Genomic DNA, 72,089 nt, shown 5'->3' with positions numbered 1-72,089 from the left:
TTTTTGATTTATATATACATTGTGAAGTGATTGAATCAAGTTAATTGACATAGCTGTCATCTCAGATACTTGTCGTTATTGTTGTGAGAATATTTAAGATCTGTTCCCTTGGTAATAATCTAGAATTCTAGTACATTATTGTTAGTTATAGTCATCATGCTGTACATAGATCTCGAAAATGTATTCATCCTGTCTAAATAAAACTTTGTACCTTTCAACCAACAACTCCCCATTCCCTATCCCCCTCCCCCAGCTTCTGTAACCACCACTCTACTCTTTACTTCTATGAGTTTGACTTCTTTAAACACCGCATGTAAGTGAAATCACGCAGGGTTTTGTCTTTCTGTGCCTGGTTTATTTCACTTAGCATAGCGTCCTCCAGGTTCATCCATGTTTTTGCCAATGACCGAATCTTCTTCTGTTTCAAGGCTGAATAGTATTCCATTGTCTATCTGTGAGTAGGCATGGGTAGTATTATATTTCTTAAATCCATTCACTAAAAAATATTAACTCTGCCACTCACAATATACAATGTCTTCTTTCATCCCCTCATCCTTAAAGATTTTACTATTTACTGGGTGGAGACAGATAGGTAAACAAGTGATCATTCATAACAGACTCTCCAATAAAGTTTATGCTGTGAATAAATCCGTAAGGAAGAGTGCCTAACTCTATGACTTTATAGAGAAGAAGTAAAAGGTGAGTTGGATTTTAAATGATACATAGAAGTTTAAAAGTTTGACAGGGAAGGGATAAAAGGGTAGTCTTAGCAGAAAATAAAGCACACACCAGTCCTGAAATTGTGAAACTACATGAGACGTTTCTTTAATTCATTAAAATAAATGTTGACTTACACATTATAATTAAGAGCCTTGGGTAATTAAGCGAAGAAGGAAAGGCACTAAGGGAAATAATAATACAGGGGGCAGGAAGAAACAGGAACAGAATCCAGGTGGAGGACACATACTTGGAAAAGGGTAGGATACTTCCTCCTCTAACATATGAGAGAGGGATGAGAGTATACAAAGGTAGACCTTAGACATTTCAATGATTGAAATTTAATGTAATAATTAAGCTCCTCTGGCAATAGCAGTAAATTTGAGGGATCGAAAAGAGAGAACAAAAAACCAGAATTTCTAATTTTTTAAAAAAAGAAAACTGGCAAGGCACGGTGGCTCAAGCCTGTAATCCCAGGACTCTGGGAGGCTGAGGCGGGCAGATCACAAGCTCAGGAGATCGAGACCATCCTGGCTAACACGGTGAAACCCTGTCTCTACTAAAAATACAAAAAAATTAACTGGGTGTGGTGGCAGGTGCCTGTAGTCCCAGCTACTCGGAGGCTGAGGTAGGAGAATGCAGTGAACCCGGGGGCAGAGATCGCACCACTGCACTGCAGCCTGGGTGACAGAGAGAGACTCCATCTCAAAAAAAAAAAAAAAAAAAAAAAGGAAACTAAGTTCTTAGGTTCTTATCTTCTTAAGTGTCCTTGCATGTCATACAGATTTTTCAAAACATATTCAAGGACATTTTGCACAAACAAAAAACATCAATGTCAATGTGGGAGTATGTAAGGCACATGAGCAGTGTTCTGATTCATTGCCTTTCAAGATCTATAGCAAACAACTATGAAAATGTAGAATGAGTGAACTTCGTTCAAGTGAGCTAATTGCAAAATTTTGAGAGAGAAAAACAGCAAAGTTACAGAAAAAGTTATGTCGTCCTTTCTTCTCATCTTCAAACTTCAGCTTCATATTTTCAAATTCTGAGAAACTAAATATGTTAACAAAGACAATAAAAATAGACTCAGAATCCTAGAATTAGCAATATTCAGAGGTCATTCACTTCATTCAGTGCAGAAATTCATTCATAATATTACCAATACATAGTTGCCCAATTACTGTCTGAATGATTTCCAATATGGGAAGCTCACTATTATTTCTAGGCATGCTATTCTTTTTGGAAGTAGATGTTTCCTTATTTGATTTACATGCAATCTGCCAGCCACTTCTGAAGTAAGGTGGAGTAAATCTGCTTCCTCTCTGAATAATAGTTCAGCAGACAGCTGAAGAAGACACTTCGACTCCATCACCACGTTTCTAATCCCCAAGCTAACGATCCCTCTACCTGGTCTTTGAGGTTGAGAACCCTCATTGGCCCAGCAGTTTCCCATGGTGAATTCAAACTAGTCCCTTTTTGATGGAGAGGAGGAACCCATCCCACTGATGGCTGCAGGGTTCAGCCAGCTTGCTCAGCCTCTATTTCTGCTATTTCAGCCTTCAGCTTTAATTTGTCACATCATTGACTCATCTATTATATCCAAACTCTGCAACTATTTCATACGCTCCCTGGCATTTTCTACCTGCTCTTGCAGTCAGATTGGAGGCCTGCAACCCACTTTGTCTGAAGGATTCTGAACAAAAGTGACAAATGACAAGTGTTACTTCCCGGCTAAGGCAGCTGAGAGCCACTGTGTCTCCTTCTTCCCTCTCTTCCATGCCTGTGGTCATTTTGAAGGTCTACAAAATGGAAAAGTGTCACCTAACTCACTTGACCGGCTAATTATCTTATTGTTAAGCTATTAGTGCTTGGTGGTTAATATCTTTTTTTTTTTTTTTTTTTTTTTTGAGATGGAGTCTCTGTTGCCCAGGCTGGAGTGCAGTGGCACAATCTTGACTCACTACAGTCTCCACCTCCCGGGTTCAAGCAACTCTCCTGCCTTAGCCTCCCAAGTAGCTGAGATTATAGGCACTGGCTGCCATTGTGCCTGGCTAATTTTTGTATTTACCAAATTACCTTAGAAAAACAAGCTTCCAAAGGAGGCAGGTCCAGGGTTAACAATTACCTTACGCCGTGATATTAGGCTTTTGGATCTGTTTCTCTGTGCAGCTCCTGGCTTTCTCCTCATGCTTACGAGGAGGCTGCTGCAGTCCCAAGCATCCCATCTTCAGACGACACCTCCAGAAACGAAGGAGAAGAGGTTTTCTTTCTAGATATAACTTATTTCTTTTTCACAAAGGAACACTTTTTCCCAGAAGCCCCAACAGACTCCTCCCAGCTCCCACCAGGGCAGAATGGAATCATGAGCCCATCTCTTAACCAACTCCTGGTAAAGAGTCATGGGGTTGCTACAACGGACTTAGTCCTATGGAGCCTCATCTTCTGACCCTGGGGAAGAAGCCCACCTACCTTGAACACTTTATTACTCAATACCTGGACAAAATCTGATTCTCTTAGGTAGGGATAAGGAGAAGAAGCTCTTAGCAGAGCAGTGTCTGTCTCACGTAGGTACTACTCTTATTCTCATTGAATAAATGGGAAAACTGAGGCTCAGGGGAGTTGAGTAACCAACTCAAGGTCACACAGCAAGCATGTGGCATAGATGGGACTTGAACTCAGCCTCATTCAAGTGATTTCAGAGTCCAGACTCTCCCCAACTAAGCTATACAGTTCACGGCCCATATGTGACCCATGGTACAAGTCCCAGGAGGCTATCCTCTGGGAAAGGGAGAAAACCAGTATTCTTTATACCTCATCCTCCCTAAAAATATTCTAGATCCTCACTGAAGGGCAGAGGAACGTGGGGCCTGTGGAACTCCAGGAAGAGAATGTCATGGCATTCGGTCCTCCCCTTATTCCTGGGTATTGTGGAAAATGGAGCAGCACCTTCGGAGAGTGAGGCCGGTAGGCAGGGCCGCAGGATGAGGAGAGGACCCTCTCCGCCATTCCCCAGGGGACGAGAAATAACCAAGATCTGTGAGGGAATGGCAGGTCCAGGGCCCAGGGCTCTTGCCCACAACTGTGACAGCTGTGAGAAGAGCATGGGAATGGAAATAGAGTTCATGGGGCCACAGTGCCTCTTGGGGAGCTTACTGCACAAGAAGGAGTCACATATGTTTGGTCTCAGCATCAGTAGAGCCTCCGCAGGCCCACAGCTCGGGGCTACCGCCCACTCCCTTCCCAGTTTTGGCAAGGTGTCCCATTTGCGGTGGTGGTCTGTACCTGAGCAATCTCTAAGTCTGGAGAAGGAAAGCCTGCAGATCCCATCTGCCAAATTTACCTTATGCTTCTTAGTCTGACATTCAAAGCCTTTCATCATCTTATCCCTTTTCCAAATCTACTTATAACAATAAACCAGTTCACGAGTTACCCCAGAATGTTTTGCCAAATATCTACCCACACATGTGTTTTTATTAGATTTCCTGCGACTACATAATCTATGGTGTCTCTCTGATTAAATTAATTCTATTTATCCTTAAAAGTGTTTGATAAATGTTGCTGGTTCAATCACTTAACAATTTGCACCTGCACATATATGCACTTAAACACACACATGGGTTAAATGGTTAGGATGCACCACACCAAAATAAATTCTAAATGGAGAAAACATTAAATATTTTTTATAATACAACACTAAAACATCTAGAAGGAAATAAATGTGAATTTTCAATAACATTTTTTGGGAAAAAGTTTAGTGCATGGCAAAAAAAGAAAACCCAGAAACCATTAAAGGAACATAAGGAAACATAAAAAATTAAATATGTGAACAATCACTGTAAAAAATGGAAGTTTTTTTAAAAACTAAAAAATACTGTGACATATACTTGACAAATTGTTATTCGTTTTAATATATAAAGGGCTCTTACATGTAATAGAATACCTTAGCAGCGGTAGTGCAAATGGGCTAAGGCTTTGGAATAGCTAATTTATAGACAATAAATTTCCAATAAATAGACAGAAAACAGGTCAGTGTTTTTTGTAGCTAAAGAAGTGCGAGTTAAAATTACATAGTGTATTTTTAAACCTCAAAGTGAAAAGTAAAATCCCTAATTGTAATACCTGTGTTGGTGAGGGTTCAGGATAACGTGACTCTTATAGCAATAAAAGTATACATTGGCTCAGCTGTTCCAACTATACAATTTTGGCATCACAGTGGTGCAAAGGTAATAGCGGGTTTTGCATTGTTGAAATTTGCCATTTGATATTGGAATACATTCTTAAATAACTGTGGTTATGTTATATATCATTTTAATGCACACTTCTCACTTTGTTCTTTGATAATGACTTATTACATGCCGTGTATTTTATATTTATTTTAGACTATGGAAACTGTGTTAGACAAAAAGCAAATTTGAACACATTTCTTATTTGAGTTCAAAACAGGTCATAAAGTAGCAGAGACAACTTGCAACATCAACCACACATTTGGCTCAGGAACTGCTAAAGAACGTACAGTGTGGTGGTGGTTCAAGAAGTTTTGCCAAGGAGATAAGAGCCTTGAAGACAAGGAGGAGCTGGGCACAATGGCTCACACTTGTAATCCCAACACTTTGGGAGGCCGAGGCAGGTGGATCACCTGAGTCAGGAGTTTGAGACCAACCTGGGCAACATAGCGAAACTCCATCTCTACTAAAAATACAAAAAAGTTAGCTGGACGTGGTGGTGCCTGTAATACCAGCTACTCAGGAGGCTAAGGAAGGAGAATCACTTGAGCCTGGGAGGCAGAGGTTGCAGTGAGCCTGGATTGTGTCACTGCACTCCAGCCTGAATAACAGAGTGAGACGTCGCTTCCAAAACACATTAAAAAAAAAAAAAAGAAAAGAAAAAGAAGATGAGGAATGTAGTGGCCGGCCATCGAGAGTTGATGACCAGTTGAGAGCAATCATCAAAGTTGATCCTCTTACAACTACATGATAAGTCGCTGTAAAACTCAATGTCAACCATTCTACAGTCATTTGGCATTTGAAGCAAACTGGAAAGATGAAAGAGCTCGCTAAGTGGGTGCCTCAAGAGCTGAGCAAAAAAAAAAAAAAAATCCTTGTTTTGAAGTGTTGTCTTTTCTTCTTCTATGCAACAACAACGAACCAGTTCTCAATTGGATTGTGACTTGCATGAAAAGTGGATTTTATATGACAACCAGCGACCACCAGCTCAGTGGTTGGACTGGGAAGAAGCTCCAAAGCACTTCCCAAAGCTAAAGTTGCACCAAAAAAAGGTCTTGGTCACTGTTTGTTGGTCTGCTGCTGGTATGATCTGCTACAGCTTTCTGAATCCCGGCGAAATCATTACATCTGAGAAGTATGCAAATCAATGACATGCACTGAAAACTGCAGGGCCTGCAGCTGGCATCGGTCAACAGAAAGGGCCCAGTTCTTCTCCACGACAATGCCCAGCTGCATGTGGCACAACCAATGCTTAAAAATTGGAAAGAATTGGGCTATGAAATTTTGCCTCATCCGCCATATTCACCTGACCTCTCGCCAAGCAACTACCATTTCTTCAAGCATCTTGACAACTTTTTGCAGGGAAAATGCCTCAACAACCAGCAAGATGCAGAAAATGCTTTCCAAGAGTTCGTCAAATCCTGAAGCATGAATTTTTACACCACAGGAACAAACAAACTTACTTCTTGTTGGCAAAAATGAATTGATTGTAATGGTTCCTATATTGATTAATATTTATTAATAATTAATAATTAATTAATAATTAATTAATATTTATTAATATATTAATAAATATATAATTAAAATGTGTATAAATATTAATAAATACATGTTAGAGCCTAGTTAAATAATGATTTAAAATTCGCAGTCTGAAACAGCAATTACTTTTGCACCACATTAAAAAGTTTTAACTATAGACCTGTATACTCTTTGATTTAATTATTTCACCTTTAGGAATTTATCCTTAGGAAATCATTAGCAAAGATATGTCTGCAGGAATTTTCATTGCTGCATTGCCAAAGACAGGAAAATCAATAACCTAAATATTTATCAGTAGACACTCAAATTATTTATGGTACATGAGGTTAGTTGGAATGAAAATGCAACCATTTAAGTGGAAAGTAGTAAAATGAGTTAATTTTATGGGAAAATTTCACAATATATTGTTATTAACAAAATTGTTCAAAAATACATTTTAAAAATGTGTGTGTGCTTGTATATACTCAGGGTACACGTAAAGGGTCTTTTGCGTGTTTTTCTATTTTCTCTAAATTCTCTATAATTAAAATATATTACTTTTGTAATAAAATAAACTTATCTTTATCCTATCTCTCTTTCCAGGCCCTCTTCACCTATAATTTTCACAAAATGTTCTCTGATTTTCCCAAAGAGGGCATTTCTTCTACGAAGTTCTATAGCGTTCATTGTTTATATAAAACTCATAAAATATTTATGAAATCCCACATGAGTTGTACGTTTTGTTACTGTTGTTATTGTTCTCTGAACATGGCCTGTCTTCCCTATGAAACTATCAGCTCCTAAAAGTCCAGAACTTGACATTGTGCTTTTGTCTTCTCTAAAAAATATTTAGTAATTCATGTGTTCAGGAAATGAAACCATTCCAATGAAGTTTTATCTTTACATAAAGCTTTCGGAAATATTGTATGAAGAATAATCCTACAAATACAAGAAGAGTAAGAAGGATAATGTCCTTTTACCTGGCGGGGGGGTGGAAACTGAAACTTAAGGTTTAAAAATACATCTAGTTCATGTCAGAACCGGATTAAACCTAGCTTTGCAAACCTCTAGACCTCATTTTCTCCCACTCTACAGAAATAGTAAGTGCACCATGGGGGTCGTTATTGCAATGGCACTCATGATTCACACCGCCCAGTATCCATGCTTTTGTATCACTCCCTCTTATCACCGCTGAGCTTGGCCACGTGACATGCCTAAGCCAATGGAACATCTCAAATTTGATGTTGGCAAAAACTTGACAAGGGCTTACACATTGAGGAGGCTGGCCTTCTTGGGACACTGCCAACATCATTTAAAAAATAAAAAATCCAGGCTATCTAACTGAAGAGACCACAGGAGGAGAACCAAGGAGCTCCAGAAGACAGCCATGTTAACTGCCAGGCATTTGCGTGGCGCTGACTTGAATCATGCAGCCTCAGGCAAGCCACCAGTTGAAAGCAGTTGATTCAGGAACTCCAGGCCGAGACCAGAACTGCCCAGCTAAACTCAAACAGAAATACAGAAACCTAAGCAAATAAATGGTGTTATTTTAAGCCACTATGTTTCGGAGTCATGTATCATAACAGATACACCTCCCTATCGTGGCCTCCTATCCCTACTTGCAGGCCCAGCTGACAATATCCATCACAAAATATACCTAAGGAATCGCAGCACTCTTTCCCATGGAGTCCTGGCTTGATTTCAGAATCTTTCTCAACAAAAACTCTGAACAGACCCTTCCAATTGTAAAAGCCAACATATAAATATAAAACTCTTTGCAATCTCTGAATAAGATAATCCTTTCTCTTATCTAATGGGGCAAATTGAGACAGACAATGTTTTGAGTAAGATTTAAATGTAAGTGTCAGATCGTTCCAAAATTCAATCTGAGTTAGGTTCATTTTTAGAATCAAGGGAGCTCTGCTGCTAATTCATCCATCCGTAGTTGCGCGATGAGATGGATGGCAAGATGCATCCAGCTGGCCTCCGTATTATGGCTCAACTGGTAAGTGGTGGCCTCCTCTCTAGGTTTCCAAGCTAAGAAAGGAAAGTGAGGGTTGAATGATAATTACCCTTTGCTGAATATTCCACACACCCCACCCTCCCACTGAAACAAAGACTTTAACATCAAAATCCTAAAAGCCTCAGTGGAAGTCAGTATGGTGGCCGAACTTTCCTTTAGGCAAATTTGGCCATCTGTGACTTACTTTCCTCATCTGTAAATTGAGGACTGTTACATCTGTCCCTTACGGGATATTAGAATAACAAATGAGGTAGTATACAAGAAAACATTTCTTCAGAGGAAAGCATCTGTAATTATCATGATTTAAGAGAACACAGAAATTGCTGTGTTCTCTTCTGTTTACCAAAATGCGATACATCTTCCTATTGTTGTCAATTGAATTCCTACTAGGTGTGTGAATTTTTAGTTTTCTTTACAATGATTTCAATGAAACCATAATTTAGCCATTTTACTATCAGTCCAGCTGTTTTATCATCAGTAATTTCAGTTTGGGTAAAATTCTTTTCTGATAAATTGTACATGGATTGCAAACTCTCTAGTATTTCTTTGAGAAATAATTTTGTTTTATACGCTAAAAGTAAAAAAGAAAAACCTTTGCAGTCAATGATGTTTTATAAAAACAAAGATTTATCAATACAATTTTTCAATAAAGTTATCATATCTAGAACTGCAAATGTTTATGTTTTCAGCCTGAATTAAAAGTTTAACTGCAATAGTAGACAAACTTTTCAGCTATGTATGACTTACCAGAAACTTTTTCTTAAACCGAAAATGCAAATGTGAAAGCATTCCTAGTGATTAAAAAGTCTTGTAATCAGTTGTGAATCTTAAAAATTTTCATACAGAAAAAATATCTTACTGATCATTTTGGAGACCTCCAGTTTCTTCCTCAAACTAAAACAATAAAAAAGGAAAAGATGTTCATGTCATTTCTCATTTTAATGCTAAGTTAAGTCATAAGCTCAGCAAAATAAAGTGAGTTGAGGCAATATATAAATAAATCAACCCCAAATCGCCTTTTCTTGTCTTTTCTTTCGCAGATGATCATTCTTTAGTTAAACTTTCATATTAACTAAATTTTAATAAACTTTAGTTAAATTTTCATATTCTTTTTCATCTTGTGCAGTGTAGGTCCCTGAACATTGAATGCAAACCTGTGCAAGGTTTTAAAGTCCAAACTTAAATGCAAATAGTTTCATAGCAAACTTTTTTTCTTACTGTGTCTTGCCTTTCGGTCTTACTTGCTCTCCCCTAACCCCATGAGTGCAGTTGGGTGGATAGTAGTATTATCCGTGTCTTAGAGATGATGCATGACAAGCCTGGAGAGATTACTCTGACTGAATAAACATCAACAGGTCCAAACTCAGTTGTCTGGACTTCTAGCCTAGGCACGGTCTGTTATTTTAGGCCACCTTCAGAAACACTGAGTAATGGAAACATGGAGGGAACGTCTTTCCAGTATGATGTGGTTAGCATGCAGACTGCCAGGCCCCACTGGCACTGCAGTGGCACCTTCAGCGCAGCCACAAAACAGCTTCCTCTTGGGTAAGGGTCAACAGCTGTGCTCTGGGGAGCTGCTGCACATTTGAAATCTCTTTTCCCTGACTTGTGCCAAAGCCCACAAAACAATTATTTACCTCGGTTTCCCAGCAGTTTCTGCAAAACTTGCAAGACTTGTATTACCTACATGCTCTGTAAGTCTGAATTGCCAAGTTAAGCTTTGTGAGAGAACTGATGGATGTGCCTGCTCCTGTCCCCAAGCCACCGGCTGCAGCCTGCCCTTACAAATCACCTTGAATTGAGTCCAGCCCTCTTTGGATGGATGGATGTGCTGTTACAACCTCTCTAAGTAAGGTGCAAGGGTCATTCTGCAGGACCTGAGAAACTGGAAAAACGTGGAGTGATCAAGCCTCTTTAGAGGTAGGGAGAGCACATTTTGTTACTGAGCATCTGCTCTTGATGGTCTTAGATTGGACCCAATTTGACCTAGTAAAACTCTGTGGAATGAACAGGAGGATGCAGGCTATGAAAGGAATTCCCAGAAGTTATTGCTAAAAGATACCAAGGAGTGGCGGGACAACGGCCAGGCAGGACATCCCCTTATACCCTGGGGAATAAGCTCGCTTGTAGAGAAGAAAAGACAGTCCTGCTTACCACAATACAGCTTATCTGAGATCCTCTTGATGGCCCTGATCTGACCCCAGATTCATCAGAACCTTCTAAGACGCTGAACTTCAGTGAAGAGCGCTCCAAATATAATCCTACAGAGCTACTCTTATTTAAATTAGTTACCTAGCGTCATAGAATATTCACTTTGAAATAAAATCCAGCCACGTACTCACCAGTGAAGGAGAATGTATTCTTGCTGCATTTACAATGTGGGGCAGAGTTTGGTGTCTGGATGGGAAGAGAAAGTGGCCCTGTCAAATGAAGAATGAAGGTGTTTGTTCTTGGAAGGTTGTCAGTCAACAACGTTGAGTGCCTGCCTCTCTGCTCACTGCGTAGGGCTGAGTGTTCTGTTGAAGGCACATGGGGAGCCAGGAGAAAGGAGCTGTATCATTACCCATTATCAAACCCAAAATACGATGTTTGTTTTCTCATGTGGAAATTACACTGTGGGCGGGGTGAGAGGAGAAAAAAAAAAAAAAAATATATATATATATATATATATATATATATATATATATATGAGTTAGCCAAAATGAGTAACTGAAATAATAACTTTTTAAATGAAAAATGATTAGAGTAAATAAAAATGTTCACCAAAAATAGGTCATTCTCTCAGGTCCTGGCTTTAAAAATTATTATGGCAGAACCCAGTGTCAGAGATCAGGATTCATGGTGCCATCTCTTCGCAGGGCATGGCTTTGTGCATCTGCCTGGATGGTTTGGGTCAGGGCAATTCGTCAAAATTGAAGAGGCTAAAATAAGCCCAGGGATTGGACAATCAGACATATTTGCAGAAACTTAGACTCATAGCCTCCTGAAGCTTCTGAGCTTGGCCAAGAAGACAAAAATTCAGTATAATAAGTGAGTTCGCTTACAGAACTTAAGCCATATTTTCTAACCCAAATATTTGTTAGGGAGAAAACAAATGAAAACTTAGAAATACAGGAATTAAACATAGTTGACTCCTATGGACAGCTGAAGTCCAGCGAGGAGTTAGTCGGATCTTCGAAAGGAGCACTATAAAATCGCCTTTTATTTTGGATGAACTAGATCAACTCATAACATCTCATCATATAAGAGCTTCAGAAAAATGTTAAAGGAAACTTCAAAATAAATGGATTTCATTCCTTTTCACCTGAGCAATGCCAAGAAATTACACCTGAGAATTATCTAGGCCCATGGCCTGGTTCCATGTTCTCTAAAATTTAACTGCAGAACCTAGTACAAATTTCCACCTTCTCATCCAATCCCATCAACAACAAAAATGTTTTGCCAATAGAGGTGGCTCTCATAAGCCTCATCACCTGCCTCTGACTGTGAATGTCCAAAAGCTTCAAGGACCAAAGCATCCAGTTGCAGCACAATGTCAATCACTTCGGCCTATCCCCACAGTACAAAAGAGGTGTGCTCTAACGTTTCCCCAAATACACATCAGATGCAGCACCAAGAACAATTTTCATAAAGTACACAAAAAGCACCTGGCTCCTTGATAACTCTTAATTCACTGGATTACAAATAGGTAACAATTATATGATTAGCAATCCTTGCCTCAGATGCTCAAATCCTCTTTTTCTGATTCTGTTAGTCTCTGGTCATTTTTAAATATTAAATCCTAGTCCAACCCAATACAATTTAAAAGTTTTCATGTGCCATCTGGTTCAAAGCATTCCTACTCCTTTGGTTCCATGAAAGTCTAGACTTACATATTTCTAGGAGCATGGAGCTAGGAAGAAAGCAGTTCATTTCCTCCCTTGCACTCATCTGAATGTGTCTTCCTCCAGGATTGGGTAGGGAGGCATCCATGTAGCTATCTGGAGGTGGCAGTGCCTGACATCTAGGGTAATAAATGCACAAAGCCAAGATCCAGATGCAGAACACATCATTTTGAGGGAACCGCACAGGATTTTACATGGCAGGGGCATGGTGCTCCCATGGGCACACGCCTAACATAGGAGGCACAGGACATCTGCCAACTTTGCAGAGGCTAGAAACATAATTCAGTGGTAAAAACAACATAAAGTTTTCCAAATAAATATTGAAATGTGTCATGGTTCTATTTTTTCTTCCAATGCTATAAAAATATACATTTTTAATAAAAATTGAAATGGAAAGCAAAGGATTAGGAGCACTTAGGTGCAATTGAGCTCATGATAACACTACAACATCTCTTCCTGATTTTAGATTCAACCACTTGCACACACATTTCTGTTCATATCGATGATTGCAAGGTTTTCCACTGTTTGATGCACAGAATTTTGTACTCACTGCCAAATGATCGATATTTCAACTTTGATTGTTTGAGTTTGTTTTTCTTATGTTTATTATTTGAAAATAGTAAATATAAGTGAGTGTTCTTATACTTTTACACAAGGATTCAAACAAAAGTGAGTGTTCTTATACTTTTACACAAGGATTTCTAATAATTGACCAGGAAAGTAAAAGTGTGATGCTAATAAAAGCAGTATGGAAATACAGAGTATTTTGTCATCATCATAATTAATTCACCTGATGTGAGAATATAGAGAATGTAGCATCTGAAAACCTGGGAGCCTGTGCATGATTGAAACTGTAGTAATACACATCAAATTTGATAAAAACTTATGTCAAGGAAAGTTTAATTTCAACATAAAAAATTTAAGGTGAATCCCAAGGTTTAAAAGAATCTCATGTTTCTGGTTTTCAGTGATTGGTTTATAGTATTATAAAGATTATGTGTGCTATTACCATACATTAGATTCTCCAGCAAAAATTCAGTTGTGGAAAAGAATTTCTTCCAATATAAGCAGTTTCCAGTTAAAGAATAGCTCTGGAAATTTTCAGAAAACACAAAAAGTGAAACACATGTGAAACATTCTAATGTCGAAGTTACTGCTACTTTTTATGACATAATGATTGCTAACAAGTTATTGAGAGATTTTATATCTTAGGGAACATTTATGATTAAAAAGACATGATAAGTAGATTTTGTTGAAGTATACAAAATTGGGGGTGTTGTTAGAAATTACATTGAAAGTTAAAAGACAGGAAATATGTCCGACATGGGGTAACAACACACACTGGGGCCTATCAGAGGCTGGAGAGTGGGAGGAGGGAGAGGATCAGGAAAAACAATGGATACTAGGCTTAATACCTGGGTGATTAAATAATCCATACAACAAACACCCATGACACCTATTCACCTGTGTAACAAACCTACACATCCTGCACATGTACCCCTGAACCTAAAAGAAAAGTTTTTTTAAAAAAGAAATATGTGCAAGCTCTCGATCTCTTATAAAAATGGACAAATTCAAAATCAAATTCTTTGAACAATAAAGATTTTTAAAATCTCAGAACCTTATGACTGAGATCAATATTCATTCAACTTGTACAATAAACAAAGATTAGATTGTCTGAGATATGTGCAGAATCATCAAAAATAATTTTAATTAAAAGGAACTCTTCAGTTTGAGCAGTGCTGAAAATGTGACTGACAGCATTTTAGCATCTTACACGGTACAAAACTTATCTGTTGTAAATCAAAGTTAATGTTATTAACACTGTGTCCAGCCTGCATTAACATACAGAGTGTGAATGTAAATGTTAATGGGGCTGTAATAAATTAGAAAAAGAAAGCGCCCAAAAATTCTATACATGCTTTCATCATATCCTTTAGACTTGGCAGAAATGAGGTTTTATGAGGCAGCAAACAAAACAAAACAAAAAACACTAAAATACTTTCAAACTGTTGATTTTTGTATGACATTTTAACGTGTGTGTGTGTATATGTGTGTGTGTGTGTGCGTGTGTGTGTGTGTATACACATACCTAATAGATACATACACGGGGGAATTGGCAAATATTTTTAAGAAAAAATAAGTATTTTCTGTACTTGAAACACACCACATGGGGCAGTACATTTTTAAGCATCATTAGCTTTTTAAATTTAATTGCACTCAAAGAGATTAAGGTCACACCCCAAGTATTCCAGGTTCTATGGGCAGATTTTCCTTTTGTTTTCTTTTTTATGTTCAAAATGAGAGACAGTATCCCCTCAGTTATCATGTATCATGTGATAAGAACAGTAAATGTGGCAAAACTATTTAGGATGAGGCAAAGAAATTATGCCAAAAATAATGTCACAGAGTTTCAAAGTTGAAATGTTTTCCTTGAGAAAAAAACAAAAACTTTAAAAATAAAAATACATGAAGGCAATTCAGATAGTATGTTTTCTCCCTCACTACACCATCAGAAAAAAAGAGCAGAAAATGTAATGGTCTTTGCCAAAAACTGAAGGTTACATCACTAGATTGCAATGTTTGGCTTTTGGAGAATGAATTTAACAAAAGGAAGCAATTTTAGAATTACCTTTTTTTTTTTTTTTTTGAGACTGAGTCTTGTTCTGTCACCAAGCTGGAGTGCAGTGGCGATCTTGGCTCACTGCAACCTCCAACTCCCAGGTTCAAGCGATTCTCCTGCCTCAGCCTCCCGAGTAGCTAGGATTACAGGAGCGTGCCACCACGCCCAGCTAATTTTTGTATTTTTAGTAGAGACAGGGTTTCACCTTGTTGGCCAGGATGGTCTCGATCTCCTGACCTTATGATCTGCCCGCCTCGGCCTCCCAAAGGGCTGGAATTACAGGCGTGAGCCACCGCACCCAGCCTAGAACTACTTTTTTAAAATAGAATGAACCATTAAATTAAACATTGGCCATACCAGCCAGAAATTATACAAATCTGATGCAAATTCCATAACTCTGATTTCTCTTGCATTTGTGAAAAACTCAACTTTATGACTGTTGATTCAACTGACTGTTGCCATTTATGTCTTTCATGGTCATGAAGCTTTTGTCTCCAAGCTTCTAGATATTGCACTGGATTGTCCAACTAAGGCAATGTATTTTCTATTCTGTACTTCTCAGAAAATATACTTAGCATGTAGGAGAAGACAGACTCAAGAAATGGGCAATGAGGGTGGTTGAGAAGAATCTTTTTGCACATGCGTGCATGCTCATGAGTGTGTACACATGCCCACAGACACACACAGACAATGCCTGAAGGACTTTGCAGCATTATGACCAGGTTGTCGCGGTGCCTCACCGCAACATCAGAGGGACAGATGATGCTTTACTAATTTAATCTAATGTCTATAAATGTTGTACCTTGCTCAGAATGCTATCGCCTTAAATTTCAAACTTTAATTCAAGGTCTCGAAGTGTTCAGAGTTGACCATAAGGTTTGCAATCTTGTTATAAAGCTTCTCACTTGCTCAATTAATTTGTCTTTATAGAGACACCAATCAGCGTGCCTGGCCAGCAATATACTCTCCTCCCAAGCCATAGTTCTAATCTGCTTTAGAACATGGTAAAATGGAAAACACGGAGCTGGAAAGGTGATCAAGAACATAGTCTAAAAGCTTGTCTTCATATACAAATAGTTCAGAAGGCATAGGTGTGTAAGTGAAATTAAACACACACACACTTCTTGAAATTCAGTTGAAGGCATGAAGAATGTGCACACTGACTCTAATTAATAGAAACGAAGACCTCAAGTCATGCTGAAAACCAGCTTCTTTTTTTAAACCATCACAGTACATGCATGGTACACAATGTATTTATATGGTGCATCTTAAGTACCCAATGAGAAGGCAAAAATAAAGAACTGAAATATCATCATAATTTCAATTTGGCAACGATTTTATTTTTCTTTTTCTCTCTCATAATTGCAGTACCTAGACTAGTGCCTGGTATCTAATAAGCTCTTAATGCATATATGTTGAGTGACGGACTGGCGTGGATAGTTAATTTCTGGAATGACTGAAGTAAATATAATCAGCTCACTTTAAAATGAATTTTTTCAGTGTAAAGTAGCTCTTTGGAAATTGAGATGAAGTTTGATCAGAAAGTAAGGCAGAAGGTATGTGAAATAGTAGAAACTGTAGATGTGAGTAGAAAAAAGTGGGTGGCAAGGGATAAGGAAGCATCTAGGAGGTCCGCCCAGAATTCTGAGAAAGAGACCAGACCATAATAAAACGGAACATAGAGAAAGGAGGACCTCAGAGCACAAAAAATGCAATTTTAATTTGATTTCAAGGCAACCTGAGTGTTACTGCAACATCGGAAAAAAGAACAAACTTGGTCTTACAAACATAAAAAAAAGGTACTTTTAGTGTAGAAATATTTTGAGAATGGCATATCCAGCTTACAGTAGCTATACAGAAAATAGTTTCAGAAGTGTAAGAGTGAAAATGTTTTAGAAATAAGAAATTTGTTTGGAAAATTTTATACAAAAATAACTCAGCCATAATTACTGTTAGGATGGATTTGAAATATAAAGGAGAAATGAGTGAAAGATGTTCATTCTTTCATTCGTTTCATAATATCCTGTGACAGGATGGAGCAGAAACAAACAAACAAACAAACAAACAGAAAATAAGAAATCCTTGCCTTAATTTACTGTACATTCTTTAGGGTAGACCAAGCTTGTCTAAATCGCATGCAGTCCAGGATGACTTTAAATGTGGCCCAATATAAATTTATAAACTCTCTTAAAACGTTATGAGATTTTTTTTGGTGATTTTTTAAAAATAACTCATCAGCTATTGTTAGTGTTAATGTACTTTATGTGAGGTTCAAGACAATTCTTCTTCCAAGTAGCCCAGGGAAGCCAAAAGATTGGACACCCCTGGGGTAGACAAAAATATGAAACCCAAAACAAATTAAATTAAATTAAACATGGAAAAGAAAGGCTTGCAGAATCTTAGAAGGTTAGGTACGTGGAGGGACAAATAACGAAATGGAGACCGGGCAGAGGGAGCCGTGGTACTTTCAAGCACCACGGAGAAGATGGCATTGAAGTCTGAAAGAGGTTCTAAGTTCTTTACGTTCTCGAGGAGAGGGATACCGTCATACTTACAGAGAAACTACACGTCATAAAGGCTTAGGGGCAAGTCAAGTTCCCAACCTTTGTTTTAGAATTTTTCTTTTTCTTTATAAAATGTTATCAATGCTTTTCAATAATTGGGGGGAAGTTCATTTTGTTTTGTGGTTTCCTCAAAGGCTCAAGACATAGTTATGATTCTCTATGACTTTCCCATTGGTTTCTTTTTAAACTGTTTCCATTCGAATCAAATGCCCAGTGAGCAGCCGCTGTGCCCGGGAGGAGCCGCAAAGGGGAGTGAGTTTCCAACCACAGGGGAAGGACAAATAACAGGGAAAGGTAAAGGCTGGAAGAATTTGAATAGGGTGTGAATTCGACAACATAAAACAAAACGTCATGGCCCTGCAGAAGAGAGAACAGTTAGGAGGAGCTGCAAACCGCTGACACAAGTGGGCGTCTCTGACAAGGAGAGTTCTGAAAGGCGTAGGTGGCGCTGCGGCTGGAGGAGAAATAGGAGCCCAGAAGTCCGAGCTTGTTTGAGGAACAAAACACCCGAGGAGAAGCTGCAGAAGTAATTCACATACTAACGAGCAAAAAGCAATCAGTTTGTCCTTTGGCTAAATGTTTGTGTGTTTGTTTGTTTGCTTGTTCGGAGAGAGAGTCTCACTCTATTGCCCAGGCTGGAGTGCAGTGGCGCCATCTCAGCTCACTGCAACCTCCGCCTCCCGGGTTCAAGCAATTCTCCAGCCTCAGCCTCCCGAGTAGCTGGGATTACAGGCGTCCCCCAGCACGCCCCGCTCATTTCTGTATTTTTAGTAGAGACGGGGTTTCGCCATGCTGGCCAGGCTGGTCTCGATTTCCTGACCTCAGGTGATCCGCCCGCCTCAGCCTCCTAAAATACTGGGACTGTGGGCGTGACCCACCGCTTTTTAAAAGCCTCCCACTGCCTCTCTCTAGCTCTGCTGCCGGGTCTGTGTGACCTCAAAGCCTCCCTCCGGTTCCTCAACTGTGGACCCAGAGGGTTGCTGTTCCTTAAGGTCCCTTCGATCTAGAAATTCCACTCCCTGCAATCCCGAGTGTCACTCTATCCTTGACAGTTCAAGAAGTGGCATTTAAAATTTTAAAAATTATAGACAACCATTCCTCACAATCATCAGCCTTGTATTCCACCATTTCAAACGTTTTAAAACCTTGCTTGGTATCTTTTTGCTTCACACTGACAACCGCTTTTCCTTTTTTTTTTTTTTTTTTTTTCTTTTTTACAGTGCTTAGTCTTGAGATTTCTCTGGCTGTGTAAGTGAAGTCCTCTGCGTTCTCATTTATTTCACCTTTTTTTTTTTTTTTTTTTGAGTGGATTTCTGGTTGTGATACTGAACTGTGGATATTTGACCTAAATAAAGTGCCAATTTGGAAAAGAAACATGAGGAAAAGGGAGAAATGACAGTCACAAATGAGAGTGTGCAAGTGCAGTGCTCGGGCAAGCAGTTCAGTCTCTGCTTTAACTGAACTGTTACGGAAAGAGACGCCCTTTCACGACTTTCCAGTGCATTATTTTAAACCACATATATTATTAATATATGGTCAGTCATGGATTCTTCAAGAAAATGTTTTGAAACTCTAACATCTTAAACTTTGGCTTATATTGTTGTGAAGGTATTTATTCTTTCTTATTTTTCTTGAAAGCTTAGAGTTACTAATTGTTTTGTCATCAAATTTTCTGATTATAAATATCAAGGAGTCCCACCGTACACTACAGTTTCGTGGCATGGATTGTATTTTCCTTGTAATTCGAAGCTTGTAAATCACAAGGGCGTCAAAGGCCATGAGCTCTATGAACACCTTCGGACGACCACCAGATTTGGTTGCTACCATTGCTTTCAAAATAAAAGGTACGTAGTTCTTCCAAAAATTAAAAATGGAATATGATTCAGCAATTCCACCTCTGGGTACCTATTCAAAAGAATTGAGGCCAGGAGCGGTGGCTAGCGCCCATAATCCTAGCACTTTGGGAGGCCGAGGTGGGTGGATAATGAGGTCAGGAGTTCGAGACCAGCCTGGCCAATATGGTGAAACCCCGTCTCTACTAAAAAATACAAAAATTAGCCAGGTGTAGTAGTGCACGCCTGTAGTCCCAGCTATTTAGGAGGCTAAGGCAGAAGAATAGCTTGAACCCGGGAGGTGGAGGTTGCGGTGAGCTGATATCAGACCACTGCACACTCCAGCCTGGGTGAGAGAGCGAGACTCCTTCTCAAAAAAAAAAAAGAATTGAAAGCAAGGTCTCGAAGAGATACTACTACACTCATGTTCACAGAAGCATTAATTACAGTGGTCAAAAAACAGAAACAGCCTGCAAGTTCATAACAAATAATAAACGGAGAAACAAAATGTGATCTATCCGTACAATGGAATATTATTCAGATGTTTAAAGGAAGGAAATTCTGCCACATGCTGTGGCATGGATGAACCTCAAGGTCATTATGCTGAGTGAAATAAGACAGTCACAAAGGAATAACACTGCATGATTCCCACTGTATGAGCTAGTCAAAATCATAGAGACATAAAGTAGAATGTGTCACCAGGGGCTGAGGAGAGGGAGGGATGGAAGTTACTGTTTCATGGGTACGGAGTTTCCGTTTTGCAAGATGAAAAAGTTCTGGAGATGGATGGTGGTGATGGTTGCACAATAATTCAAATGTACCTAATGCCATCGAACTGTACACTTAAAATGGTTAAAATCAGGCCGAGCACCCTGGCTCATGCCTGTAATCCCAACAATTTGGGAGGCTGAAGTGAGCGGATTGCCTGAAGTCAGGAGTTCTAGACCAGCCTGGCCAACATGGCGAAAACCAGTCTCTATTAAAAATACAAACAAACAAACAAACAAACAAACAAAAATTAGCCAGGTGTGGTGGCGGGCACCTGTAATCCCAGCTACTCAGGAGACTGAGGCTGGAGAATCGCTTGAACCTAGGAGGCGGAGGTTGCAGCGAGCCAAGATCGCCCCATTGCATTCCAACCTGGGCAACAAGAGCAAAATTGCGTCTCGGGAAAAAGAAAAGTTTAAATCACAAATTTATGCTAGTTATATTTTACCACAATTTTAAAAATACTGATATAAAAGTACAACTCATCTTCCTAGGAGATGATAGTACTGATCAACTGCCAGTCCTTTCTCATGGCACACTGTGGTTGTTACTTTGTGTAAACACAGAGACCGGATAAATCATCTGTTGGACAGCACTGAGAGACAGCTGTCTCAGGTGAAGTGTTCCAGTCCCGTTTCCGGAGGCTTGAGAAGCCCTATCATGATGTTTTGACTCATTACCCTGAGCCTTCATCAGCTGATGAAACTAATTTTTTTTCATCAGCTGATTAAGATTCAAGGCAATGAGTCAAAACATGCCAGTAGTAATTCCCAACTGCGTTGAAGACAAGATGTTAACTTTTCCACGCACATACATGCACGCAGACAGACATAAAATGAACCAACACAGCCTCCTTGCATATAGAAAAGTTCATTTTGTTAACGAAGGGGGTGACAATTACCACATACATCTAAAAGGGGGAAACAAAAAATTGGTTGACCAAACAATTGAATTGATTAATAATTTTAATAAGAGAGAAATGGCATGAAATCAATTCATGAGAGAACACAACTGGAGGAAAGAAAATTAAAATCACACAGGAAATTGCCATGCACAAATCTAAACGAATTCTAGGAAAAACCAAAATTCCTAATGCTTTGTGCTTCCTCTTGAATCAACAAATGCGCTTCAGAATGTTTTTGATGGCAACTGTATCTCAGCTTAAAGTTCCAGGAATTTTCCACAACTGTTCTGCATTCTGCAGGCCTTTTGTCTGACTACAGAATATTGAGTTTTAGCAACAAAAGCATTTGATTGAATACTCTACCCCTTAATATCAGTTATATATGTATTTTAAATTCTATTAGGCATCCATTGGGAAACTACCTAATATTTGGAATGCGTTGCTTAACGTGCTAACTGATCTTATTTTCGTGTGGAGCTCACTGTCAGGGAGACCAAAGGCATAGTGACAGTTATTGCTGCTGCAAGGATTCTATGGGGGTGTGAGCAGAATGGTTAATGGACCTGCCGTCAGGGGAGTTAAGTATTTCCTAAATCTGTTAATAATCCAGCATTCCAAGAGCCGAGGAAGATTGGACATAAAATCTTCTGTCTATCAGCCTAGGTTTATCTCCTTCAGTAGTTTGAGTAAATCAACTTACAAGATCTGTTCTGAAAAGTGCCCCTCTGAAAATGTGACGAATGCTAAAACATGGCATGAGATGGTCTCAGTGGTGAACTGAAAGCAAACAGTTGACACTGGGAACAAACAATAACTGTGATCCAAATGTCTTTGAATTGCGACAACTGAGTGTGCAATGCTTTTAAATGCCAGATTCAAAACCAACCGAAAAGAGACCTGGTTCGCCCACAAACGATTAAGGAACACTTCTACCTACAGCCCGCTGCCGATCCACAGGCACTATGAAAGCTTTTCTGCTGGAATACTTTGTGAGAATTTTGTCCGAGGTTTTGGGGAGAGGGGAACGCATAGTACTAAAAAGATGTAAACATTCTCTTCTCTTTTTAACTGTTTTTTTTCTTTCTTTCTTTCTTTCTTCCCATGACGGCTGTATCTCTACTGTACCAGCGCCTGTCTGTTGCAGAAGAAACCATCACTGCTTAATAGGAAAGTAGTACTTCTGTTATGGTTGAGTTTAAAATGTGCTTTTTAGAGGCATCATCTCTCAGAGACCAACTCATGCATGTGTTCAGAGAGGGTCTTAATTGGTGCATGATTTACTACATGAAGCAAAACTTTGCTTGGACAGGCTGAAAGACTATGGTGAGGAAGAGCCCTTTATACAGTTTTATAGGCCTGTCTTCTCACTGGGAACATATATTTACTAATTGTATAATTGGTGGCACAGTTCTTCCATCATAAACATTGTTATCAGTTAATTAAACTTGAAATGCAGCTTTGTTCCACAACATGTTTTGTCAGATTGTTTTCCTTATTTATTTATCATCATAAAATTTTACTTGGTGACTGGCAGCTTCTCAGCCCTCCAATAATAATATAAATCAAAACATAAGATTTTAGTCTTCATGCAATTTCCTTTTGGTCTGAAAATATGAAACCAGATGTTTTTGGCATGCTAAAGATGCTTTTCATCTTTTTTTAGATTCTTTCAGTGCAGTCAAAGTAAATGCATTTTAAAACCAACTTATGAAAGTTAAATTCCCTTTGTTCATCTGTATGTAGTCTGGTTTGCATTGATGCCGTGGCATTGAGAGACCTTTCAGATAACATACTGAATGTCTTGGAGAAATTATACATGTGGGGCAAAAAGCTCAAAGGGCAACAGAAAGTGTATTAATAGTAGATCAATAGACCATGAACTGCGATTCACCAGAGGGTCTTACCAAGCAGCATGTGCAGGTTAGACAGCAACCAGTATAATCTTGACTATCTATATATTATCTGGGTGATGTGCCTAATTTGTTCACGTAGTTATCACATACTTGTTCCAGTTTGAAAATGTGGGGCCCATGAAAGCATAGCCATTGGAATTTCCTGTGACAGTGAATCTCATTTCAGCAGATATTACCATCTATCTCAGCCTAAGGCTATCGCTAAAACATCTAAACATTCCCAGATGGAACCTACTTTGCTGATATTAAAGGGATTTAGTGTTAGTGGAGAGGCTTGGGGTCAGTAAGTAGGAGCAGGAATAGAGTGACACATGGGCTAATCTCATTTGTACATGGCCTCAGATTGCCATTACATCCCTGGGCTATCTTGTGGTTTGGGTATTGGAACTCTGAGGACAGACTGAAATACTTTGGGATCTTGGTGGGGTGGTGTATGGAATTATTTATAATCAGCTTTGCTATCTCAGCTTTGATGTGGTTGCCCCATCCTCAGACCCAGGCTTCACTGCATAAATTCCATGGCCCAGTGCACAGGACACTTCTACCTTTTCCCCCATCCCCAACGATCATGGCACCCTCTTTACTCATGAAGAGGAGAACTCTGCTACTTCGTATCCTGCTTGATTTTCAAGGAAGTTTTCTTAGAATTATCCACATACGCAGACTTCATGGACTTCCTTATTACCCATTGCAATTGAGTTTCTATTTTCAGCATTCCACTGAATTTGCTATGTCTGAAGTCACCAGTGGTCTCTTAATAACCAAACACAATGTGTTTTTTCAGTCTTAACATCGTTAACCCCTGTGACACTGGCCGCTTGCTTCTTCTTCAGTGTATCCTCCCTTAGCTTACTCAGACTAAGTTCTTTTGGTTCTCCTATTCCTCTGACCTTCTTTCCTAATGCCTCCTGCTCATTCCTCTTCCTCTGCCTGACTCTGAATATTGCACAGCACCTGCCCGTTATCCACAGTGGATACATTTCAGGACTCCCCGTGGATGCCTGAAACTGCAATGGTGCCAAACCCTATATACATTATATTTTTCCCCAAATGAACTTACGTATGATAAAGCTTAATTTATACATTAGGCATGGTAAGAGATTAACAATAACAAATAATAAAATAGAACAATTGTAACAACATTTTCTAATAAAGGTTAGGTGAATGCAGTCTCTCTCTCTCTCTCTCGCAAATTATCTTATTGCGTGCAACATTTTGAGACTGCAGTGGACTACAGGTAACTGAAACCTCAGAAATCAAAACCGTAGATAAGCGGGGATTGCTGTCTTCGGTAAGGTTCTGTTGTTGACCCTCTGACATCTTCGCTTCTCTTAATTTTCTGGGTGTGACACTGACTCCCATCACTATCCATATGCTGATATCACCTATAATTCTGTTTCCCATTCATCTTGGTCCTCTGCTGAAGAGCACACTGTCTACCTGCCTAGTAGAAACCCACACAGAAAAGTCCCAAATTCACCACAAACTCAGCATTTAAAAAAAAATTTTTTGCTGAAATTATTGCTTTTCCTAAATAGTCAAGCCTAATTAATATTACCCAGACATCCAAGCCAGAAATCGACTGAGCATTTATGATTTTTTCACATAAATTACTCACACATCCATTTGCTCACAAGCTTCACAACTGCCTTTGAATTATACAATGTTTAAAATAATTAGGAAATATTTGCCTCTCTGGAATTGGGTAAAAAATTTCATTTGGATAAAGATTCTTGGCAGGCTAGCTTCAAGTTCTATAAACCATCACCTTCTCACAAATCTGACCTTGAAAGACACACAAAACATGGGAGATGTAAATTGGTAAAAATGGAGGAAGGAAAATGGCAAAGAGAGGCAAGGCACGAAGACAAGATAAAGGGCATTTCCCCAATTTCTTCTCCTCTTTTCTTATTTTGGAAAATGTTACTGAAATTCATCTGGTTATTTAAGTCAAAATGGTTTTGTTTTGGAGGTTTCTTTATTCCTTATTTCTTCCCTTTTCTTAGTCCTTAGGCCCAGTTGGATCATGAATGCTGTAGCGTCCACTTCCCTACCATCTTCCTAGACATTCTCAGTACTATGACCCACTTCAGGTCCTCCGGGGAGCTCACCTAACCTTGCTGCCCTGCTCTTCTTCAGTCTCCTTACTGCTCTCGGTGCCTTCCTCAGCACAAGAACTGCTTAAAATCCACTGATGCTGCCTCATTACTGTCAGGATAAAATCCACACTTCTTAGCAAAACAGTCAGGTCCATCATCTGTTTTGGTGCTTATCTCTGCTGTCACCCAACATTTAGGTGTGCTGAACGATCTGTATTCTAAAAGCGCCATTCTGATTCCTACCTTGTCCCTGCTAATGCTCTCTAGTGTCCTTCTCTCTTGTTATTCTCCACCACCTGCTGATTATCTCACCTCTATGGCTCATCACTTCTTCCAGCTGCCCCACCGTCCTGGTAGAACTAACTTGACCGTACTTTTTTTTTTTTTTTATTTCTCCTTAGGTAACCATATTAGTCCGTTCTCTCACTGCTATAAAAAAAAAATACCTGCGACTGGGTAATTTATAAAGAAAATTAATATTTTCTTTATATGTATAAATTAATATTAATTGGCTCACGGTTCTGCAGGCTGTGCAGGAAGCATGTTTCTGGCATCTGCACAGCTTATGGGGAGACCTCAAGAAACTTACAACCATGGCAGAAGGGAAAGAGGGAGTCAGCAATTCTCATGGTTAGAGCAGGAGGAAGGGGAAGGGGAGGTGCTGCACAGTTTTAAACTGATCTCGTGAGAATTCATTCACCATCAGGAGAACATCTCCAAAGGGAGGGTGCTAAACCATTCATGAAGGGTCCACCTCTGTAATCCAATCATCTCCCACCAGGCCCCACTCCAGCACAATTGAACATGAGATTTGGGCAGGGACACAGATCCAAACCAGATCAGAAACTTTTACCATCTTCCTATATCTTTGTCCCTGTAGCACCATATGACGCCTCCATATTCAGTCTCATCAACTGGACGAGAACTCCTGAAGTTCCAGAACCATTCTCTGGCTGTGTTTGGTGTTCTCATTCTTAGCACAGTGGCATGGAACTTAGTAGATTAGTATATAGTTCATGATGTCTGCTCTGACTACTCATGAGCATGGCACTCTGTGAACCACAGGCCTGTGAAGCAGGTTCATTGTGCAGCAGTTACCAATCCCAGGCAATTATCCCACCATGTGGGGGATAGCAAAGTTCCTCACTACATCAACCACTAGGAAAAGGAGTCCAAACATTTCCACCCACTGCATCTTGGGCTGCAATTTATAACAGATGCGTAAGTTCAGTGAAACAGAACGTTTATGCAACAAGGTAAGCGAAGCCACTTTATTACTCACAGACAGGCAGGAAGGGACAAGAGCAGCCTGGGATTCCTAGTAACCCAGAGCCCTCAAGGCTCAGGAAAGCTGCTTGAAGTGGATGGAATCCCATCTGCTTATGCCCACATCGCACAGCAGCTGAACAACCCCAAAGGCACTCTACTGTATACCACAGGGTAATCTGGAATCACTGGGCTACAGTGTGGTAGGACATCCTGTTCTAGGAGGGGTGGGCACAGAGCCTAGGCTTAAATGACAGGTCTTTCTTATCTCAGGATGTTATATTCCCAGTACATTCTACAGTTGTGAGAGCTGCAAGCAAGAAAGAGAGGAAGAGCTGAGTCCTTCAGGCTATTTTCCAGCATTTGCTGTTAGAGCTCTGATCCCAGCTCCACTACGCAAAGGCCAGCGTAACCTCTTTTTGCTTCTATTGTCTCTTCTGTCAAAAAATGATAACAATACAACATACCTAATGACATTGATGAAAGGGGACAAAAATGAGAACAATGGTGTGTCTGATGCAAACAGTGAGTGTTTAAATATGTTAGTTGTTATCATCAGCTTATCAGTGAGTGCTTATTAAAAAGGATTCGAAAAAGTACAAGAGGATATCAAGATGTATCAGTCCCATGAAACTAAGAATCATGCCTTGAGTTTCTTTGGGTCTGTTTGTTTTGTGTTTTTTTCCCTCCTCCATTTACTCAGCACAATGTCAAACTTAAAATCAGAATTGCATAAGTGTCGTTGAATGCTAGATCAAAAAGATAATAAATTGACGGGTTCAATTTCAGTTGGGGGGCAGATACAGGATCAGTAAACACAAAGAGGAAGAAAATTATCAAAAGTGGGTAGAGTCAGGGGCTGATCAGAGAGGAAGGAGACCAGAGAAGACCCCGGATCAGTGCTGAAGTAGATGTGGAAGAGGAAGCTTAGCCAAGTGTCCTGAGGTCATTGATCTGTGGGCCTTTGAGTGAAATAAGCCATTGTTCTTGTGAGGTACAACAGACAGGACAGTGAAATATTTCATTGACTAAGGAGGTAGTGAGAGGGTCCCCAGTCATTTTCTTTGTCCCTTTTCTTTACTGTTGTTCACTTCACTGAATTATTTGTTTTCTCAGAATTTCACAATCATGTATTAATTATCATAGGATATCTCAACGTTGATGTTACCTCTTTGTATTAATACATGTACCTAGATTCCTACTTCCATAACATCCTCACTAAGCTCCTCCTCCTCAGAGATTTAATCTCTCCCTCTAGATGAAGTCATCTCTGTTTGTAGTTAAAGGAACTTTGGAAATTGAGCTCTAAATTTGCTTTCAGATTTTAGTAAGTGACTGAGGTAAGAGGACCCCTGTCTCCTGGTCATGTTAAAATTACTCATTCAGCAAACTTTATTCCAACTTCCCAACTCCTGTGTACCTACTGTGGGTAAGAAAACTGAAGGTTGTTTGCTGTTAAGTAAATTAAATATAGTTTGCTTGAACTGTCTTTATGAATTTGAAGCATGTTAGAGGACACCCTTGGGAAATCCCTGAGATCTTCTGATATTGAAATGGGAAAGGTTCCCTTGTCTCCCTTGCAGGGCGTGCAGTGGGGGTGTGGCTCGCTTCTTCAGTGCCCCACTACTCAAACCTCTAGGGGAGCACACAGGTGGGCAGGCTGTGGGGCTCCAACCCTATTGCAGTGTCTAGGGGTGAATGTTTACAGTTGAAGCCTCAGTGGGCATGTGTTACAGGGTGCTCTTTTAGTGTGCTGTCTACAGGCAGCTCGTGTTAACCAGTTCAATTAGACCCTCTATCTTGTCACAAGGACAGAGGGCTTTCTGTATCCCAGGTTCTTGCCTTAGTGTACCAGAAGAATTGTATCACACGTGGGCTTGGAGAATGAGTACAAAATTTTGTTGAGTGGAAGTAGCTCTCAGCAGATGAGGAAGCCAGAAGGGAGATGGTTTTTCCCGTGGGCCCCGGCTCTCCTCTAACTGCCTCAGTCAAACTCTGCCTTGTCCCGCCCGTCAATGGCCTGAGGGTGTGCTGGCATCTGTTGGTGTGCTCTTCTGCTGGCGTGCTCCCTTGACATCCTCTTGCCTTCCAGCCACTTGTGTCTTCTTCTGGTGATGTGCTCCTCTCAATGTCTGGCTGCCTGTGTTGTCTGTCGGCTAGGGTCTCAGGTTTTCAGCCCAGGATGGGGGCGTGGCAGGCCAGAGTGGTCTTGGAAAATGCAACATTTGGGGTGAAAGCAGGAGTGCCTGTCCTCACTTAGGTCTGTTGGAGTGGAGCCCTAGCCAGGAACCCGCCTTTCTCTACCCAGCACTTCCCTTCCCAACTCCCGTATCAATGTAACTATACAATATGTTGTTGTCTTCTCATTGAAAACAGGCAAATTAGCAGGTTAACTGCTCTTTGTTTACTACAGGAAACACATGCCAAGATCAACTGACTTCATAGGTAATCCCTTTGCCTTCAAGTACCCACCTCAGCCCAGGAAGCCCATTCCTGCCCTGTAGAACAGTGGGCTAACAATGCAAACTACACTTCCCAGAAGCCTTTACCCACTGCTTCCTGTTAGATTCAGCCAATGGAAGCACTTACAGGAAATTAGAGGGTGGGTCGAGGAGGGGTGAAGCCATAGTACTCGTAATTCCTCCCTGTGTCCACAGGCTTTTCCAGCATGGGCTTTATCTCTTCTGGAAGTCTGTTCTCACCAAGCAGATCAGCCCTCAAAGGCCCCAGCTCCTGGACCCTGGTATACATGTACATATATCCCTTCTCTTTGCCCCTCCAACCCTTGTTGTGGTAATAGCTTCCTGCAGTTGTCAATGTCTGGATTGCTTCACTTTCCTTGTTTTCAGATCTTCTAATACCTCTGTAACTTGCTTTTGTATTAGACACCCATGATAAACCATCCGGGCATGAGCTGTCTTCCAGGCAGACTCTGACTGACATAGTCAAATCAGCTTCATACAGCCTTTGTGACCCGTATCTGATGTCTCTCCTTGGTGTGCACGTTGACCATGAGCTGATTTGCTGCAAGCACTTTAGAAACTGCCTTTTGAACTGGAGGAGAGAGGCTTCAAATTGCCTTTCTTCTTCAGTCTCACTGATTTGAGGGTCTCTTTGTCCAGGGTCCATTGAGGCATGCCAGACAGAAACTGCTGAGAACAGGCAGGGGGTGTGCAGGCAGCTTGGTTCCTTGGATTCTGATGGTCTTTGATGGAAGGTAGTTTCTCTCTGATGAAATGTTATTTTGAATATTATGATCCTTTGGCAAAATAATGCTGTCATCATCTGCGTAAGTTTGCTCTCTTCAGTAGCATTGCTGAAGGATGTTCAGCATTTTTATCCTACAGTGCACAGCTTTCAGGAAGAAAAACAAACACCTAAAGAGAAAACACACACGTGTTTGGTGGCAACCTCCAGATATCAAGACCTGGGTCACTGAAAGAGGTAACTCCATATTGGTTATAGTGAATTATAAGTGGTTTTTAAATAGTCAGTTGACTGCCTTGTCTTCCATCAGACCTACATCCCATCAATTTTCAATGCTGCTCAAAGAGCGTTCTTTCCAAAAGCCACGTCTGATCACATTTCCCAGCTTTAAAACCTCTATTGTATTTTCATAGCTTTCAGGACAAAGACCAAATATTTCAGCATGGCGGCATACCTCATACTTCAAATATGTAATTCCTGCCTTTCTCTGTAGCCTCCTGCCTGCTATTTCTGTCCACCCCTCTTATTCCCTCTGGCTTCCCAAAGTTCCCTATATCTACCGTATTTTAAAAATATCGATCATTTTGTGTTTGGTGATCTATTTTCCCTCCTTTCTTTCTTTCTCTGACTCACCCCTAGTCTTTTCAGGCTCAGCTGACATGCCACCTAACATCGGCCCCTGCCTGCCTTCTGTCCTTAGCCCGATCTGGCACAAAACCAGCCCAAGGACTTCCATAGGAACTGCTGCATACGCTACACTTTACACAGAGTGGAAATCATCTGTTTTCCTGACCAGCTTCCTTGGCACACTAGCCATCTCCTGGGCAGGGACATCTTCTCGTGCTTCCTCATTTGTGTCAGCACGTAATGTAACCGGCTCTTAATACATGCTCCCACCATCAGTGCATAAGAGTTCCAAACGCTCCGCATTCTTATCAACTCTGAGTATTCTCAGTCTTTTTCAATGTTAGCCATACGAAGGCATGTGTGGTATTTCATCGTGGTTTTAATTTGCACCTCCCTAGTAACTAATGATGTTGAATTTATTTGGACATACTTATTAACCACTTATATATCTTCCTTTGTCAAGGGTTTGTTCAGGTCTTTTGCTCACTTTATTTTTATTTTTATTATTGATTTGTAAGGGTCTAATGAACACAATCTTTATGACTTGTTAAGTACATATTGGTTTGGCAGAACTAAGAGAACTTTTGTCACAGTGTCTCTGAAATTTTGTTTTTACTTCTGTATAACAAGCAAAATGTGGCATTATTTTGAGTTATATGAATCACTGACTTTAAAATAATCCTATATTATATAAAAAGGAGAAATTCCAAATAATATCTGACTACAAAATATTGGTTTGTTATTTAGCACACATTTACAATAAACACATGATGAAATCTGGATTTTTCTTTCGGGAGGATCAAAATGTAACTGATAATCACAAAATAATGTGCTTCTTCAGAAAAAAGAATTTACTCTAACTAAAAATATTCCTATCACATTTTGGCTAAATATACAGTGGGAAAACATGACACTAACCATTTTCTACCAAAGGAATTTGTATCTGAATTATTTTTTATAGGAAATGGATATGTTTATCACAGAATCTGAACACACCATACAGGTAACAGAATTGGTCCTTAATGTTTTGATCATTGCCAGAACAAGCACATTTCCGGATTTATTTATTTTTTTCCCAAAAGGTTGAGTAAGACATAACAAATACTCCCTGCCACAGGCATGGCGTGGCGGTAGGTCGGATACCTGGGTTATATAAATCTTTACACTGAGCGTTTATGACATTTCAACTTAGAAGTTCATTCAGTTTGATGATTGAGGCAGCAGGCAATTATGACATTAAACAGTTCGCAGACCTTAACCCAAGACCCAAATGGTTTAATTTTTTTGATGGCTGACTGCCTCTCCCGATGTGCACAGACCAATGCAGAGCTTAAAACCCTCACCCATCTTAATTGCCCCTGCTTTGTTGCAAGCACCACTGACTGCCTTCCAGTTCCAAATGTCTCCGGTTATTAAAAATTATCAATATAAAGTAATAGAAAGTAATCCAGACTTACACTGGCGATACAATTGGCCACATATGCCCTAGTGGAGCATAAAATAAGAAAGATCGTTACTATTACTACCCAAGTGTCATACGGAAGAACATACTTTAAAAGTGAATCACATTGTGCCTGTTGAGTCAATTATTTCTACTTGCAAAGACAGGGCTTCTTCCTGAAGAGGACTTCCCTTTCTTAGGTAAAGACACACTCATAGATTCAAATGTATGTATTCAAATGTGATTGAAGAACACACTTGAAAGATGCTACTCACCAGAGTTGCCAGATTGGGGGAGAATATAAAGTGGAATTTTATCTAGTGATACCATATTTGCACCTACTAATATTTCCTTTGTTCCTGAACTCACAGCAGTTAGTAGGTTGGCATCATATCAAATTTCTATCATTTTCACAATTTTCTAATATTGAATCGATTTTTCAGTACCACGTAGTAAATGTAATCAATGTTGGCTGTGAACTCTAGGTAGCAGCAGTAGGCCTCTAGAAAGATAACTGAAGGTTTAGGGCAATGCTTTTATTGAAGCAGATGGGGTTAGTGAGTGTAAAATATTTTAAGAAATGCCTTCTACGACCATTAAAAATCCCTGACATGAGAGTTTGAAATGCTTATTGGTTACCTGAGATAGATCAAGTTCACATCGACTCTTTTATTTGGGGCTTGAAATATATTTTACTAGTCACAGTGCTAGAAAAGAACATTAAAGATATTTTAGTTAATTTATTCTTTCCTACCATCTGCAGCATAAAGCTATTTTCAAAAACATATAGAATACTTTTACCATAAATGTAGTTTCCTTAAAGAATCTTGACAGTATTTTGTCAATAAGTTAATTTAAAAAGTGGGGTTGATACTTCTCAAAATCATATCCTGTTTCAACCCTCCTGAGACAAATTGTCTCACCCCCAACCCAGCTTACAGTGTTAATCAGTACATTTGCAATTGTATTTTGAATCCTTCTGTTGAAAACAAGGTAGTCTGTGTTACTTGTCAACAGAGGTTGCTTTTGTCTTCTTGGAAAGCCATTTGGTTACCCAACGTATCCTTCTCGTTACTTGGAAAGATCAGTTTCAATCAGAACACTACTGATTCTGGGAGCTAGTCATGATGGTGAGCAGAGGTGAGTGGAGATAATTGGCAGCTGTATTGGCCCAAATCCCCTTCTACGATGCTAGAACATAGGTCCTTGACCTTGCGGGCTTGATGGTTTCTTTGCTGAAGAGGTAGAACATTCTATATAACTTTATCACTCAAAGCAAAATTTATAATTGTCAGCAATTAATGGATTTTAATTTTAATTTTTACCTTTTTTTGAGACAGAGTCTCACTGTCACCCAGGCTGGAGTACAGTGGCATGATCATGGCTCACTGCAGCCTCAACCTCCCTGGCTTAGGCAGTTCTCCCACCTCCGCCTCCCGAGTAGCTGGGACTACAAGCATGTGCCACCATGCCTGGCTAATTTTTTAGTTGTTTTGTTGAGTCGTAGTTTCACTATGTTATCCAGGCTGGTCTCAAACTCCTAGGTTCAAGCAGTCTTCCCTCTCCCAAAGTGCTGGGATTACAGGTGTGAGCTACCACACCTGGCCATGAATGGAGTTTAGAAGGTCAGTGATTATTTTACATCAAAAATTTGTACTTCCAGGGAAAAGGTTAAACTTTCTTCAGATTCCAGGAGGTTAGGAAACTCAACCTTGTATGGTATTCACTGGGTGTGCTCCATCTTAGTTCCCACAAATGTACGATGTTATTGTCTTAGGAGAGATTTGCCAAAACATAAGTGTCTGGTCAGTACCAGTGGTCAAGCATGAACCTCCAGATCCCACAAACACGTGTCCATTTCACTGGATTCCTTATCATTTATCCTCTATCCCATCTCTCATCTATGTTCCCCCAAGGACTTCTTCTTATCAATCTCTTACCGCCACTTCCCACAGCTGTTATTATTTATTTTCCTTTCTGTCTCTTGGCCAAGATTCTGAGTGCCTCCATCTTTATCGCTGTGTACCCCTCAGCATGCAGAAGAAAGTCCTGACACAAGAGAGTTAATAAAGTCTGAATGAGTGAGTGAGTGAGTGAATGCATGAATGGAGTGTCCAGAGATGATAAAACCAGCTCATTCTCCCTGAGGACCCAGAATAAAACTAATCTGAATACATAGATAAATATGGTGATAGGAAGTAGGTTAAACTGGGAAGCTAGGTATCTCATGGAGGAGTGAATCAAGGAAACCAGCACAGTTACAGAAACAACTCACTGTCATTTATTTATTATTTATTTATTTAGAAACGGGGTTTTGCCATGTTGCTCAGGCTGGTCTTGAACTCCTGAGCTCAAGTGATCCTCCTGCTTCGGCCTCCCACAGTGCTGAGATTACAGCTGTGAGCCAACGTACCTGGCCTAACAATTCACTGTTAACTACCTGGGCTTCTAATTTACTCAAAATCTCTGCCCTGAAAATCACATCTCATTAAAAAATCCATCTTTCCTTGATGTGGATGAAATCTGGCCCTGCCACTTTCTGCCTCCCCACTGCTACCCCCACCATATTCTGGGCCATTGCTGTACCCACCAAAAGCTCTGTTTGCTGCCCAGCCCACAGTCATGAACCATGTTGCTTCCTTCGTTTGGTTCTTCACCTTCCTTAGACATCCTTCTTTCTGCTCTCCACCTACTAAATAATATTGCTGTAATAGCATCTTCTAGTAAGGGCTTAGTATGTTTCAAGTACCATGTTAAGGGCTTCACTGAAGTACTACATTTAGATCTCATAACAACCTATGTCAAACTATTTTGATCCTCATTTCAAAATTCAGGCATCTAAAGTTTCAAGAGGTTCAAAGTCACGCATCTTATTCGTCCTTCTCCAGCTGAATTCAGGTGGCATTTCCTATGGGAAGCCACTTGGACTCACAGGACCTGGTAGGTGTCTTCCTGGGGCTGCAGGGCACACGTGTCACTGTCGGGCTGTTACCTGTATGTGCCTTGGAATTCTATATTTCTTGAGGATAGAATCATGCTTTATGAACCATTATAATCTTGGGGCCAAGAACAGTGGTACTTGGCTAGGGCTCAATATAATTTCTTTTGTTTCGTGTTTTGCTTGTTTTTTATTACTTGGTTAAATAATAACTAACTTTTGGTCCTTGACTCATGGTCTTCCTCTCCACTCTGAGTCCTTCTGGACAATACATTCAACACTCATAGGCTTCAACTTTGTTCTCACACCAACAATCTCCAAGCTACGATCAGGCAACCCATGTGCTTTTTCTGATTGTACTTTCCAAGTGACAAACAGTGCTAATAAAAGCCTTTCTTAAGCCTCTTTCCTAGTTTAGATCCACACACCAACAGGCACATGGAAGAAGTGGTTAACAGCACAGCTCCAGAGTCACAATGCCCAAGTTCCTATCCCTGCCCTGCCTTACAGGTCTCTGTCACTGGGAAAATCATTGCCCTCTCAGAGTCTTCAAGCCCACATTGATACAGAGGGGATCATGAAATGACCTACCACATAGGAATGGCGTGAAGATTAACTGAGTCAGTAAATGAGGCATCTATACATCTTATATAGACTCATACACGTGTGTGCATACATGTGTATATAGTTGATTTTCATTATTTGTGGTAGTAGCAGTCACATTTTCATCAATCAATACAAAATTTTGGTTTACACACTTTAAAAAAATCTATATTGTTGATTCATTTTGCATTAAACTCACAGCCAACAGCACCATAACTTATGCTGAATGAGGCTCATTTAATACACATATTTTCTCCACAGGGCACATCACAGCCATCTCACACAGGAACACTGGAAAGCACCTCAGCACTACAATTGAGGGCCATTTTAAACAGCAACATCTCCATCAGAAAGCCCTCAGATTGGAAAAATGTGTTACTACATAGATTGTGAAAAGGACACGTATTCAGGGAGCTGAAACAAGACCATTGTCTAGTTCAGCCTCAGCTGAGGACATACACATTGTGCAACTCCAATTTTTTGCCATTCTGTGTATGTCTACAAATGAATTTAAAAGCACCAAGAGAATTGATTTGAGAGTGTTACATTGAGTCTAGCTTAAAGCTGCCTCCTTATATATGTTAAGGTTATCCTAAAGGTTTCTCGGTGCATAGTGAACTGTCGCCTAACTGGACGTGTAAACAGACTATCACCTAACCTTGCAATAACTGACTGAGTCTCAGCCAATCACAGCAATCGTACTTCAACCACTCACAGGCAGTCAACTGTTCACATCATGTTCAAGTGAGGCAAACGCTGCTAAGCTGTAACCAATCCAGCTGTTTTTGTATCTCCCTTCCATTTTCTGAACATGACTTTCCTATTTCTGTTCATAGATCCTCTCCGACCACACAGTAGCATGGGTCCTCTCTGAACCTATTCTGCCCATTTCATGACTCCGTTGCTCAATTAAACTCTGTTAAATTTAATTTGCCTGAAGTTTTTCTTTTAACAGGAATTACAAATCAATTTTAGCCAGTAGGTGAATTTGCAAAAATCTGATTCACAATGAGGATTGACCCTATATACCCACGCATACATTACCAGGTACTTTCTGAGCAGCAGGATCTCTGTAATTCTGGTTCCAGCCCCTTCTTCTACCTTTGCCCTCACCACCTCTTTTTTGTTTTGTTTTTTTTTGTTGTTTTTTTTTTTTTTTGAAATGAGTTCTCACTCTGTTGCCTAGGCTGGAGTACAGTGGCACAAACACGGCTCACTGTAGCCTTGAACTCCTGGGTCCAAGCAACCCTACCGCCTCAGCCTCCGGAATAGCTGGGACGACAGGTGTATGCTACCATGCCCGAATAACTTTTTTATAGAGACAGGGTCTCACTGTGTTGCCTTGAACTCCTGGGCTGGAGTGATCCTACCACCTTAGCCTCCCAAAGCTCTGCAATTACAGACATAAGCCACTACATCTGGCCTGCCCTGACCATTTCTTGTAGCACCTGGTTCTATCAACCATCCCTGTCCTGCAACTCCGGCACTTCAAACATGCTCAAACCTTTCCCACGTGAAAAAAAAGAGTGAGAGAGAGAGAGAATTCCATATGCACTGTCTCACTCTTACGTCCCCATTTCTCTCCTCTCCTCTTTACTGAAAGTTCTCAACAGACTGTTCTGCTCTCACTAACTCTAGTTCTTCACCTTTCGCCCCTACTTCAAACCATCATGAACCAGCATGTGCAGCAGCCACAATACTGAAACTGCTCTTCCTAGGACCACCAGCCACCTCCTCACTGCCCAGTTCAATACCTACTTTCTCGTGCTGACTTTTCTGGACAACTTCCCCCCATTTGACACTTCCGGTCACTCCCTACCTTAGAGACTCCTGGAATCCATCAGATCCTACCACACACTGCTGCCTCACACTTCTCGGGGTGTATTTTTGCTGTCATCTCCCTGGATTGCACTTCTCTTCCTGCCTCTGAGATGTCGTTGTCCACAGGCCTGTAACTCCTTCTTGCTTAAATGTTCTCCATGACTTTCAGTGTCTGGATGGTACCAATATGTGCATCTGCAAACTCATCACAAGTTGACTCTCTTCCTTGCCTGGGCTGATTTCTCCTCTGACTTCAACTCCTTACCTGTCCAATACCTAAACAGATGTAAGATTCAGCCTGGTGTTGTATAAGATTTAAAGTTTCTTTCAACGTCAGGACACAACACAAAGACACTCAGAGGTGAGAAACAGAATTTGTTACCTACAGCTCCAAACCAGAGCAGGCTGTCAGCAGGGCCACACAGGGGCTTGCAAAAGGGCAGGGTAAGAGCAAGCTGGGGCTGTCAGAGACAGCTTATATATGGCAAACGAGGTGGGCTTAGCTGGGTTTCCAGGCTGCTTGTGGGTTCACTAATTTGAATACTTTATTGGGTTCCTAGGCACTGAATCTGTCCCTAGTTGTCTGGCACCTGGCCCCAGGGAGATAAACGTGGGTGCCCAGGAGCCCCAGAGGGTGAGAGCCCAATAAGAAAGGTGGTCGAGGTATGGACTTAATCAGATGCCAAGAAGGAACTGATCAGTCTCTAGTCAGGGCCTCAAAACTGGGTCAAGACAGCATTACAAAAAACAACAGTATTACAACAGGCATCGCTGCTCCAGTGTGACTGAGAACTTCCCAGAGATCCAGCGTCCCTTTCCTAGGTACTGATTTACGCTTGTCCACTTACGGGTCTGTCTGCCTTACTTGGTTGATAGCTGCGATGGCAAGAATGGTGTCTTGTTAATCTTTGTGCGCCAGAACTCGGCACAAAGAAAGTGCTCAATATTTTCCAAATGGATTAATCAAAGGTGAAAAATAGAGAATCAAAATCTTAGAATCTAGAATCACCTAGATCTTAGAAAAGAACACCTATGTTTAAAAATATGATCTTTTGGGGAAAAAATATCAATATGCAGAAAATGCAAGAAACAAGCACAGGCTCTAAAGTGAAAGTTGGTGTCTAAGTGAACTAGGTATTAAGTTGCTATGGGAAAAAATTAATTCATTCGAGGAAAGATGAGAAGGGTATAACGGAGATTAATTAAAATTTAGTTTATCAGATTTTTCTCAGGAGATTGGCAATTTAGTCAGAGGAAAATCTTATTTAAGTGCATAAGTATATTTCAGCTTATAAGTGGGATGCATGATAAAATGAAAACAGAATATCAGTGTATGTTAAGTAGTTACCATTTTAGAATTTGAAATCCTCTAAAATTCTAAGACTAGAAAATAAAAGTCTCAGGCTAAAAGTTTGCAGCTATCTCTGTCTGATGAATACTTAAAATACCAGATGCATAGAATCACTGTTGACTTTCACGTCCATAAAGCTGACGGACTCTAGTTGGTATTCATCTCATCTTTGAAAACCCATGGGATTGCTCCATCCGGGCAGTTTTCTATTCTCTTGGATTTCTTCCTATTCTCTGGCTGGTTTTGTTTTGGTTTAGGTATCATTTTCTGGCCCCTCCTCCTCTACCCAAACTCTAAATTCCTAAGGAATCCATCCTGGTCCTCATTCCTTTCTTAATCTATATCCTCCGTCAGATAACTTACCTACTCTCCTGGCTTTAATGCAAATTCTCTGTGCCATCAACTCCCAGTTTCATGTCTGTGTTCCCTAAAACATTTTTGCACAGCAAAGAAAACAGTCAACAGAATGAAGAGGCAGCATACAGAATGAGAGAAAATATTTGTACGTCACTCATCTGAGAAGGGGTTAATATCCAAAATATATAAGGAACTTAAGCAACTCAACAGTAAGAAAACAAATAACCCAATTGAAAAATAGGCAAAGGATCTGAATACACATTTCTCAGAAGAAGACATTTAAATGGCCAATAAGTATATGGAAAAAAAATGCCCCAAATCACTAGAGAAGTGCAAATCAAAACCACAATGAAATATCACCTCACACCTGTTAGAATGGCTGTTATCAAAAAGATAAGGAAGTGATAAGAAGTGATAGAGAAGATGAAGAGAAAAGGGAATCCTTGTACTCTGTTGGTGGAAATGTAAATTAGCACAGCCATCATGGAAAACAATATGGAAGTTCTTCAAAAAATTAAAAATAGAACTTCCATATGATCCAGCATTTCCACTACTGAACATATATCCAAAGGAAATGAAATCAGTATGTCTAAGAGATATCTGCACTCTCATGTTTATTGTAGCGCTATTTACAATAGCCAAGATATGGAATCAACCTAAGTGTCCATCAACAAATGACTAGGTAAAGAAAATGTTACGTATACACAAAGGAATACTATTCAGCTTTAAAAAGAGAAGGAAATCCTGTCATTTGTGACAACATAAATGAACCTGGAGGACATTGCACTAAGTGAAATAAGCCAGGCACAGAAAGACAAAAGCTGCATGCTCTCACTTCTATGTGGAATCTAAAAAAGCTGAACTCATAGAAGCAGAGAGTAGAATGATGGTTACCAGAGGCTGGGAATGGGGGCAGTGAAAGTGGGGAAATGCTGGTCAAGGGATACAAAATTTCAGTGAGATAGGAGAAATAAGTTCAAGAGATCTATTGTACAATATGTTGACTATAGTTAATAACAACGTACATATTGTATTCTAGAAAATTGGCAAGAGAGTAGATTTTAAGGGTTCTTACCAGAAAAAAAAATATAACTGTGTGATGTAATGTATATGTAAATTAGCCTGATTTAGCCATTTCGAATGCATTCATATTTCAAAATATTATACCATATCAAACTGTATGTTTGATGTGATATGTACATACCATAAATATGTACAGTTTTTACTTGTCAATTTAAAATTAAAATTAAATTAAAACTCTGAGGAAATAAGGGTAAAGTGAAGAGAGCATACACAAATTTACCTATGGGAGAGAGTACTGTGCTGAGGTCACCTGTCACCTCAGTCCTAGGTGTCCCACTCCCCAGAAATGAGAAAATGAGGTCTGATACTCACCTCTAAATTTCTGAAGTTTAGCTTTGGGAACATCTCTGTAGTAAGGGATTGATACATAGTAGCTACATAGGAAATCATCAGTTGGATAAATTTTTTCCCTGCTAATCCTACTGTCTCTGAGATCCCAGGGTCATTATGAGTGACTAACAATGATCTTGGGTGATGACTGGAAGGGGAAGCAGAGTCTGAATGAAAGAAGGTTGCTTTGTGAAGTGCTGTGGGTAACAAGGATGTGATGAAGTAAATGTTTGAAAATATATTTAATGTGCTCTTTTCTAAACAGGAAGCAAAAGGACTATCAGGTAAGTGGCCTTAGTATTTTGGGTCAGAGCAAGAAAAATATGCTCTGGTGTATGATAAGTCAATTATAACAATAACAGAAACCAGCATTTGTTGGGATTTCCTCTATCCTGGCACCACCGTTGCACTTTATGAGTGTTGGCCTATTAATCAAACCACTGTGTGATGGAAGCTGTGACCACCAGAGATCCCCTCTTATCATGCTGGTTATGGACAAGAAGCTGAGCAGGAAATTAGAAAGCCAAGAACAAACTTCTAATCCTAACTCCAGTCAGCTGTCGGTGACTTTGAATGTATCAGGCAATTTGTCTATTAGCTTCACTTCTCTTTGTAATTAGAGCTCTACAATGCAGCCAGGTGTGATGGTTCACACCTGTAATCCCAGCACTTTGGGAGGCTGAGGCAGGAGAATCTCTTGAGGTCAGAAGTTCGAGATCAGCCTGGGCAACATAGTGAGATTCTATCTCTGCAAAAAATAATACAGTTAGTTGGGCATGGTGGTGAATGCCTGTAGTCCCAGCTACTCCAAGATTGAGGTGGAGGATCACTTAAATCGAGGAGTTAGAGACTGCAGCGAGCTGTGATTGTGCCACTGCATTCCAACCTGAGCAACAGAATGAGACCTTGTCTCTAAAAGAAGGAAAAGAATTATATAATGACAAATTTTAGGTTTCTTGATGGAAACACAAGAGGAGAAAACAGTGAGATTCACCTGGGAACTGAACTTTATCCCCTGTAAAAATATCAAAATACCCTAAAATGCATGAATCCTAGAGAATCAATAGGATGTCCTTTAGGGGAAAAGAGGGCTAGTGGTTACGTTTTAGGAAATCTAAACTGAAGCTTAACCAAAGCTAACTGTGGCTCGTGACCTCTGTGTGTTTCGATGGGAGCTGTGGGGTGGAGGGAAGGAAAGAAAAGTTGCTACAGGGAGAACAAACACCACAATAAGTGGCCACTGGGTCTTCTAGAATTTTAGGCTGAATTCTTTGGTTACAGTAGAGATTCTCCTTAAAAAAGCCTCTTGACATTGGAAATTGAAGTTTTTAAAAGCTGTTATTACCCAGCTTTCACTATAAAGGGAATTCTCCATCAGGAATCTTTGCTTGCAGACTGTAAGCGTACGTCCTTGCCCTGTCCTAAACCCTCCCCAGCAGTGGGAGGTTTCTGTGTGTCTTCCCTTCTGCAGATCAAATAGACAATTCCAAATGAATGGGCACACTACCTTGAAGCATTTCACTAGTCCATCTGTCAATCAGAAAGCATTTATTGAACATAAAACTACGTACGCTACGTAAACAATCTCCAACGCTACCAGACCCTAGAGTGTGTGAGATGCATGTATATTCAACCATGAATTTCTTTCTTTAGCTTGAAGCTGAAAAGGAGATCCCGATTTGGATTTTATAGCTCAGACATTTCCCTTCGCATCTCTAAAATGTACCCCCAAAATGATATTTTGAGCACTTCACAGAAAGGGTGCCAAATATATCAAGGCAGTGGAGAAAGATTTTTTTTTTTTACATTAACTCAACCTAGGAAATATACCACAAATAATCCTATGTCATGATCATGAAACAAATTTTGAAAACCAATAAAAACAATGTACTCTTATACTAATTAAGACCTAAATTGAGATGATTTGTTTTGGATACTGGACTACATTTTTAAATAATTTCCTCTATTGTACTCACTCCATTTTAATGAAAAGATAGGAATTTTGTTTGCATTCAAACATTAATAGACTCAACAAATATTTATTGAGTGGCTGTTATGCGTCCACTCTTGAGCTGGGCATTGTAGGAACAGTAAAATAATGCTTTTCAACTGCTCTCCTCCCACTTACATGGTTTAGAAAGAGTCACTTGTTTAATCTTCTCATCTATTTATTTCCCAAGAAAATGGTTCTTCTACACTGTAACTTTTAATACAATATGTGTCAAGATAAAAAGCAGCATGCAATTATCCAATTTTCATCTACTTACATTTTAATGACCATACTTACTTGCCCATTCAATTTTGCAACTTTTAGTAGCAGTTTGAGACCAGAGATTCTCCCAGATTTAGTTCCACATGGCCAATGTCTGTTGGACCACAAATTATTTTGCAGTAGGTAGTTTTTTGCTCAAAACAACCTTCCATTTAAGGTGCCAATATTCAAAATAATTAATAACCTTCCATTTAAACTGCCAATATTCAGAATAATAATCATGTGGTCTATGATTTTATATTTAGAGAGTGACACCCATGTACAATTCTTGAATGTTTTACTCCTTGTTGTGCCTCCGGAACATGGCAAAATGAAGGGCTGGGTGATTTCTATCATACATTTGGCTCAAAAAGCAGGAAAAACTAAGCAATCATCTCAGACCTTGAATGTTCAAGCAGCCAGACCTGGAGCCCAGCAGATCCCTGGTAGCCCAACCTGAGAATGCAGAAATACAGCTGAGCAGGTCACAATTTCCTTCTCTCAAGTGTGCTTTGAAAAATATATCCATGTCACCGTTTAAATCACTTTTTACAGGGGAAAGATTATGATTTAGGGTATTTCCATGCATAATCGCTTAGATATGTACTTAGTACAAATACGTTCAATATGGTGCTATGCAAAGAGCGGTATTTGCTCTGACTCCACAGCGGAAGACGTTACCTCCACTGGCTTGCTTGCCAAGCTATATTTCTGACTGCCTTGAGGCCAGTTAGATCACCACATATTCATCCCCTCAAAATCCAACTTGCTCTGTTTACAAACATGGACGTGTTTATTACTTGCTACCAGAATTCAGTAAAGAAACCATAATCATAAATATAGCTCCTTAAAGGCAACATAGATCAACTGAAAAAAAAATTACTAATAGTAGCTAATAATTAAATTATTATAAGTTTATATTCATCACAGAAATAACTTTGAAGAAGATATGGCAAGGGCAGAAAATGTAATCCTGGATATGCAAAGCATCAAAACAGATGTCTTGTAAAGACTGTAACTTACCACCTGTGTGACTTTGACTCCATTGCTGTCAGTTTCCTTTGCACATGTTCTTGCTCTTCTAAGAAGAATGCCAGGCACAGTCTGGGTACCTGTTAGCATCCCACATAGGGAAGATCTGCATCTTCTTTTTTTTTTTTTAGATTATAAATGAGTTAAATTCATCTATTAATTGACAGTCTAAGATTAGGTTAAAAACAGGTTATTTACAAGAGACATGTCTGAAAAGACAAGAGTTCCCTCTTTACTCATTCTTTCAAGCCCAGGGAGTTACCTGCAGCCCTCACACTGCAAGTTACCTGCAGCCCACACACTGCAGCATCTTCTCAATGCTTTATTGGTACGCGACTATAGCCCCTTCTTCATACCATACATTGTTGGCAGTGGATTATTTATAAAATAAAGCCTCAAAATTATTTTAGGCACAAAGATTTTTATTTACTCACCTTCCTGCTTTATTTAAGATTATAAACATTATATAAATATTATAAATCAGATTACTCTGTTTTGGACCCAGGGTTGTGATAGGAACCCTCTTGTTACAAAATGATGGCAGATATATGCTGTCTTTGTGTTTTTCTGGCGCCCCTCAACCTCTGGCTGTCCCTTCTCTGTCCTTTCTCAGTTGTCCCTTAACGGTCTATTCTAACACTTGTAAAATAGAGACTAAAAGTACCAATCTCATTGTTACGAGGTTTAAGAGAAGGCCCAGCACCAAGTCAGGCTCTCAGGAAAATTCAAACAGTTCCTCCTTGCCTTTGAGTATAGCTCCTTCCCTCTCTCATGGGCTGAGGAACCACCGAACCAAGCACACGGGTATAAATCCACAGGCCAGGTGAACGTCTAGGTGGTAAGGTACATGGGCTTTGTGACTCCACTACCAATTTCCAGGCTTAGGAAAGACTGACTTAGTGAGCAGTTCCAAGACCACTGAGCTCACGGTTCCCTATGGCTGTGTCCCTTGTACCACCATCCTGACCAGGGCTTGAGGAGGGGTCTTTCGATTCCCCCTGCCACACTTAGAACGATATGAGGGGTGCAGCAGAGGCCAAAAACTGCGTGACCAGCCCAGCACCAGGGAGTCTATGGTGGACACTGACAAACCACTCCCAAAGTTGGTGCCATTTGCTCTTACAGAGGAGAGGCGGGGCCTGGGCAAGGGCAGCAGCTGGAAGGTGAAGGGCAGGCATGGTTCTCAGTAGCGGTTGTGATCTGGCTTGAAGGGGCCATCACAGGACATGCCCAGGTACTGGGCCTGCTTCTTGGTCAACTTGGTGAGTTTCACATTCAGCTTGCCTGGGTGGGATTCAGCCACTGCCTCATCCAGCTTCTTGGGCAGCAAGTAAATCCCACCAGAGTACTTGTCCGGGTAGGTCCACAGCTCAATCTGCACCATCACCTGGTTGGTGAAAGAGTCACTCATCACGAAGCGGGGTGGCCCATGGCACTGCCCAGGCTGACCAGCTGACCCTCAGCCAGCAGGATGGTGCCGTGCCGCTTTTCAGCCAGTCCTGGCCACCTGGGGCTTGACGGTCACCTTCTCCACAGGGTTCGCATTGAGCCACTTGGCATTGATCTCCATGTCAAAGTGGCCAGGGTTACACACGATGGCATCATCCTTCATCTGCTCAAAGTGCTGGCCAAGGATGATGTCAACACAGCCTGTGGCAGTGACAAAGATGTTACCCTCCTGACAGGCCTCGTCTATGGCGGTCACCTCATAGCCCTCCATGGCAGCTGCAGGTGGTTGATGGAGCCAATCTTAGTGATGATGAAGGGGTCCCCAAAATCCCACAGGGCCTGGACACAGCCCTTGCCCACATCACCATAGCCTGCCACCACGGCTACCTTACTGGCAATCACCACGTCTGTAGCCCTCTTGATGCCATCTATGAGGGACTCCCGGCAGCCTTGGAGGCTGTGAAACGTGCTCTTGGTGATGGAGTTGTTGATGGCAGACACCTTCAGGATCCCCTTGGCCATCATCTTGTGTCGGTTGTGGACCCCAGTGGTGGTCTCCTCGGAGATGCCTTGGATGCCCGGCAAGAGCTGTGGGTACTTGGTGTGGATGCGGTTGGTGAGGTCACTACCATCATCCAGAATCATGTTGAGGGGCACGGCTTTGAAGTACAGTGATTGCTGGATGCATGACAGGTACCCCTTGCTTGTTTCACCCTTCCAGGCATGCACTGGAATGACAGCCTTGGCAATGGCAGCCGCCACCTGGCCCTGGGTGGAGAAGGTGTTGCAGCTGGACCACTGTACCTCAGCATCCAGGGAGACAAGGGATCTCAGTGAGGATGGCTGTCTCCACGGTCACATATGGCCAGCCAGCGATATGGGTGTCCTTCAGTGGCTTGGGGGCCAAATACAGCTCCCACACATGTATCAGACCCAGCATCTCATTCTCCTCAATATCCAGGGCCTTGTGTCCCCAGGCAGCCAGGTCAATGTCAGCAACTTTACAGGACAGTTTGTTAGACATGCTGGCAACACTTCCACACAGTGTGATGGACACAGACAAAGGGGGCCGGGCCTCCGAGAGGGGACAGGCATGGGGCAGGTGGCACTGGGCAGGGTGGATCTGCATTTTCTAGTCCTGATCAGCTTCTGACCTGGCTGCTCGTGTTTAATGCAACAACATTGTATTTGTCAGGCTAAGCTAGATTTTGCTGCAGTGACAGATCACTCAAAAATCTGTATGGCTTTTCACACACACAAAATATATTTCCCACTCACACCACATATTCAACACAAAGACCACAGGGAGGCTTGACTCATCCCAAACACATGAAGACCTGGCCTCCATTTGGATATATTCTTCCACCGTCACTAGATATGAACACGGGAATCAAGTCAATGACACTCAAGCTCTTAAAACTTCCCTCCTGATATAAAATAATTACTGGCTAAAGCATGGCCTTACCTGACTCCAAGAAGGTAAGGAAATGCAATGCTACCAAGTGCCTAACAAGAAAATAAAAATATCTGATCAATGGTACTGATGATTTCCTAAAGTACATCCACAAAATAATGAGCTGACATTTTTTATTTTGAGCCGGAATATACTCCAAGACTCTGAACTGACAAATGATAGAAAATACAATATATACGGCCAAACACTGTCCTCTGTTAAGCACTGGCAGAGCCACCCCTGCTACCACTCCAGTGACCATCCCCTCCTTCCCAGTTTATGTAAGAGGACTGCAGAGTAGAGAAGGATGGAAGAGCTGTTGGGGCCTCATAGACCTGCAGTGTCAGGAGTGAAAAGGGGTCTCCCTCTCTTCTCCATAGTCAAATAAATGGGGCTTTATGAGACCCTGTGGCTTGATGAGGAGTGTCTATGAGGAGGGGACACGAGTGCCTCACTTCCCAGCTGAAAGCTTGCTGTCATTGAAAATGCAAGACGGCTGGGCGAGGTGGCTCAAGCCTGTAATCCCAGCACTTTGGGAGGCCGAGGCAGGTGGATTACGAAGTCAAGAGATCGAGACCATCCTGGCTAACACAGTGAAACCCCATCTCTACTAAAAATACAAAAAATTAGCCGGGCGTGGTGGCGGGCACCTGTAGTCCCAGCTACTTGGGAGGCTGAGGCAGGACACTGGCATGAACCCAGGAGGCAGAAGTTGCAGTGAGCCAAGATCGCGCCACTGCACTCCAGCCTAGGCGACAGAGCGAGACTCCGTCTCAAAAAAAAAAGTAAAAAAAAAGAGAAAATGCAAGTCATATAGGCCCACCACTAGAGAGGAGTCAGTGAAGGTGCCCTCAGGGAAACCTGACAGTATATTCTGGTTGTAAAGGGCATAGAGACTGTCAAGACTAGTGTCTGCACCTGGTCTAGCAGTTTCTGAGGTGGGAAGGACTGTGGAAATAGCCTTTGATAGCAGAGTAGACATGGATATAACTTTCCCTAGTTTCCTTCATCCTCAGAGGCAGGAAAAAAAAAAAAAAAAGGAACTCAGTATTGGACATGACTCCGTAGTAGGAATACAGGGACAAAAGGAGAGGAGACCCTTCCCCAAGAGAGTTTTGAATGAAAGCATGGAGCACTAGAAGGGCCCAAGGGGCTTCCTCCCTTTGAAGGAGTTCTCAGCCGAGGGCCACCCTAAAGAAACCCCTATACCTTCTTGCAGAGGCCAGTGCATCAGAAGAGACCACCAGCATCAGATAAAACAAGACCGAGCCAAGAGTGAGACCGGGACCATCTCCCCAGCACCAGTGGACAACCATGTGTGAAAGAACACCTCTGACACTCTTATCCCTACCCCCAACCCTGTCTCAAACTCAAAAGACTAGGCCTACCCAGAGAAATGAAAGAGGAGAAGAGGGGCTGGGCGCGGTGGCTCACACCTATAATCCCAGCACTTTGGGAGGCCAAGGTGGGTGGGTCATGAAGTCAGGAGATCGACACCATCCTGGCTAACAAGGTGAAACCTGTCTCTACTAAAAATACAAAAAATTAGCCGGGCATGGTGGCGGCGCCCGTAGTCCCAGCTACTCGGGAGGCTGAGGTAGGAGAATCGCTTGAACCCGGGAGGCGGAGGTTGCAGAGAGCCGAGATTGCGCCACTGCACTCCAGCCTAGGCAAAAAAAAAAAAAAAAAAAAGATTTTTCTATTTTGAGAAAAGAAGAGGAAAGGCAAAACTGGACCCATTGCATGGGCTGAAGAGTGGGTAATGAACGAGCAGTGTTTCTCTCAATTATATTACTTCTTTTTTAAGATTTTTAATAAAACATGATAATTATGACAGTATCAAATGTTGCAGCACAATGCTTGGTCACAGCCACTTAGCATTGACATCTCTACTAATAGAACTTTCTATCTAAGTCATTTTTTCCCCCCAAGATGGAGTCCCGCTCTTGTTGCCCAGGCTGGAGTGCAATGGCACCATCTCAGCTTACTGCAAACTCCGCCCCAGGGTTCAAGCGATTCTCCTGCCTCAGCCTCCCGAGTAGTTTGGATTACAGGCGCCTGCCACCACACTCTGCTAATTTTTTGTATTTTTAACAGAGACGGGGTTTCACTATGTTGGCCATGCTGGTCTCGAACTCCTGACCTTGTGAACCACCCACCTCTGCCTCCCAAAGTGCTGGGATTACAGACGTGAGCCACTGCGCCTGGCCCCCTTCTGTCTAATTCTAAACCACTCCCCTGGCAAGTCTTCCAACGCTAGCCACGTCACAAGGAAGCCTGCAAATGTGTTCTGCTATTGTGAATTACACATGGTTTAATTTTGTTTTAATCAAATTAATTCCTCTCACATTACATGAGCTCAAAATTATAGTGACAGTCTTAAACCAATTGTAAATGCAGACTTTGATTAATCTTTAAAAGGGCAAGTTCAACAGCATTGCGTAGAGCAAAGAGGTGAAGCAGAAAAATAATTGTAGTGTTCCTGTTTATTTAAAAAAAAAAAAAAAACAAAACTGCTTCTCCAGATTTCACATTCTTAGTAAACAAAGGGAAATTGTAGCACCTATTTATACTGTGTAATATGTATCAAGCATTTCCAGGTTTTCTCCACTTTTCTGTAAAACTTGGAAAAGGTATTGGATCTTGGCTCACAAATGCAGACCTTGAATATTTTAATTGGGAATCACACAATCATACATATGCTATATTAGATTATTTTCTATGAAAATTCAGTAGCTGAGCCAATACGAAAACTCTTCAAATATTTTAGCAAATGTCCAGGTGCTGTCATCCCATTTGGTACCCTTTGCAATTTGTCTTTTACATTGAAGATTTGTTGCCATGTCGGAATCAAAAGCACATCCTGATGTGAATTTTTGGTCAGGTTAAAAGCTTTAAAAACGTTTTAGGGGAATATTGCACGTTTCTTCATAGAGTGAATTTTGTTCTCATCATTTCTTTTGGCCCCACCTACATGTATTATCCTTGCTAGTTTTTGCCTTCTTATATTCAGAGGGACAAAAACAATATTTAAAAGATATCTATCGTACAAAACGAAGTCTCCCTAGAACACAAAGAGGAAATTTTTGAGTAAAAAGAAAAGGGCTCAATGGAATTATATTTCTTTCTAGACCTATGACCTGAGTTCCCTAGAGCTGTACTTCCAACCAAAATACAAGGTAAGTCGCAAATGGGAGCCACATACGGAATTTTCCATTTTCTGGTAGCTGCATTCAAAATAAATAAAAAGACACAGGTGAAGTTAACTTTAACGATATATTTTATTTAACCCGATACTTTCAAATTATTGTCATTTTAACATATAATAACATAACATGTATTAATGTGGTGCTGTAAATTCTAATTTTTGCACTGTCTTCAAAACTCAGCGTGCATTTTACATCTACAGCACATTTCAAGTGCTCAATAGTCACGTGATATTAGCAGCCACCGATGGCCACAACAGCTCTGAACAAGAGGTTCTACAAAAGATCTGCTAACGTGTATACAAGTAGCCTCCATACCTATGCTGGTGGAATTCTAATGCTAATGCTAGTAATAATGACTGTGATAATGATAGAATTAGAATACTCTTAATTTTCACTATGATTAAAGCTCTGTAACAGGTCGTTACAATGGTGTTTAGGAAGCAAGCATCATCTAGCACTTACAGTTGAGGAAACTGAGGCTCAGCACTTGCCTGACGTCACTGAACTGACAAGAGCTCTCTAGCTTCGATGCGACACAGCTGTGTTCTTTCCCACACACCCAGTGACACTCATCCCAGAATGTGGTTCTGAGCAAGACCAGTGTGGGGCTAGACCTCGCTGCCAGAGTACTTAGATCACTGGCAGGTTGTGAGGAAACCTGGGGTAGGCTTTGTGTTCCACGTATCCTAGGATTTCTCATAAGGATTGCAAAGTAAGTGAGGGTATGACTCTCTCTGGGATTAAGTCAGCTCTGGTGGAATTCCTGAAAGTTTGTATCAAGTCATGAATGTCTATTTTCCCAAATGCTCAGGAATCACTGGATATGCCTTGGGGCACACTTAGAGCACTCAGTAATTTAACTCATCTAAAGTCACACAGATGATAACTGCAAGAGCTAGCTGTACACCTCTGCTTGCCTGATTTTCCACAGCCTCTTTTGTTTGTCCTTTTTGGTCTGTACCTTGGAGAATCATATCTGATGCTTGTTTATTCTCACCAAAAAAACAAAACTAAACTAAACACAAACAGTGAATAGCCCTTCATCCATATAATGTCTTTGCTCAGTAAGATAGAGAAGAGCCCCCAACCCTCAAAAAAAATTTAACATTGAGGGCAGTCTCATAGGCGATTTCATTGATGGCAGTCTCATGGGAGATTTCAACCCTGGGGTTGTAACAGGCCGGGGTTTATGCTCAGGGGTTAATAATGCTAATAATAATGACTGTAATAATAAGGATAGAATTAGAATACTACTAATTTTCACTATGATTGAAGCTCTGTAACAGGTTGTAAAAACATGTTTCAATATGAACAAGCTACAATCATAGTGAAATTTCAATCACAGTGAAAAGAGTATTCTATCATTATTACAGTTATTATTATCAGCATTATTAATCCCTGAGCATAAACTCCAGCCCATTGAATGCTTGACATGTCCAGACACATCTGTGGGGCTGGTGGGTGAGACCTCTTCACACAAAAGCTGGAGCAGGCTATGGGGATGGGACAAGTGTCCTCCGGGTTGTGGCAGGAAGGACAGGTCATCTGAGCAGAACATGCTGCTTAATACTCAAATTTTTCTACTGCTCAGTCCTCAGGGACTCCTGGCTGAAACCTGGGGTATGAGGCTGCAAGGTAAAAACTCCAAGTGGTCCCCCCCACTGTGTCTCTGCAGGCAATGACAGTGTAGCAACTTTGTCAGGAGAATCGAGAATCATTTGCATGGGTGACCCAGTCACTACACCCACCAAAGTACACATCCTGGGAGGACAGGGGACACTGTGGGGCCTTCCACGGGCCTCAGCGGCAGGGGACAGCCCTCTATGGCTCCCAGCTGCAGAGATGCTGCCTCTGATACCGGGGATCTCACAGGCTTTATCTCAGTAAGTCAGAGCAAGAAAGAAGAGTAACCAGTAAAAGAGGCAGTCATCCCTCAGATCCCCTTTTAAACACAAAAGGAAATTTCAGGGAGGCTGAGACAGACATCATCTACTTTGCCTCTCTTTTATCTGAGTATATTCAGACTAGGGTTGCCAGATTTAGCAAATGAAAATACTAGACACCCAGTTAAATTTGAATTTCAGATAAACAATGACTAACTTTGGTGTCAATATGTCCTATGCAACATGCTACTAAACATACTACCAAAATGTTATTTGTTGTTTATCTGAAATCCAAGCTTAATTTGGTATCCTGCATTTTAGCTGGGGTGCAAAATCTGACCCCATGCTAGTTTGTACACAAAACGTGAGTTTCTAATGCTTTCACTGTGAGACTTGGATGGCAAATAGCACAGCCATTAAAAGGCCCAGACGGAAGTCAGAAAGCCCACGTATGAAATGAGCTCTGACACCTATCAAATATGTGGCCTGAACAGTTGGAATTGTTTACCTCAGCTTTATTGTCTTCATTTGTAAAATGGAAACTGTATCTCTTCCTTCAGCTATTATTAGGATTTAATGAACCAATAAGTGGTCAGTAAGTAGAGGATATAATTATTCCAGAAAATGTTCTTGAGTAAATATCAAAAATAATCAACATTTATTATTGTGCATATACTTTGTATCTAATGCCCAATTGCTGTGGGATTATCCTAATTGCCTTTCAATCTCATAGAGTAAGTTTTTTTAAAAAAATTAATAACAGTGGGAACATTTTAAAAATGATTTTAGACCTTAAAAGTTCTGATATTGGATACCTTAGAAATTTTAGGAAACAGAATCCAGTGACTCAGGAATAAAATGAATGACATTCTATTTTAATAATAAAAATTAAAATGTTACTTAAATTTCAAATGAATGATTGCAATATTTAAAGAGGGGTCATGCATCAAAAATACTAAGCAATGGAAAATACTTTTTAGCATTTATAAGGTACAGCTACTGCTCCTGAAATCCTAGATTCATCAACGGTGTGTGTTCAGTGTTCAGACAAGCTCAGTCACTGACATAATCATTGATACATTAGACCAGTGTCTGAGAGCACACACATACAGAAACACAAACAACACATACACATACAAATGTACTTTTTTCGAAGCCATAGAGAATCTCAGAATTCTGAGAGGGAGAAGATGTGCCACTATTTGACAGTAACACTTGGCAATAGTTCTGACAGTTTGAGGAGAAGCCAATCTCAGTGGTAAAACCCTTTTAGGGGCCCTTGGCTGGGACATTAAAATAGGAGTGTAGTGAACGAGAAAAGCAGGGTTGGCGAGAACATGAGGCAGGCTTCACTTTGTTTATTTCTGCCTTCACTGTAAACTGTGCTCATGGCGGAATTTACATTGTGCCAGTTTTGCGTCGCCTCGTAGCGTACAGACCCGGGGCAAGTGAAGGGAGACTGGAGAAATGAGAGTTAAGGGTATTCTCTCTTCTCATTTTAGCTTTTAGCAAAACTTTGAATTTATCCAATGACTTGAACTTTGCTAAAGTCATTGAGTGCCGACTAAATCCCAAGAGCTAGGTTAGCGCTTATTCTTGCTTGCAAAATGGGACTAATAACCATATCTATTTCACAGGAATGTCCTAATGATGAAGTACAAGAACGCTTATAAAGTGCTTGTCACCAGCGGCTGGCAGAGAGTAAACATTCAATAACTGTTAAGCCTAAAACTGAATGGTAAATTTAGAGCATTATAATTATTGAGCAGTGAGTCAGTACAGACCCAGGATTCAAACTGGGCAGCCTGGCTCCAGAGCCAGCCCTCTTAATCACTATCTTGCAATGTCGCCATTAATTATCCATTAATTTTCATAGAACATTTGAAAATGCATCATTGTGGTTATTCTTAATATTGATAAAATGAGGCACAGAGAATGTTAATGGCTTGGCCAAGATTTTAAGAAAAGGGAAGCTTCATCTCCCAGCCACCGTTCTCCACAGTATGGTAAATAAACCTTAATCAATGCGCACAGCACACTATTAGGAAAGTCTTGTAGGAAAAAATAATTAAATAATTAGAAGACATGGTCCCCACAAGGATTCGGCTTACTTTCTGGTCAGGAAGATGAAGCCAACACCGATGACTCAGAAAAGAATCAATGAGTAGTAATGCACGCCATGTGAATACATGGATATAAAATGTGCATACAAAGAATTGAAAGGAGAAAATTGAGAGGGAGCAGTCCCAGAAGCTTCCAGGAAAAGGGAAATTTAGAGCCAAGTTTAGAAAGAAAAGAGGGGTATGGCTTGGCAGACTCTTCTCACTCCAGCCACCTTGCCAATCAACAAATCCTCGTTGTCCAAGGGCCGTCCCCAAAGGGAACCGTGATGGCGGGTGTGTGAGCAGCTCCAGCCTGCAGCCCTCCCCACAAGGATAGCAGGAGACAAGTCAGTCCACTCTCAGAAAATGGCCCTTGACAAATGGCCAAAAGAATTCACCAGTGTGGTAGAAGATGACCCATTCCAAAAGAAAAAACAAAACAAAACTTTATATAAAGATGGAGTCCTGTAAAAAATCCCAACCCTCCCCCTTTTTCTTTCCTATGGCATTGCAAAGTATTTCCTTGCTAGTCTTAGAATGCACACTGGCTTTTCATACTTCAATATCTGGATTTACATGTGCTCTACAGTTTACTCCCCTTTTTACCCTTCTCCCTTTCTATGCTCTTATTCCCACCCTCTTCCTCTTCCCACACCACCCCAAAAGACAAACAAAAATAAAACAAACAAACAAATATGTGGAACTTCTTACTTGGAATGATTCAAGAGTCTCTATACTATTAAGACACTGAGTAATGATTGGCTGCCTTCCAGGTGGCTCTGCAGTCTGTTAAATAGCTCAATTAGTGAGCAGCGCTCTCTCACTCGCTCTCTTGCACGCACTCTCTCTCTCTCTCATTGAATTTTGCCAAGTGCATGCTGCATTGTTGGAAGGGGCAGTGCCAAATTAGCCTAGCAGCATCCCTTTATAGCCCTGACGTCTGGGACACCTCAGAGCAGCAGAGAAATCACCGTTCCCCAGGCCTTGCCGGCACCACGAGGCAGCAAAGAGCATTGTGGCAGGACGGTTTTTCCTTCTGAAGGGTGGTTAATGAGCAATGTAGGTGAAGACCCCTGAGAGGTACCTGGGCATCCTGCCCACCCAAATAGAAGACCGCGTTGAGATGGCAGTCGGAGACGGAGCCCATGACCAGACAGAGGGACAGAGGAGAGGAGCGCCGGGACAGTGCCGGACATAAAGTAAAAGTGCTGCTAGTTCATTTAGGTCTGAATGATTTTAAGTAAGGCTTGAATCCTTTTTTTAAAAAAACAACAACCACAGCAATATAATTCTTAAATAATATATATTAGCCAAAAATGCCAGTGCAATGTAAATCAGCTGTCTGCCTTTAACACCGTTTATTCCAGAGCTCGGCCATCGATTTCTCATTCTGTCTTCCTATAAAAGAAGGTTTAGGCACACACCCTCCACCCAGCAAACACACCTAAAGCGAGCCCTCAAATTGGTGCTATATTTATGTCTATTTGTGGTTCAACCAGACATAAACAGTGTCAGAAGAGAACAAATGAGAAAGCTGCATTCTATACAGAGTACACAAGCCCTACATAATTCACAATCCCTCAGTTGAAACTTGTTGCAGAGCTCTGAAAATTCATACAGAAAGCAGGACATTCATGTCATAAGGTAAACACATTTAGTCTGTTGTCTGTTTCAGTAACACATTTATTGGTACAGGCTATGTGATACTGATGTATTCATTACATCTTGGCATTTACAATATACAGTATTTCGCTGTTTGACTCATTACAGCCTTCATACCAATTAGGTGAAAGAAAATATTGTTTGCAAAAATACTTTTAGGGGGATTACATTTATCCTAGAATATTATGTATCACAATTTTAGAAACATTAAGTCCCAACATTTACATATAATTATTATGGTTATACCCTAGAGAAGATATTTAAATGTCTCTACCCTATCTATTGGGTATATGTTTCCCTTAGAAGGAGAACCCTGTCAAACAATTAGAGTGCCGAAATAAGTGAAAATATTCTTGGCTGCTAAATGGGAGAAGAAGTTGCCCCAAGATAAAAATTTTTAATGTAAAATTGCACTTTGATTCGGGTGGTTTATTTTTGTTATGACATTATGGGAATTTTATTCTTTGAATTTTAAGCATAAAATCATACAACTCAATTATCAAGATATTTGCACTGAGAAAATCAAATACTGAAATTAGACCGGTAGATTTTTATGTGGACTTGAATCTGCTTCTTTGTAATTTCTATGGGCACTTGGAAGTGTTTTGCCATGAATGCTAATGTGCTTTGTGTTTTAAGTAGTGATTCTGCACATTTTGAAACACAGGCAAATTTGAGCTGGGGATACAGGCAGAGCACTTTGTTGGATGCTGCTGAAGGAAATCATAAAGGTCCTTCAAAAATGAAATCTCCAAATATATATTTTTCGGATGGAAAGACAGTGTACCTATGAGTGCCTGCCTATCTTTCGGCTGGATATATACCTTAATAAGAAAGATAAAGTTAATTTTAATTTTCATAGTAAGTCCTCACTACCTTCACACATACCCATATTTTCTAAAGGGCAGATCAAAGGTGATAAGAGATACCTATAAAAGTCACTAGTAAAATACTGCATTAGGATAATCCCTCATCCATTTCCTTTTTTTTTTTTTTTTTTTTTTCCCTGAAAAAACAAGGAAGGAAAATGAGAGAGAGAAAGAAAGCATAATCAAAAGCCTACATGACAAAGAGTTGACAGTCAGATTCTGTGGTAAATGATTCCAGAGTCGCTGGCCTGCAGAGACGCTGAGGAAGTCCCCAGCAGACCTGATTAATTCCAGTCCCTCCAGCTGCCAGGGGAGCAGAGGGTAAGCAGTTTCGCAGAGAGGAGCCTATTACCACTACTAGGCTGAAATAGATCTAATCAACTCACAGCCGCTCAAAAGAAAACTTTACAGGTTTAGCTCACTAAGGCAGTGCTTTAAAATGATGACTACAAAGGACCATGGGAGTCTGAAAGCATTTAGTCTTTATTGCAGCTCAAGGAAATTTTCTGCTGTGGTTAGGCCATGCTAATTTACTGAACATGACAAAGCCTCCCAGACTGTGTGACATCATTTGTTTAAAGGCCCCAGTGCTCATACTGGACAATTTCGAATACTACTTTTTTTCTTTTTTCTTCAAAAACAGTTAATTTGTTGATATTTCATCGGTTTGGGCTAATTACATGCACCATTATAAATGTCTGGACTAACCTGCTTTAACATTTAATTTAAACAACAATGCTCTGTAATTTGTCATGGTGCTCACAAAGTGATGAATATTGCAACTTTGTTTTCTAAGCAATCAACATTTTATCAGTGAATCTTAGGAGGAAATTCCTGGCAGAAAGGAGATCCTGAGAAACTGATACAGTGTTCCCTTCCCCAGCGTCAGAATTTAAGTTATATAGCAATTTGTGTCAGAATAGTCAAAATGAATTGAAAACTATATGAACTAATAAACACTATAGCCAATAAAGTTCTAGATTTTTAAAAGTATTTTGTACTGTAGGTTGGATTGTGTAACCAGCTTCTTTTTAATGGAAAATAAACAGAGGGAAAATTATTAAGGCCAGATTGAAACCAAAAAGCCATTTGTCTTTTTTTTTTTTTGGTTGTAAAGATTTGCAGAGGTAAAATCTGCTTTTGTTTAAATAATCAAGATTTGGAAACTGCACGAGTTACATGATATGTTGTTTAGAATGCTGTGTGTGATAGCAAATATGCACATACATACTTATAAAATTCATTGATTACTGATGAATTCCCTGATCACATCACCAACAGAAAATTAAAGGGGAGTACTCAAATCATTGAATTTAAGTTAATTACAGATGATAATCTGCAAACTGCTTCCTTCAGAAATTTTATGTCCAAGGAAGAGACAGTAGAACCCAAAAGATGAAGAGTGAGGAAGCAGAGATAAGATAAATGATGAGGAGTTGGAATTTTAATAGCCACTTCTGAGCCTCTCTGTTTAGACATTATGTCAAGCACAGTCCTGGGGGTTAGGGGTGTGTGATGCGGGGAGAGGGTGAGCAAGGCTGCTAGGCAGGCCACAATTTCAGAAAAAGCAAACTGTCCCAAGAAGAAGTCCCAATATTGCATTGGGATCTGACTTTTAGATGTAGAAAAGCACCCTTGCTGGCTGATCATTTGCATAGAACTGACCACAACACCTAGGAATATCGTTAGTACTGTTATATGAGTGATAGTTGTTATTCGTATGCTCCCAGCTCTTGATCATCAGTTTTTACCCTTAAAATAGATTTTCCAGCTATTTATCCCTAGCTGATTCAGAGGTCATGGAGGTGCCTGGACTTCCCTACGTGTCAAGGACTCCAAGATGCATCATAAATACCCATATTTGAATATGGATCTGGAAATGTCCAAATTTTGTCAGAACATTACCTTTGGTTCTATTATGTCCTTGAACTACATCACTGGAGTTCAAGCTGTATTTGTGTTTTAGATCAGCAAAACATTTCCTTTTCTGAAGGTTTTTCAATTTTGTCTCATTCGGGTAATATTAAACTACTTAAAATGTCAACACCAAGAATCCAGCAGCACCCGTATACTAGATACAAATGCCTGTGGAACCACAGATCTGAACAGGTCAGTCCTCAAGGCACCAAGGGCCAGATTTACGTCTGTCTCTTGCAGTGACAGTTGGTTCCTACTGGCCTCAAATGTGCAAGCAATTAGACAGCTGTACATATAATTGCTTTGACACGCTTCTTTTTTTCTTCCAGAGAGAAAAATTACCTTTAAAAATTTCAAGGATGAATTTTTGATGCTATTGATCGTTTTTTGAAATATGATATTTTATCATTTATGTGGATCTAATGGAGATCTAAATAGAAGTGTGATGTTTTGAGAAAGTCTTAGATGTGTATGGCATCAGATGGTGGGCTTGATCCTTGAATAGAGAACTGGGCTGTTGGAGCCCAGGTCATGAATATCCATATCAAAGTTCGCCTGTTTGTTTCAGTCTGTTCTAAAACCCAGTGACAGCCTAGTACTTAGTATTGTTGGAAAAAAGAATCATTGATGGGAGGATAGGCAGGGCTAGGTAAGAGAAAAATTTAAAAGATTAGTATAAGCCTGATTCTGGAAAGCAACTCAAAACAAATGACCTACCAAAGCCCAACCAGCAGCATCATTTTAACTTACAAACAAGAACTCTTGAAACTTTCTCTCTGTTATTTGGAAAGAAAAACAAAAGTATTAATGATCAAACTCAAGGTTGATAGCTTTAAGAGTGAGGAAAAAACAGCAATTACTCATGACGTTAGAACATTGAAGAAACAGAAGTGAGATGGATCACGACTGGAAACCCCTGAATGAAGCAAATGTTTTCTTGAGTACAAGAAGATGTATAATTTTAGGAAAGCTTGAGCAATTTGCCACCTTGTTTGTGTATATGTTGCTGTTGGATTTACTTATTATGGATTTTACCACTTTAATGTCATGGTTAGTGTTAAAGTACATGGAGTGTGTGTCTAATCAATGTCATGCCTATCCCAGGAAGTCACTAAGGAGCAGCCCTGTCACAACAGCCTCCAAAGGACAGAGAGTGAACCACAGAGGAAATTCAAACGCATGTACAGTGGGGTCCATTACCAGGGAGCCTGAGCTTGGGACAAGAGGAGCTCATCACCACCAGAAAATTCTACCAACATTCCCAAGAGTTTGTTTCCCATACTTTTAAAGGAAAAAAAAATGGATGGTTCTGAAATCACCTGGGTTTCTTTTCTTTACATCTTCTGGCAAGATCAGTGATGGCAGATGTGATTCAGCAATAGTAGCATAGCTGTCCTGGTAGGTTTTTAGACTGCATTCCAAGGGCTGTACTTTCTGACTGGCTACCTCCCTGTGGTTTGGCTTTTTAATGGAGTTCAATAGGCTTCATGTTTCTTATTATGATTTCCTTTAAAATCTCTGTAGACGATAATGTTTGTGCTACTGAATATTGCTCTAGTTTTCTTTAAATGCCACATCTTCAATACAGTATGGTAAGGATGTGCTAATCAAACTCAATCCATTTTACATCAATTAATTCAGACTGTGATCTCTCATCAGATTGCATATGTTAAGTAGGACTTAGGGCTGGTCAACAGATGTAAACTATTCAGAAATGTGGTGAGCAACCAACTCCAATGACAATTCCTGAGCCAGACTTTTTCTTTTTACTTGTTCAGATGCTAAAGGATTATATTTCAGTTCAGCTAGATATTGGACAACATCAGAGAAGGCTACATTTTATGGCTCCCCTGAGTATATGTCAGTTGTAGTTATTTTCATTATTTCCAACATTTAGTTCTCCTGAAATGGCCACCCTTACTTTGATGCTTGCATTGATGAAGTCCATTATCACTGAGCAATACGGTGCTAAACTGAATGAGACTAGCATAAGGTGACTTTATATACATTACACATGTCCCTTCCTTCCAGGAAGTGGTCCCCTCCCCACCAAAAACACAAGAAAAGCACCACCAAATTTGACTTTTTAATAGTTTCCACAGAAAAATACTACATAAAACGGTAAGCATTAAAGTTATTAATAGCCCTGTTTCTGTGTCCTTGGGAAATAGTGACAGAGTTTACATGCTAGCGAATCTTGCATACGCAAAGGTCAGGCACTCCATGCCTCAAAAGAAAAATCCACCAAAATATGAAGACCACCATATGTAAGTCCCAGCATTCCCATCACATGTCTTTAGTGTGAACGTAAGGTAGTTCACACTAAACACGTAGGGGAGTTTATTGGTAGAGTGAAGTTCAGAGCTTCACAGAATTAAGAGGTTTCTTTGAAATGTCTATATGGTTATGTTCCTAGTGACAGAAAGAGTGATGTCTGAGAGTGAAAAGGCTATGCAAATTACAACTATTCCAAATCAAAGTTGAAGTCCAAAGATCTCTGGCCACTCAAAGGGCTCATTTCTGCCCCCTGGTGGATGGAGAGGCATTTCCACACGCCCATTATGTTAGTTGTAAAACAGGGACTTCAATGGGTTTTCTAAGACAGTGATGTGGTCAGATTTAACCAATTTTCTTTTAGTGAATGCTTTATAACAAAGTGAAAATTTAATATGGGCAATTATGTGCTTCCTCTGTCCTTTAGCATGTGACATGACATTTTTACTGGGGCAAGTGCCTCTGTGTATTATTGTCTTGGGTTATTCTCCACCGTGTGTTTCTCTCCATATCAATTTCTTTTCCCTTCTCATCTGCTCATATCCAAAATGGAAGCTAAAAAGAGAAAGGAGACTTCCATCTCCCATTATTTTCTTCCTTGCATTTTTTTTCTGACATCTGTTCTCCTAAGTTTCACTCCTTTTCCTTACCTTTTCCTCCCTGATGTCCATCGCAGTATTTGCTATGCTATGCTTTCAACAGGTGGATGATTTTTATAGGACTAGCAACTTACAGTTTTCATTTATTTTCCAGGTCAAATAAAGCAAAAACAATATGAGAACAAATTAATAAACGCATGATAGTATGGCATCCAGAGCGATTTCATTTAGATTTTGCCACCCTTATAGAAGTATTTTTGAGTGTGATATGCTCTGAAATTTTATAAAATTCTTGCCAAAGGTAAAAATAATATGTAGTGATGACATTCCCTTTTCACAAATGCACATATTGTAGAACCTGTGCCTAGCCACAGGATCTCACAATCTTTTGGGATTGGCAATTCACACAGTGCAAAATCCCATTTGCAACATAGCTTTCCCCAATCCCATGGGATTCATTGTGAGAGCATTTTAATATAATAGTTTTCTTACAGTTGAGAACTCTGGAAAGATAGCCCCTAGTCTAAGACAGAGGAACATTCAGCAGTTGTGATAATGAATTGATAGCATAAAAACATAGTTTACCTTTTACATTTTTATCCTGTGTGTGCATTTCTTACCTACTTTTCTCTACATTTTTATGATTTCTTCTATTAGAAGGGCACAGAAGCACAGAATTTGGATTGCTATCACATTCATCTATTTCTTTTAAAGACAAGAACTGGGATCATACTCCTTTAAGAATAGTAGGTGTGCCCCATCCACATCCTAGGAATTCCACTTCACTTCTTCCAACCTGTAATAAAACAATGATTTATGAATATTGTCTCCCTTTTCGGTAGACACCTCTTTTCCCTGCTAAGGGTTGCTTGAAGACAGATCAATGTTCCAATTTAATCAAAGTGCCTCCCCAAGGCCCAGCCCCAGCTTTTTTTTTTTTTTTTTTTTTTCATTTTTATTTTCAGAAGTATCGAGTTCACAAGAAAGTGATTCTTTCAAAAATGGTACGTACATTTCCAGGAAGAAATACCAGACGGAGTTCCGTATGCTTGCCTTCTACAAAGAGCTCACACCTCAAAATGTCCAGTGCTCTCCGAAAACTGAGCAGACCAAGAGTGTCAGCTTAATCATTGACTACATATCGATGACAATACTAACATTGACATGTGGACAGGAGGAGTAAGAGATGTGAAAAGTACAAAGATGACACAGAAGCCTCGTTGACCCAGAACTAGACCCTTTCCCAACTGTGAACACCAGGCTGGAAAATCATAGCTCATTCTTAGAGCAGTCATCACTTTTAAAGTCAAACTTTTGATTTAAAGGGGAAAGAATCTCTGCTCTCTGTGTTTAGTGGTTATTCGGGGTTTTGACGTGAACTCTTTCAAGAGAGCCTCCCTTTTGTAATCACCAGGATTTGTGGTTTGCACAAATCTTTTCAAGTCTTGTCATCGTCACACATACTTACACATTTAGATCTTTACACAGCTGTAAGTCATAAACAAAAACAACAGAACTTTTTTTTGGGGGGGGGAATTAGTTCAAATTAGAGCACATTTCAAATGAAAATAATCACATGCAAACGAAAAAGTTTAGCTCATATATAAGAAAAAAGGTGAAACCAACCAGGTGTGTTTTGCCTTTAGATCGTTCTTTTTTGTATAAACAGATAACTGACTTTTAAACCCCCAGACCGCAACATTTTAATTCAGTCATTGCCATTTAGGAAAAAAAAAAAAAAAAAGATGAGGAAAAAGCCACAGACAAATTAGACCAAAAAAAGTAACCAAATTTAGTAGTTAAAAAAATTGTCTTTTTTTTTTTTTTGGTAGATGAATTATCCTCATCTGTGATATACATTTAAGAATGAAACTTAAATTAGCCCCTTAAAGTGGTCCTGTGACTTTAATTATTCACAAAGTACACAAATTTAATGAGTTTTTAAATATTAAAACTCTTCTCTATTGTCACTACGGTGAGCTCTTAATTTACAGAGCAATTAAGTCAGGACCCTCATTTATCAGGACATGTGCGTTTGTTGAAAATGTAGTCAGTTTTTATTAATTGATGCTATGGAAATACTGAGGTGAAATTAATGTGTGCCTTCAGAGGTCGTGCCGGTGGTGGTGGGGAGGTAGCAAGGAGCAAGACGTGAGATAAATAAGTAACTGCTATTCCCCGATTTCTCCAGAGATTGCTGAAATATTAAGTGGCACAATCGTTATCGTTCTCAGCCAAAATGCTTGCAAGAAAATGCCCCCTGAGTTGTTCTCTGGCAAACATCTGTCATGGGTAGTAGCTGAGAAACAGGGAAACTTCAAAGCAGAACTTTCTGATGATTAGAAGGGTGTTGAGTGTAATGTTCTTACATTTTAATGCAAACCAAGTGTTGATGAGCTGAGAGGGTAGAATTAAAAAGTAGCCCAAATCTCCTTTGTTCTCCAAGAGGGGACTGATAAGAACATCTGCAGTCCGTAGTGTTCCTCAGTACTTAACCAATTTGTGAGCCACAAGAAATTCTAGCTCTGGAGGTGGATGGTGGGAGTGAAGCGGACCAGCCTGCCATTCCCTGTTGCCTACCTATGGTGGCTCTGACCAGTCACTGGTGTTCACTGTTCAGCATGCATTCTTTATGGACCATCTTGTTCAAGAAAATAGTTGCAAAAGAGCGAGACAAAATTCAAATGATGTGCACTTGAGCCCTTGCCTGCAGAGGTGACGCTTGCCCCAAAAAGTTTGCTGTAAAGTTTGGAGGAGGAAGACACTTCCTGTCTTGAAATACAGAGAGTATCAAAAATATCTGAGGGATTTCATCAATATTTCAGGCAGTTGTTGGAATGATTTGTACATGAAGAGCCTGAATTTCTTCCAGAACTGGTAATGGGTAGATAGACACAGTCTAAGTACATCACCATTTTTGTAAAAACAGATTTGATAGTGCAACAACCTTCCAGCATTCTTTAATCCTGGAACTCCACAATCCACCCTGAAAACACTGAAAAAAAATACACAACAGAAAACACACAACCTAACAAAAATACCTCCTAACGTGTACAGATGAGAACACTATCCTCCTTACGGTAGTTTGATTTCTACCACTTTCTAATTTTAAGCCAGCGAACAAACGGGTTGTCCTATCTGTTCCCTGAGGCTAAGGCTAAAGGGAGAAACAGGTATCTCATTTCTAATTCCTGGTACATTTGGACTTGGGGCCTCTAGAGCACCAGAAAGTTTGATGGGACCCTGCCAAGGGGTCCCCTGTAACCAGGAGTTGGTTAATATCCTCCCATTCCTCATTCAGACAGGGAACAGAGGCCAAAAAAAAAAAAAAAATAGCAGCAGGGTAACAAACGCTGTCTTCTGCAAATGCTCAGTAATAAATTGTTCTTTCAGCGGTGCAGAAGACGGATTTTTTCTTTCCTTTGCCTCTTTCCTCCTTTGCGGGGAAGCACCAATGAGCGGCTTGCTTTCCCACCTGGCCCTGGCTGCCTGTGCCCATAAATTTGCCTATGCAATGCCTGTTTACGGGTCGCTGATGGAACATGGAGACGGTGCATTTTGTAAGCGCCGGGTAGATAATCATGGTAATTGATGTTTGGAGCTGTGAGCTCCTAGGAGCACAGGGGTCTCTTTCTCCCAGTGAGGCCCTGCTCTCTGTTATCAGCCCAGCCCATAATTAAATATCACTCTTTTACAATATGTTTCAGGCTCCTTAATGAGTCTAAAGCAGAAATAGTCACCTCTTTCCCCTCGGAGCTTTATTTGCTTGTTATTAAACAATGTTATTGAGCTGCCTTCTTTCCCTGTGTTGCCAAACCTGCATCATTTCCGTTTGATAATTGCACAATTAGAGCGAAGGCTTTGCTTCCATGCATCAGCAGGCCCTGCGTGTGCCTGCGTGTGTGTCTGCGTGTGGAGAGGAGGAGAGGGAGAGAGAACGGAAAAATTAGGTGTTCGTATAGACTGCTCAAATGCATCTTATTTTCATTAACTGCCAGATTTTGCAAAATGGGAAGCGATTTATCATGAACCGCTGTCTTCTATCAACCACCTCCACCAACCAACACCATGACTTTCGCGGTGACCTTGTGCTGTGTAGCGGAGGGTCCAATTTGTTCATTGTTACCGGCTTGCATAATCCTATGCCCCTCCCCCACAGCCTCTTTTTTCCCCCTAGCAAAATCCAGTCATTTATATTCCGAGGCTAAACGGTATTCTTTTTGCCCCCAAAGCTGGCAAGCTGTATAACACTAGTAATTCCATCTAACGAATTGCCAGGGAGCTCCTCCTCTTACACACGCACTCTCTCTCACACACACACACACACACTCCTCCACGCACACACTCACATGCACCCCCCCTAAGCTGCTCTAAGCAGTGTATTAAGTAGCTGAAGAAAATCCATTCACATCCTGCTATGTCGCTTTCTTCTCAAGTCATGAACCCATCACAGACTTTTTCTAGCTGTAGGTTGCCACGGTGAAGATTTACAATGCCAGTTATTCATACATCTGCCTTCTCTTTTTTCCCCCCCTTATTCTTAAATCCCTTGGGCGAGGGCAACCTTGATACTGAGACTCGTAAAATTCATGCAGGCTTTATCATCCTGGGTGAGGCCTCCAGGCGTGCGCCCGCATCCCCGCCAGCTCCCCGCCACGACGCGTGGGTGGGCCTGGGCCGCAGTTTCTCTTTCTAACTCCGAGGAGGGGGTGGGGGAAGCAGTGCCATGGGAAGAAACAGAATAGAAAACTTCCACAAATATGAAACAAAAGCAGTATTTGTTTCACTCGTCATTTATTAATTTTTTAAAAATGACTTTTGTTGTCTCTGGAGGCCAGTGTTTCTTTGAGGCCGGAATGTGAAATAAAACGTGACCTTGGTGTGGGTAAAATAATACTAGAAAGTCCACTCCTCAATGTTCAAGACCTCACAGAGCAGCCACATATACTTCCTTCTCATGGTACGTCCAAGAACCTATGCGAGGAGGCCTCAATACCTTTTAAAATGACGGTTACTCTGTGTGTGTGTGTGTGTGTGTGTGTGTGTGTGTGTGTGTGTGTGTGTTTTCGCTTAATTATTTCTTCTCTTAAGTACTGGTAAGTTCATTATTCTTAAAGAACATGAAGAGGGAAAAATAAATATTTTCAACAGCAAACATTAATATTTTAATGAAGTCATTGAAATTTTCCCCAGTCTGAAAGTGAGATGAATGTGATGGTAACATAATGGAGAACTATGTTTTAATCATAAGCAAAAAAATAAAGACTTTAAACATATTGTAAGAAAATAATTGAGATCTTGGCACATTATCATCTGGAACACATTTCTAAAACCCTATGAAATTGTTTTTAGGTGGACTGAAATACAATTCTGTCTCAGAATTGTGGAAGGTTTTTTTAATCTTATTTTTTCATCCATTAATTTCAATAATATAAAATATGGCTTCCTTGGTATTCTTGAATTTCTCACGTTTGCTTGGTGTCGCATGTCCAGGGAGTCGCCGCTGCAGGTTCCCCTCACGGGGCAGGTGCCCACTGCCATGAGGCCCCAGAGGCCAGGCTGGCCAGGCTGCATTAAGCACATGGTCTGGGCAGCCGGAGGACTGACTTTTTGAGGAAGAAGTCAGGGCAGCCCTGTTGGGCTGGTGGCAATGCTAATCCAAGAGCCATACTCTGATGTAGTTTGAGGCCTTGTCAGGTGCACCACGGACTACCTTTCAGGTAGTGTTCATCTTTGAGATAGGCTGTGGATGTCTACCCTTCTTCAGTGAGCATAAGGAGGTGTCAGGAAACAGCCAAGCCCATGCAGGGGCCCTGACTTCTATTCACCTGTGTGTGAACTGGAGCCTGTGACCACTTATGCCTCAATTTCCTCCTCTGTAAAATGAGGAGAGTGTGCTGTCTTATCTGTAAGGATCCTTTCATGTCTTACATAATCCAATCATAAATCAATTAAATATAGGCAATAACTAGTTTAATGTAAAATTTCTCTTCTCCCAGCTCAATGCACAGAAGTCTCCCCCGGGTGTAGTTGGAGCATGATCCTCAATTCCCTGTGCGCTGGGCTCTGCCTTAGCTCTTCAGATCCCTAGGGAACCATGTAGGAAGTTGCCACAGTGAGTATCAAGGTGTTCTGTTGGCTTAGAACATCAAGAAACCCAAGGTTTTGATCCAACTTCCACAGAAAACTTGGAAAGAATCACATGTAGCATTTGTTGTACTCTCTGAGATTATGTTCCTGGAAGCAGGATAAAATGAGAGCAACACAATAAAAGAAGTTCTGTTGTACTTGATTTTATTTCGCTTTTTACTTTTTTCCCCCTTCTGGCCTAATCTCTTTTCCTTTAGGTAGAAATTTCCTCTTCCAAATGACCTCCTGGTCCACTCCTGTCCTCACAGCTCATGTGCACCATCCGCTCCCCATCTCAGGGGCGTGAGCAGGTGGATCCGGCTTCCTTCATTAGCCCTAATATACCTTTGAACGCTGTCACCTAGAGCGTTTTTACTGCCTTGTAGCTCCACCTCTTAAAAAACCATCTGACCTGGTAGTGGCTCACGCCTGTAATCCCAGCAGTTTGGGAGGCCAAGGCGGGCGGATCACGAGGTCAGGAGTTCGAGACCAGCCTGGCCAACATGGTGAAACCCCGTCTCTACTAAAAATACAAAAATAAGCAGGGCGTGGTGGCCCATGCCTGTCATCCCAGCTACTCAGGACACTGAGGAAGGAGACCTGCTTGAATCTGGGAGGCAGAGGTTGCAGTGAGCCGAGATCACGCCACTGAACTCCAGCCTGGGTGGCAGAGCAAGACTCTGTCTCAAAAAAAAAAAAAAAAAAAAGGATTATAAATCATGCTGCTATAAAGACACATGCACACGTATGTTTATTGCGGCACTATTCACAATAGCAAAGACTTGGAATCAACCCAAATGTCCATCAGTGACAGACTGGATTAAGAAAATGTGGCACATATACACCATGGAATACTATGCAGCCATAAAAAAGGATGAGTTTGTGTCCTTTGTAGGGACATGGATGCAGCTAGAAACCACCATTCTCAGCAAACTATTGCAAGAACAGAAACCAAACACCACATGTTCTCACTCATAGGTGGGAACTGAGCAATGAGATCACTTGGACTCAGGAAGGGGAACATCACACACCGGGGCCTATCATGGGGAGGGAGGAGGGGGGAGGGATTGCATTGGGAGTTATACCTGATGTAAATGACGAGTTGATGGGTGCTGACGAGTTGATGGGCGCAGCACAGCAACATGGCACAAGTATACATATGTAATAAACCTGCACGTTATGCACATGTACCCTAGAACTTAAAGTATAATAATTAAAAAAAAAAAAAAATCTGACCTATGTCTTTATCCAGGGAATGTGGTTGATATTTCAGTTAAACTTTCAAAACAACTATGGCTGCTCACCAATAAAGCATTGATTTTTATACTGTACAGTTCCATCCGCCTTTCTTTTATACCTGGATCCCAAATCTGGTATGGAAACTTGTCATCAAACCATTGTACCCAACTGAGATGCTGTTCCTTATGCGACTATCAAGTAAAGGTAATAATCCCAATCAACTTTTCCAGATTCTGAGGGTCAAGTATGATAATACATCATCAATATTTCTAAATATTCTGGAATGTACTATGTTGATATATTATTAGAAGTAGTGGTATTAATTTATGGAGGGACTATGATGATGAACAGGATGGCTTTCAAACATTTTTAGCCATGACCTACAGGAAGAATATATTCCAGGACACATCTGTGTAATCATAGACCACACAAAAGTTTCAAACAATACACCTTTACTATCTGTGAAGCATTCTGATATTTTCTATCCTATAGATAGATAAACATTTTCACACTTCCATGGGTCCTAGCCTGCAGTTTGAAATGCATGGGTGTGAAGTGCCATGTTAGTCTGGCAGAGACCACCATAAGCCTGTATCTTTAGGGAGCCTTTGTGTGAATTAGGAATTAGGAAAGGGCCTACAGACCTTCGTCCTTGGCCAGAGCCTACAGCTTGGGGAGTGGAGTAGGGCAGGATTTCAACTCCTCCCTGCCCCCTCAGCTGGAAGCTTTATAGAGTCTTCCACCTACACAGCACTACATGGAAAACCAGTCAATATTGAAGGCTGGGGGAAGGCAATGAGCTGAGGTGTCTAAAGGCATTATATGAGATTGTGAAATAGATGTCGGTTAACATGAATTGTGTAGGGTGTTTCCAAATCTGCCTGTAAACAGGTCAGATGCAGCTCATGATGCTAGGATGGTCTGGAAAAAAAAAGTGGGGAGCAAAGATTAACATGATTTTGGTTAATTTTAACCATGGTGAAAAACTAAATGAAAAACAAAAAAGAGAGCAATGGAATAGGATTTATCAAAAACCTGCCTTCCTATCCATTGCGTAGTTCTGTGAGTTAACGACGATGACTTGAAGAATATCATATTTCTCCTCCTGCTGCAAATTCTAAAAACCATTCTGATCCATCCCCAAACACTGACCTTGGTCATAAGTTACAATGTCTAATAAGCAGGAATGTATTCTGGGAGAAGATCTGTGGAAGTTTTTCCTCCTGGAAGCATCCTATCTCAATTGTCATTATTCCTGTTATCCACTAACTGCCAGGAAACAAACAACAAAAAAAGATAATTAAAGGCAAGAAAGTCCTGTCCACTGTTTCAACCTTCAGAGTTTACACTTTTAGTTTATAGGCCACCTTTTCCATTTGAATGCAATATTCTCCATGCTCTTGACCTTCTAGGTAACATGCTGCACTGAATCATCTTCATTAATGTAATATAGGTTAATATACCAAAATAGGCCAGGTGCTGTGGCTCACACCTGTAATCCCAGCACTTGGAGAGGCCGAGGTGGGTGGATCACCTGAGGTCAGGAGTTCGAGACCAGTCTGACCAATATGGTGAAACCCTGTCTCTACTAAAAATAAAAATTAGCCAGGTGTGGTGGCTCTTACCTATAATCCCAACTACTCAGGAGGCTGAGGCAGGAGAATCGCTTGAACCAGGGAGGTGGAGGTTGTGGTGAGCCGAGATCGTGCCATTGCACTCCAGCCTGGGCAACAAAAGTGAAACTCTGTCTCAAAAAATAAAAAAAAAACCACATATATATGTAGCAAAATAATGAAGCAGCAGCAAATATCTTTCCTGTTTTTTCTAATACCTCCTCTTCTCAAACACACACACCACAATGATGGCCATTTTTAGAATAAAGAGATGATTTTGAACAGGAAGAAAAATATTTTATTCCAAAATATTATGTAAATACATAATGTACTGATATGATCCATTCCTTTCGTTTTCTCCATGTTTTTGCTTTAATCTCTGTTTTAAAAACTTACAGTAAATATTGTTCTTTAAAATATAGTAAATACTTTGATATGTCTTATGATTTAAGGAATTGACAAATTAACTGCTGAATCACTTTCTGTATTCTTCATACGAGGCACGCCTTTCTGGTGATACGATTTGGTGACATTAACAGCTAAGGGTAATTGTCAGTAGGACAAGAGACTTACTCCTCATCTGAGGCACATGGACAAGGAACTTTGTCCCATTGTTCCTTTCTGACTTGTACCGGAAAACAACAGTCTCAACACCATAAAATTACCCACAGGAAATGAAGGCATAGGCCCTTGGAGAAATCACACCTGATTATCTGCTTTACCTTTTCTCTTTTGTGCTATATTGTTACCTTAAAAGTCATGACTGTCAAAAATGTTTTTTCCATCCTGTTTCCCAGTCTTTTAACGCTCTTAAGACAGCTGGTGGTGTGGGAAGAAAGCAGGCATCTCTTACGGGGATGAAGCCTGCCTGCAGTGCTTGCTCAATCCTTGGTCATAGAAGACCTTGACCAACTTCAGCACAGAGCAGTCAGACAGTGAGCTCCACTTGGCCTCATTAGACTTTTACCTGTTTTCTAGATTTGTACCCAGAATAGTATCTTAGGGACCAGAGGTTTTCCACGTTGTCACTGGATAGGAGGTAAGGATCGCCGTCGTCTTTTCTCTTCTCACAGACAACCTCCTCTACCTGACCTTCCCATTCGCCTTTATGTTTCTCTTGCCCAATCCCCAAATCTCTTGATCTTCGGGGGGGTTCTTTCTTTCCTGTTTCCTTTATGAACTTTTAGGGAAAGGAAAGAAAGCGTATTTGATGGGTCCCAGGTAGATGGAAATCCATCAACAGAGATGTTGGTGGCTGGATTTTCATATTTGAATCTGCCTTAAAGAACTTAGGCCTGACTGTGAAGGTGGAGTATCCACCCTGAGTGACATAGCCCAGTCTCTGGACAATGATGCCATTTGCAGTGGGTGAGGGAGGAGATAGCCACAGCAAACATTTCAGTTCATGGGGTGATAGTTGTATTGAAGCAAGACTCATTTCTACCAGCACTGTCATATTCTGGGGCAGATTCCAACCACCTCCCTTGAAAAGGGGATTGCCGTAGGTAACAAAAGCTCCACCAAATGTATGCAAGCAGGACTTCCCTGAGGAATTGTACATGGTGCTCTGAGAGTGCATGATAGCACATGACTTTCTCCCGTGCTTATCAAGCTGCTCTCTTCCCATTTGCGCCTCTACGTTCATGGTCTACTCTTCAAACCCAGAATTTAGCTCCTTGTTGCTTTGACCCTCTTGTGTGAACTGGTTACTTGTTGATGCCCAGACCTTTCAATGGGCCAAACCTTTTGGATGTCAGTTTCTTAAATCTTGAGTTGCTTGCAAGTATGATTTGCAAGCAGACGTCAGGGACTCTGGATGGCTTTTCTTTGCCAACCTCCCCTAGTCCTCCCTGGAGCACCCTTCTTCCTTACACATTCTCTGACTTTAACACTCAGGTATCTCCTCTGGAATGCTCCAAGTCTTCCCTCTTCTCTGTTCTCATAGCCCCATAAGTGCACCTCTACTTTTACTCATATCACCTTATGTTGTAATGACTTGCTGAAGTTGTGTTCTATCTTACAAACCATGAGCAATCTAAAAATAGGGAAAATTGGAAGTGCCACTTTTAGTTCAGGACACATAGAAAAAGGCTATCAATTATATGTGTCCAATATATGTTTCCTGAGTAAATGAGTGAAAACTAGATTTCCTCATCTATGGACTTTATGTAACTAGGAGTTCCCCTGAAATATTCACATAGCTCCATATCTAATTGGCCAAACACTAGAAAATAAAAGCGGGCTTAAAGGATATCTACCATTTTGGCTAATTTTAGATAATGCTCTTTAAAGTGGATATATGAGTATGTTATAGAT

At 40.6% G+C, this 72,089-nt stretch overlaps 1 protein-coding gene and 1 pseudogene across 1 annotated transcript; both read right to left on the bottom strand.

The window, feature by feature from the left end:
• Positions 1-28,004: 28,004 nt before the first annotated feature.
• On the bottom strand, positions 28,005-29,778 carry LOC110741104. Its single transcript, XM_021925148.2, has one exon. It carries the CDS (start codon positions 29,617-29,619, stop codon positions 28,930-28,932), a length of 690 nt encoding a protein of 229 aa, XP_021780840.1. The 5' UTR covers positions 29,620-29,778; the 3' UTR covers positions 28,005-28,929.
• Positions 29,779-40,947: 11,169 nt separating this feature from the next.
• LOC110741105 lies at positions 40,948-46,852 on the bottom strand (annotated as a pseudogene).
• Between the last annotated feature and the right edge of the window lie 25,237 nt (positions 46,853-72,089).

The sequence above is a fragment of the Papio anubis genome, chromosome 14 (assembly GCF_008728515.1).
Source record: "Papio anubis isolate 15944 chromosome 14, Panubis1.0, whole genome shotgun sequence".
In the NCBI taxonomy this organism is placed as follows: Eukaryota; Metazoa; Chordata; class Mammalia; order Primates; family Cercopithecidae; genus Papio; species Papio anubis.
Note: the sequence above shows the minus strand (reverse complement) of the source record. Positions and strands in the feature narration are given on the sequence as shown.

Bases quoted from the DNA above. Each gene is read 5' to 3' on its own strand.
- LOC110741104 (XM_021925148.2), bottom strand. From the start codon at position 29,619: ATGATGACAGCATTATTTTGCCAAAGGATCATAATATTCAAAATAACA.